The sequence below is a fragment of the Humulus lupulus genome, chromosome 5 (assembly GCF_963169125.1).
Source record: "Humulus lupulus chromosome 5, drHumLupu1.1, whole genome shotgun sequence".
Lineage (NCBI taxonomy): Eukaryota > Viridiplantae > Streptophyta > Magnoliopsida > Rosales > Cannabaceae > Humulus > Humulus lupulus.
Genome location: NC_084797.1, coordinates 74,299,640 through 74,371,728, shown reverse-complemented (window position 1 = coordinate 74,371,728; position 72,089 = coordinate 74,299,640). Strand labels below are relative to the sequence as shown.

General features: G+C 38.2%; 1 protein-coding gene and 1 long non-coding RNA gene across 2 annotated transcripts; one reads left to right on the top strand and one right to left on the bottom strand.

Annotated features, from left to right (window-relative positions):
• Nucleotides 1-21,897: 21,897 nt before the first annotated feature.
• Nucleotides 21,898-23,456, bottom strand: LOC133780463 (coniferyl alcohol acyltransferase). The gene has a single exon (XM_062220192.1). The coding sequence runs from the start codon at nucleotides 23,447-23,449 to the stop codon at nucleotides 22,079-22,081; it is 1,371 nt and encodes a 456-aa protein (XP_062076176.1). The 5' UTR covers nucleotides 23,450-23,456; the 3' UTR covers nucleotides 21,898-22,078.
• A 27,823-nt stretch (nucleotides 23,457-51,279) lies between these two features.
• LOC133780462 (uncharacterized) lies at nucleotides 51,280-52,435 on the top strand. The gene is made up of 3 exons (XR_009869335.1): nucleotides 51,280-51,429; nucleotides 51,981-52,099; nucleotides 52,190-52,435. It is a non-coding gene; the product is annotated as an uncharacterized LOC133780462 (long non-coding RNA).
• Nucleotides 52,436-72,089: the final 19,654 nt, after the last annotated feature.

Genomic DNA, 72,089 nt, shown 5'->3' with positions numbered 1-72,089 from the left:
AGGCTCTAAAGGAAGAAGTCAAAAAGCTGAAGGAGAATGGATTCATCATGGTAGTGTTTTATCCATCATGGGTCTCTAATCTCATGCTTGTTCCCAAGCGAATGGCAAATGGCGAACATGCATGGATTTCACAAACCTTAATAAAGCCTGCCCTAAGGATTGTTTCCCACTACCTAGAATCGACCAACTGGTCGATGCCACTGCAGGGCACGAGATTCTCTCATTCATGGATGCATACTCTGGATATAATCAGATCAGTATGCATCCTCCTGATGAGGATCACACTAGCTTTCAGACTGATACAGGGCTTTACTACTACAAAGTAATGCCCTTCAGTTTGAAACACGCTGGTGCGACTTACCAGCGACTAGTTAACATGTTTCAGGAACTGATCGGCACAAACATGGAGGTATATGTCGATGACATGCTGGTTAAGTTGAAGAAGGCAAAAGGTCATATAGGGGACTTGCAAGAATGCTTCAACGTCTTGAACAAATATCAAATGAAGCTGAATCTCCCCAAGTGCTCCTTCGGAGTAGGATCAGGGAAGTTCCTGGGATTTATACTAAACTCGTGAGGAATTAAGGCTAATCCCTAGAAGATCAAATCCCTAGTCGATATGAAATCGACAACAAAGATCAAGGATGTTCAAAGCTTAACCGGAAGAATTGCTGCTCTCAGTAGATTTATTTCCAAGTCTATGGATAAATGTGTCCCATTTTTTAATCTACTCAGAGGCAGCAAGAGATTCGAATGGACGGAGGAATGTGAACAGGCTTTTCAAGCTTTAAAGACGCATATGTCACAACCACCGATTCTATCAAAGTCGGTTGATAAAGAAACTTTATTCATCTACTTGGCAATCACAGAATACGCTGCCAGTGTTGTCCTAGTAAGAGAAGAAGAAGGCGTGCAGAAAGTTGTTGTTGACGGTGAAATCTCATCAATGATATAAGGTTAGAAAACTAAGACTGTATTGCCAGAGGTATCTTAGAAGAAGATGGAGAAAACTTGAAAGAGTAAATATGCAGAACTACAATGGAGTCGAAATTGTATATTACTTAACAGACTTAGCATACAATCAATTTTTCAACCCCCTTTCTAGAGGGGCGATGATCTATTTATAATGGAGCTCTAATGGCCCCTCATACATTGTGGTCCCTGGGGACAAGATTGTACATAGGTACATTTTCAAGGTAGTGACACAGGTTGTGGTGGGGCAGAAGGTCATCGTGTCGGCCTGGTGCCTTGTCAGAGGCATGCATGTAGTGCTTCCACTCTCTGTACAAATCCGTACCTCCACTACTTGTGTCATACAGATGTCATGGTCATTCTTCTGTCATCCTCATGGTCGTACGTCCTGCACCCATACACCTACGGGTTCTTTGCACCTGATGGTTATGCATGCGAGGAATGCATGGGTGCGAGACCCTCGGGTGCATGGCGGGCATGCATGGGTGCGTGACCCTCGAGTGCATGGTGAGGCATGCATGGGTGCGAGACCCTCGTGTGCATGGTGAGGCATGCATGGGTGCAAGATACTCAGGTGCATGGGTGCGAGACCCTAGGGTGCATGGCGAGGCATGCATGGGTGCGAGGGTACGAGACCCTCGGATACATGGCGAGGCATGCATGGGTGCGTGACCCTCGGATGCATGGCGAGGCATGCATGGATGTGAGACCCTCGGATACATGGTGAGGCATGCATGGGTGCGTGACCCTCAGGTGCATGGCGAGGCATGCATGGGTGCGAGACCCTCGGGTGCATGGCGAGGCATGCATGGGTGCGAGACCCTTGGGAGCATGGCAAGGCATGCATGGGTGTGAGACCCTCGGATACATGGCGAGGCATGCATGGGTGTGTGACCGTCGGGTACATGGCGAGGCATGCATGGGTGCGAGACCCTCGGGTGCATGGCAAGGCATGCATGGGTGCGAGACCCTCGGGTGCGCGAGGCTCCACGTGGCATGGAGGGCCTCGCTGTGCGAGGCTGGCCGAGGCAAGGAGCGCCTCGCTGTTCGAGGCTGGCTGTGGCAGGGAGTGCCTCACTATGCGAGGCTGGGCAAGGCAAGGTGTACCTCGCTATGCGAGGCTGGGCGAGGCCTAGAGTGTCTCATTGTGCGAGGCTAGCCGAGGCATGGTGCGAGGCACCCTTCTAGGCATGAGGCTCATCTGAGGCACGAATCTCCCTGATGGCGCGAGGCCATTAGCCTAGGGAAATGTTCACCTATAATTTCCATACTTCCATCGAGGAAAGCTCTAAGGGAAATTACTCCACATTCCCAAGACCCACAGGTCCAAGCCCAATAGCATGAATACCCGACCTTTAGCCATGTGGTCTAACTAGGGACCAAAAAAAAATTTCCTAGGTCAATTTTTTGCATTCACAGCTGTTTATTATGTAAGCAAGAGGCTAATAGGAGTGGAGCTACGATATCCACCCATTGAAAAATTAGCCTATTGTTTAATCTTATCTTCCAGGAAGCTAGGGCCTTACATCCAAGCTCACCCAATCATGGTTTTGACCCACCAACCTCTATGGCAAGTTCTACAAATGCCAGAAGTTGCAGGCAGATTGTTGAAATGGGCGGTCGAACTTGGGTAGTTTGATATCTCCTACTTACCACGAGCAGCGATAATAGGGCAATCCCTAGCAGACTTCATCGTAGAACTTACTGGACTTCTAGATAGCAAGCAGCTAGAAGCACCTGGAGATCTTGAGCCTCAAAACCAAGCTCCCTCATGGAAGTTGTTCACAGATGGTTCTTCTATTGAGCACCACGCAGGAGCAGGAGTGATTTTGATAACGCCTGAAGGACATCGATTTCACTGCACAATTAGGTTTGACTTCACTGCTTCCAACAACGAAGCCGAATATGAAGCACTGCTCGTTGGATTACGGTTAGCCAGAAGCATGAACATAAAGGCACTTGACGTCTACAGTGATTCTCAGCTAGTAGTCAATCAGATCATGGGAGAGTACTAGGCTCGAGGTTTAAAAATGGTTGCTTACTTAAATAAAGCGAAGGATCTATTGGCGCAATTTGATAAGTACACACTCCAGCAAGTACCTCGTGACAAGAATTTGAACGCTAATGCATTGGCCAAATTAGCAAGTGCGAAGGATGCTGACACTCTGAACATAGTGCCAGTTGATCGAATATCTGCACTAAGCATCCAAGCAGAGGAGACCTCTTTGGTGATCTAGGCGGCCGATACATGGATGGCACCTTACATAGAGTACCTGACGCATGGCGTGTTGCCGATGGACAGATACAAAGCTAGGACTCTTTAGCAGCAGGATGCTAGGTATATCCTGGTCGATGGAATCTTGTACTGAAGGGGATACTCAATGCCACTCCTCAGATGTATTTCGAAAGAGAAGGCCAAAGAATTGATGAAAGAAGTCCACGAAGGTTTTTGTGGGGACCATGCTGGGGGGCAGAGCTTATCAAAAAAGATCCTAAGGCAAGGATACTTCTGGCCATCAATGACTGAAGAATCGATGGAATTCATGCAGAGATGTGACAAATTCCAGAGGTTCTCAAAAATTCCACAAGCAACCCCTAATGAGCTAAAACAGATGCAAAGTCCATGGCTGTTCGCAGTCTGGGGTATAGATTTAATTGGATCTCTGCCCACAGGAAAGGGCGCTGTCAAGTACGCTGTGGTTGCCGTTGAATACTTCACAAAATGGGTCGAAACCGAGCCACTTGCAACCATAACGACCAAGAAAGTGCTGGATTTTGTGGTTAAAAACATTGTGTGTCACTATGGATTGCCAAGAAAAATTGTCTTAGACAACGGCACACAGTTGTAGTGATCTGTTCACGGATTTTTGTGAAGGACATGGAATTATCAAAAGCTTTTCTTCAGTCGCTCATCCTCAAGCAAATGGACAAGTCGAAGCAGTCAATAAAATGCTAAAGGATACTCTGAAGAAAAGGCTTGAGGAAGCAAAGGGGGCATGGCCAGAACAATTGCCTGAAGTCCTTTGGTCGTATAGAACTTCCCATTGAACAGCAACAGGCCATACTCCATTCTCCCTAGCTTACGGATATAAGGCTATGTTTCCTGTTGAGTTAGATCCCCCATCGCATCGGAGAATGACGTACGATCAAGGCTCTAATAGCCAGGTATTGATGGAGTCCCTGGATTTGATCGATGAAAAGCGTGAGCTAGCCCAACTCCGAGTAGTAGCTTACCAGCAAAAGGTCGCCCGGTATTTCAATTCTAAAGTATGCGAAAGGAAATTCAATCTCGGAGATCTAGTACTTCGAAGGGTTTTCCTTAACACCCGCGACCAGGCTGTTGGAGTACTCAGACCTAATTGGGAAGGACCATACCAGATTGAAGAAGTCCTCCATCCAGGCACCTATAAACTTGCTCACTTAAATGGAGATCTCATTCCTCGCTATTGGAATGGAAAACACCTGCGCAAGTACTATCAATAAACAATTCTTCTTAAAGAATTGGCTTCTATTAATTTTACTTTTTACAAGTTATGAAAAAGGGTTGGTCATTTTATGTGACTGATCGCTTATAAGTGTAAGATCATTTCAGTGATCACTCGTATAGACATGATTTGTCCATTTATTATGAGAAGTATAAGGGACTGTGCGTAGCCAGTCATTCTTGCCAATTATTGTATTTATTACAAGTATTTTCTCATTGCGTGTGTTGTTTTGCTATATTATCGTTTTAAATTCTTTGCTACGAGCAGTAATGTTCGAACAGGTTTTGGTCAAGGCAAGTGACCAAGGACCTAAAGCTCCTCAATCCCTTGGGGGGCATATAAGGCATCTAGTAAGCAAAGAATATCGAAAGGTATGTAAACACGTGAGCAAAATAAGTGAAAGCATGCTAGGGTACTTAGAGTATTTTTCAAGATTTTTTATTTCGTTAAATCAAACCAAAGTACTATGCTAGGTTCGGTCATGCAAACAGATGTTATAATAAAATGCAAATATTATAATATCAAAAGAAATCCCTCTACACCACGAGCAGTAGCTGCTCGGATGTAATTGTTTGTTAAAAGTAAAAGCTGCCCATGCAGCAATAAAAAAAATAAAAGTTAAAACACTGTCTTTACATCACGACCTACAGATTGTATATTTAAAAGATAAAAAAGTAAAGAAAAATAAAATGACTACGAGGCTGGAGGATCTTGAGGAGTGTTTTGGTCGACAGTAGGGTCAGCTTCATTGTCTGCGCCATCAATCCCCACTGCTAAGGAAGTTTCTGGGGAAGCAGGAGTCTTGACCCTTTCTTCTTCCTCCGGGAGAATGGTGCATCGGGTCATTAAAGTTCGTCTTAGGCGCTCAGACAGATAGCTGAAGTCGGCCTTTTGATTGTGCTTCCAAAACTCGTAGAAGCAAAGGTGGGTGGCTTCCTTATACTTCTCCATGTTTTTGACATTAGCCTCTTCAAGCTCCTTAACGTGCCCCTCTAGATCCTCCATCTCCTTTTTTCTCGCAATCAGATCAAGCTCGAGTTGTCTGGCCTCTTGGTAGTTGAGTTTGGCACTCTCCCTTAAATTTTTCTTTGTCTTCATTAGATTTGTTCAGGGCAGCCCGACTCTCCAACAGCTCTTCGGTCAGTAGTAGAAATTGTCTCGAGTTTCTTGCCAATTCTAGAAACAATTCTAAGGCCAAAATCCCTAGGCGGGTCGCGACTTGGCTTAGTGGGTCGTGGCTTGGCCCCAAGTCAGAGAGCAAGGTCCCAAGCGAAATGGGAGGCAGGCCTCGACTTGCCTTAATAAGTCGCGGCGCGCCCCCATCTTAGAGAACACGCTCTGGCCAAAATGGCCACACGCACCGCGGCGCCCCAGGGCTAGGTCGCGGCGTGCCCCCTTCGAACCCAAAAAATTTGGGTTTTTCACATGCATCTCCCAGCCAAGAACACCAAGATTAAACCCAGAATTTTCCCAACAAATCTCCTCAATTCAATACCAAACTAGCTACAAATTCAAGATTAAATCACATATTTCTAATCACCAAAACCTTAACAACAATATCAAAATCACTATCCCAATTCATCAGCTATTATCACCCAAAAACTCAGTCCAATCATCATCCAACTCATATTCAAGAATCCAGAGTTTTACCTAGACAACTCAGCAAAAATTCAGAAATGAAAGTTAGAGTTCTTACCTTAATTATGACTAAACCTTCTATGATTTCCAGGTCAAATCCCTAGCTTGAATCCCCAAGCTCCTAAGCTGAATTTCTGACCTCCAAGCCTCAACTCAGCCTTTCCTTCAATTTCCTCCTTCAATTAGCACCACCTTAAGGCCTAAACTTATGCCCCATTTGTGTCCTTAGCTTAAAAGTTCAATAAGGGAGAGTGATAGAGAGGGAGTACGTGAGAGAGAGTTTGAGAGTTCTGATTTGCTTCTACACCATTCTGCCTTAGTCTTAGGTGACTCCTAAGTATATCTTTAGACTTATGAAAAGACTATTTTACCCTCCAAGGCCTACTAGTCCTGAAGTTGTCCCTAGGGGTAACTTGGTCATTTCCCCCGATTCCCGCTAATTCATCAAATGTTCCTAATATTTTCCAATTAATCCCGTCATCCAGTTAATTATTGATTATTTATTTAACGTCCAATAATTTCCTAATTATTCTCTAAATTCCCTAAAATACCCCTAGGCCCCTACCGAACCGGGTATTAATCCCCGCTGTGACTATTTCGCCAATCCGCTCACTAGGACCGTTTCGTGCCATATGCTGCAAATATATCCGCATAATAATGTGGTCTCAACAATTTATCACATGTAACTGTTAGGAACGAGTTTCCTAATACGCAGCGGAATGGTGGTGGCTTGGCCCAATGTACAACAAAAATTTTGTAAAATATTTAAACTACCTTTAAATATGCGGATCCATCAATACACATACATTTATCATAAGCAAGAAAAGAATAGAAAACATACCTATTGTCGCCTATCTAATGTCCTTGCTATCTTTTTTGTAATTTGAGCGAACTTCCTATCCAAGCTACTCCCAGGTACTCACACCAAGATCTTCCACAACGTTCTCTACACCTCAAGAAGTGTGTGGGCACTTAGAGAATGATTCTACTTGACGTACTCAACACATGAGATCAAGATAATATGCCTGAGATTGGTTCTGTATCTTTTTCAGGGAGTGATAGAAAAGTATCGTTCTTTTCTTTAAAGCGAATAACAGAGCCTCTTTTTATTTTCTGATAAGTCTAACTTAAATAGAAAATATTTAAATTTAAAAAATAAATCTATAACCAATTTACAATTTATCTTTTAATTAATTATCCTATAAATGAAAATATCCAAAAACTAACTTTTGAATTTTCCATTAATTAATTAAATAAATAAAATTGAAAAATCTATCCCTGAAAAACTATGCAGTACACGCCACACACAGTCCATGGACTGTGTGTGTCGTGTACCACCCTATATTTTAGGGATATTTGATTTTTTTCATAATTATTTTATTATTTACTCAAACTACCTTATTAGATAAAATCCAACAACCTGATAATTAATTCAAATTTGAATTAATTATCTTTTTAACTAATTATCAAATATAATTAATTATTTGAATAAATATCAATATTTTAAATTCAAATCTAATTTGAACTTGTCAGATTATTATTCTCACTCAAATAAAGATATTAAATTAATTCTACCAATTAATTAAAACTAATTTAAATTAAATAATAATTTGGAAATTAAATATTTAATTTATGATTATTTTGAAAACTATAATTAATTAATTATTTAATATAATTTTGAAATAAAATTTAATTATTTAATATAATTTCAAAAATTATATAATAATTAAATAATTTTGTTAATTACAACTAATTTGTAATGAATTAATTAATCACTATTATCACATAATTGCATATTTGGCCTGAAGAACAAATTTCTTCTTAAATATGTCTTTCAACCATTTGTCTTTTTATATCAACTCTTGCCTTGAATAGCATTGATAGAGCCGCAGTGGGGACCTATGGACCTATAATTCCGAGCTCCAATAAATTTGAGATTATTAATTAAATAATCTTAATTTCTTAATCTCATGATTACTCCACTATAAATATGGGACTGCACTCTTATAATTATAGACATTTCATTTACTGAGTACTTTATAAAATAAAGCATCCATTGATATAATCATTACATACAAATTAACCCTCTAATAATGGTTCATAATTAATCGGGAATAAAATTACTGTTTTGCCCTTTTAATTATATCTTGTTTCCTTAAGTACCATTGACTTTACTAGTGAAGGTTAATTCATAACTAAATTATGAATTTGAGCTCAATAACCTTTCAGTCCCAAAAGTCAACCCTTAAGAGAACCATTATTCAATCTCTTATGAGAATGTATAGATTTCATATGTGTATACTATGTCCCCAACCATTTACATTAATGAGTTCTCCAAACAAAAAATTTCTAGCCTGATCATTCTGACAAACCCTAACGAGTGAATCATAGAACTCATATAACATAAACTGGAGTTCATAGTAACTTCAAGATTAAGATCTATTTGTATATGATCATCAGTTGATATATTTAATTAATACTTCGAAACGGTATTTAACTAAGTATTAATAAACATATATGGTCCAGTTCTATATATTCCCTAATATATAAAGTACCTCCACTAAAGTGTCCTACTACACTAGTGATCTGGATCTAGATCACATGTATTCATAATACTAGTGGACCGTACTTGCAGTAATTAATCTAAAGATTCCTCCCGTACCAATACGTGGTTGAGATCACATATATGAACTTAGGAATTTTTCTGATATTTACTTAATATTATCATAGAATAATATAGTCCATAAAATATAATATATGCATAACAAATTCAATTTATTTATTTATTTCTTAAAACAATGTCTACTACATATGCTTTTAGGGCACAATTCCCAACAATAAACACATTTATGCCCTCAACGGGCCAAAATTACAATATGTCCTTATAAGCTAGAAAGGGCCCACATGCATAATTAATACTCATAAACATGCTTATCACATATACATATAATTATATAATCATGCATGCCACATATTTGCATTAAACCATTAAATCACACATATACCAATTATGCCCTCCCGGCACACTAATTAAGGCCCTGAAGCCTTATTAGCAATTTTGGGTCGTTACATGAAACATCTATTTCCTAGTTTGTTTAAAGGTGTGGATTTAAAGTCTCTTTATTGTGAACAATGCTATTTATCTAAAACTCATCGTAATTCTTATAAACCTATTGGATATTGCATGTCTCGTTCTTTTTATCTAATTCACAGTGATGTTTGGGGACCTTCAAAGGTTACAACTTTGTTTGGAAAAAAATGGGTTGTCACTTTCATTGATGATCATACTCAATTGTGTTGGGTTTATCTTATGAATGTTAAATCTGAAGTTGAAAATTTGTTTAAAGACTTTCATAAAATGATTGAAAACCAATTTCAAAGTAAAATAAGCATTCTTCAAACTGATAATGGCACTGAGTATTTTATTTAATACTTAGGCCCTTTCTTACGGTCTAAAGGCATTATTCACCAGTCCATTTGTCTTGTCACCCCTCAACAAAACGGTATTATTGAACGTAAAAATTGCCATTTACTTGAAGTAAGTCAAGCTCTAATATTTTCTATGAACGTACCTAAGTATTTGTGGGGTGAAGCTATTTTAACTTCATGTTATTTAATAAATAGAATGCGTAGCCGAGTTTTGAATTATCAAACCCCCTTGAGTTGTTTTCAAAATAATTTTCCAGCAAGACGCTTAACCTCTAAACTTGATTTAAAAATATTTGGTTACATGGTTTTTGTTCATATTCCTTCACAAATTCGCTCCAAGTTAGATCTTAGAGCAGAAAAAGACATTTTTTGGGCTATGCTTCAAATAAAAAAGGATATAAATGCTGGAATCTAGTAACAAAAAAAATTCATGTCAGTATGGATGTAATATTTCTTGAAAAACAACCTTATTTTGAAAAAAAACTCATCTTCAGGGGGAGAGAAGTTATGAAGATCATTTTTGGGATTTAAATACCACTACTCATATTCCTAGGATTTACTCATTTCTTGATTACCAAAACAACAACCAGATTCTAAATGATGTTTCCAATGTTCCAACCCATGAAAATGTTGATGATTTAAGTCCTCCGCGTGTTGAGACACAAGCAGAATTACCACCAAATAATCTTGAACTTCGTGTTTACACTAGACGACAATTTCATCAAACTAATGAAGATCAATTGATTATTCCACCCCAATTGTCTCCTCCAAAAATTGGTCTCTTGGACACCTCAGGTAATTCTTCTCCTAAAAATTCCAATAATACTATTTTTTATGATCTAGATCAACCCACTGCACTTAGAAAAGGAACTAGGTCATGTACCCAACATCCTATTGCAAAATATCTATCCTACCATAGATTATCAGAATCTCATAGAGCATTTACTTCTAATATTTCTCATGTGTTTGTACCAAGAAACATCTAGGAAGCATTAGATGACTTGGATTGGAAGATAGCAGTTTTAGAAGAGGTGAACGCTCTCCATCAAAATATGACGTGGGAAGTGGTCGATCTACCACAAGGGAAGAAAATAGTCGGTTGTAAATGGGTCTTTATAGTCAAATACAAAGCAAATGGCAGCATAGAGAGATACAAGCGAGGCTGGTGGCAAAAGGCTTTACTTAAACCTATGGCATAGATTACGAAGAGACATTTTCTCCTGTTGCTAAGTTAAACTCAGACTGCATCTTACTTTCTCTAGCAGTTCATCATAATTGGCCCTTATTTCAACTGGACATTAGAAATTCCTTTCTAAATGGTGAACTAGAAGAGGAGGTGTTCATGGAGTTACCTCCAGGATTAGAAGGAAAATTTGAAAATGGAAAGGAAAGTAAACTAAAAAAATCTTTGTATGGCCTTAAGCAGTCACCACGGGCTTGTTTTAAACGTTTTGGGAAGGCTCTGAAAAGACATGGCTATAACCACAGTCAAGCTAATGACAACATGTTCTACAAACACTCGAGAAGTGGAAAAATAGTGGTGCTTATCGTCTATGTTGATGATATAGTTTTGACAGGGGATGACTACACAGAACTTGTGTAGAATCACAGAATGTTTACTCAGTTAGCTAGTTAGTAGTAGTTGTAGTATTTTAGATTTCGTGGATTTTGGTTCAAACTGGGACTTAGTTGGAAACTCCGAGCAATAGTTATGGATTTTATAAGTTTAACCTATAGTTTAAGAATATTAATTATAACATAAGGTTTGATTAATATTGCTGGTCATAAATATGATATTTATTATAACCTAAGGTTTAGATAGAGCCAATAGGATTATGACACTTGTCATAAGCATGATTATTAAGGAATAAGTATTTTGATGATAAAATAAGGAAATATAAGCTTTAGTATTCACCAAAAACTGTTAGGGTCGTAGTTTGACTCAGTCAAAGTAGTTATCCCATTCAAATTATGCTAAAAAAAAGTGCAATTACTTGTTTAAAATATTCATGTATGCCGATATATCGCAATTGGGAGCCAATATATCACCTGACGAAGGATACAGAAAACACGTTGACGTTGCACGAACGGACGAACGGAGGCTCGGGATAGGGCAGAGCCGATATATCGCCACATAGGGGGGATATATCGCTCTAAGTTATAGTTTATTTTTATTTTTTTGTTTTTAATTTTAAAAACAAGCCTTAACTACTTAAACGTACCTCTGAACATTTTGACTGAGTCTTCAGCCTCTGATTGACGAAAATTCAATTCTTTTTCATTTTAAAATCATTATTTTATTCAAATCAAAATGGGGTTAGTTTCACTCATTACCTCTATAAATAGGACTTAGTACCCAGCCCTTCCACTCATTCTTCAAGTTGTGATCAGAGACTCCAAGGTGCTAGTACTACCGTAGAGTGATAAACACTTGGGTTGGGAAAAAGCTTTGCCATTCTTAAGCTTTATAAAATACTTGGGAAGTGAGGATTAGTGTATTTCGGTATTGAAGTTAAACCAATCTTTAAGGTCAACTAATGTACTCTTATTCTTTAAGTCCAGTTCTTTAAACTACTTTAGTTTTTCTTTAGTTCCTTTTATTCAAATCCTAACTTTTGATATTGGTTTTTGACTAGGTTTTTGAAACTTAAGGATCTTTCTTGGTAAGTTTCTTTTTGAAGGTTTAGTTCCCACATTTATTCTTTACTCTTTAGAAATTCTCACCATTCTTATTGTTGGTTTTAGGAGTGTTCCAAGTCCAGCATTTGTTCTCAAATATCCTGATTTTGGTAAGGGAAATAGGATAGATCTTGTATGTTTGTATGATATGTTATGTTATCTTATGTTGTATGTTAACATTATGTATAGTATGTTTATAGACCTTGGGCATATGACTTGTCTAGCTAGCAAGCCCCAATGATTTATGGGCATATGACTTGCTTAGCTAGCAAGCCCCACAAATCTATTAGGCATATGACTTGCCTAGTTAACAAGCCCCAAGTAGTATAATGGCCATTGTAGTATTATATGACATATGTTTATAGTATATGTGTTTATGATATAATTTATGTATATGTTTTATGTTGTTAGTAGTTTTTCCTTGCTCGTAATTAGGCTCCCTCCTTTATTTTTAGTTTGATGCAGGAAAATAAATACAAAGGCGGAAGGATTCTTGGAAGCTTGGCATGTGTGTTGAGGTGAATGGAGTGGATGGGCTGCGTGTCAATTCGAGGACGACGTTATTTTCTTTAGTCTCTTTTTTTTTTTTTTTTTTTGATCAAGAAGAAATAATACTTCATTGAACAAACAAGCATATACAAACAAGGCAAACCGCCCTAACAAAACCAAGAAAAGCCAACCAAGTTCCAACCCTCACTCTACATACATTGAAGCTTCCTTAAGAAAAGCTTGAGATGAGGGAAAACTTTCCTGCTATGAACAATGTACAATCTGTATTTGACTAAAGTAATAACTTCTTTTGCTATACAATGAGCTGTCAAGTAAAACCCATCAAAAATGCATCTATTCCTATTCCTCCATATATGATAAACCACTGCAGCAAGAACCATATTTAGGATTAAACTTAGACTGTCATTTTGCCCAACACTCAGTCTAATAGTCCAATCCAAAAACTTGGTGGCCCACGCTTGAAACCCAAGCCATGAAAAAATACACGACAAGACTCTCTTAGATAAGCAGCACTCAAAAAACAAATGGTGATGACTCTCTAACTGGTCTTCACAAACTGGACAGTGACAGTTATTCAACAGAATGTTAGATTTAGCCAAATTATCTCTAGTTAAGAGGTAAGAGTTGACCACCATCCATAACAGGAAACGGTGCTTAGGGAGGATTGTTCGACTCCAGACTGCATTTTTATATGCCACAAGATGCTGATTTATTGAGCTGTTATACAGCTTGAACGGCTTGAATTTCCCAGAAAAACCAGCAGCAATCACCTCTCCTTCACTGAATCTGTTCCTTAAATGGCAGAGTTTTCGCCAATACCAGCTGCTATCTTGCTTCAAAACATAGTTCCAAAAGTTAACCCCCTTCAAGTATACATACTGAACCCATTTGACCCAAAGAGTGTCCTGTTTTGTAGTGACTGCCCAGACATATTTAGCAAGAAGTGCTCTATTCCAGCTAGCACCATCTCTGAGACCGAGCCCTCCATAAGCCTTAGGAAGGCAAACCTGCTGCCAAGAAGCTAAATGAAGTTTACTACGAGTCCCCGAGGCCCCCCAAAGGAATAGTCTACATAACTTCTCTACCTCTTGATGATGCTTTGAGGTAAAATAAACACACTCATCCAATAGTTTCTCAAGCCAAAAAGGACAGTGTGAATGAGCAACAATCGGCCAGCATAGGACAGATGCTTACTAGACCAGGAAAACACCTTAGTTCTCATTTTGTGGACTATGATCTCACAGTCCACATGCTTCCATTTGGTAGGCCTCAAAGGAACCCCAAGATAAGGAAGGGGAAAGTTCCCCTCATGAAGGTGAATGACCTGAATTATCTCTCTTCTTTCCTCTGCACTAACTCCTCCAAAAAATATATGAGATTTCTTGGCATTTATTGACAGCCCAGAAGCCTCACTAAACTTCCCTAGAGCATCCTTAAGAAAACTAATAGCCCCAAGAGAGCCTTTGCAAAATAGAATTATATCATCTGCAAAACACAAGTTAACCAGCTTTAGGCTCTTACACATGGGGTGCAACCGAAATGAAGGAGACTTGGTAGCCAACTGTAAACTTCTAGTCATATATTCCATAATGAGCACAAAGAGAAGAGGGGACATAGGATCCCTTTGGCGCAGGCCTTTTTCCCCCTTGAAACTACTCTGAACTCGACCATTTATCAATAAAGAATAGGTAGTGTTCCTGATACAGTTCATAACCCAGCCAATGAACTTCATTGGAAAGCAGTAAGACTTCAAGAGATTTTCCAAAAAAAAGCCAGTCAACAGTATCATAAGCCTTACTAAGGTCTATCTTAATAGCACAACGAGGAGAAGTTATAGCCCTACCATTATTCTTAATTAGATCTTGAAGAATCATGATATTGTGAGCAATAGACCTACCTCGAACAAATGCACCTTGATTAGATTGAATAAGAGAGAGAAGCACCACTGCCAACAGAGAACATAACAACTTAGCCATGACCTTATAAAGAGTCGAATAGCAGGCAATAAGCCTGTAATCTGAGGCCCTGGCTGGATTAGAGACCTTAAGAATCAATTACAGAGTAGTTTCATGGAGCTCCTTAGGAAATTGGCCTGTAGAGAAACCATGTATGATTGCTGAGCATATATCCTGACCAATATCCTTCCACAGAAACTTGAAGAAACCTAATCCATATCCATCTGGACCAGGCGATTTAGTACTTGGAATACTAAACAAAGGAGCCCTTATTTCCATGTTGGAAAAGGGTTTTAAGAGATAAAGCTGCAGCTCAACTGAAAGCTTAGTGCCCAAAGCTATACTATGCAGGTCCACTGTTCCAGTAGCAAAACTAGTACTACCAAGATGGTTCTTGAAGTGATCAACAAAATGGTCCACCACCTCCTTAAAGTCATCTACCAAAATACCATGATCATTAATATATGAGACTATAGTATTCTCAGCTTTTCGCTTCTTCAGATAGGCGCGAAAGAAAGAGGAGTTCATATCTCCCTTCCTAATCCAGTTGATTTTACTACGTTGAGCAAGAAAACTATGATACATTTGTTCCTGTTGATGAAATTCAGAAGCCCTCACCTTCACCACCTCCTGCAACTTGAGATCTTGAGGATTCTCTTGGGCTTGAAATTGGGCATCTTGAAAGGCCACCAAAGCCGACTGATAACCAGACCCTACATCACCAATATAGTCCCTATTAAACTTCTTTAGCCTATGCTTCAACCTAACTATCCTGATAAAGATAGCTCTCAAACCAGATACTTTAATAGGGGCCCTCCAGCTATTCAAAACCACCTGGTTGAACTCAGAATGGCTAGACCAGAAATTATAATATCTGAACAACTTGATTCCCATAGCCTCCATGGGGATATTAGAAACTACACAAGAGCAATGATCAGAAACCACCTCCCATCATAACATAGCGAAAGACTGAGGAAATATGTCCAACCACTCCTCATTTATTAACACATGATCTATTTTTGAGTAGATCCTAGCTGAGCCTTCTTGGTTGTTTGTCCAAGTAAAATACGAACCCATACTCTTAAGAGCCTCTATTTTAGTATTAGTCATCCATCCTAGAGAGTCAGCTAGCTCAATACTAGCAATAGGATTACCACCAGACCTATCTCCACCAGAAAACGGGGCATTAAAATCCCCTAAGACAATCCAAGCTTTGACTGAAATCGATATGCGAGTTAAATCATGCCATAAGCTTCTTCTCTTCTCTGCTGTATTGTAACCATAAACAATAGTGACATGGAATAAACTTCTGTAGCCAACCAAGTTCACCTGGCAATGAACCAGCTGAGGAGACTCTTCCAAAATAATCAATTTTGCTATCCCCTTCCGCCAAGTTATTAACAGTCTACCCTCTGTAACCGAACTGGAGTAAAATTCCCAATTAGGAAATTTATGCTCCATGAACTCACCAATTTTATTCCCACGCAATTTAGTTTCCAACAAACCACTAATTCCAATCTTATTCTTCCTAAACATATCTTGGACTAAACTTTGTTTATTCGCACTGTTCAGCCCCCTTATATTCCAACTCAGAATAGAGCACTTATCCATTAGATAAACTACCTCCAAGATGCCCAATCGTTCTGCCTTTTTCCTGTTCCTGAAGAACAACAAACTGGTTGTTCTGATTTTGATTCTCAACAATCAGGTTAGATTTACCATTGGCTGTGTGACCCTGTCTATTCTGAGTTGCAATACGCCTTGGAGTTATCCATTTCGCATCCCTTTTCCTCTCCTTAACCTGATCTGAATTGGCCTCCCTTGAAAGAGAAACATCACTAGTACCCAGTTCTGAGTTATCTATTACTTTAGATCCACCGGCTTTCTCACCTGGTTCCCCTTCAGTAATTTCCTCAGAAGCTTTTGGCTGCTCCAAAGGGATCTCAGCTTTAGGACGAGCTTCTTTTTCCACCCAAATAGTCTTATGCTCCTTGCGACAATCTGCCATAGAATGCCCAAAACCAGAGCAACTCTTACACTTAGTAGGCAGCCACTCATACTCTATTCCCTGTTCAACAATCTGACCATGCTCATTGATAAACTGAAAGCTTCGAGGTCGATTATCAGTAATTTCCATCTCCACTAAGACCCTCGCAAACTGAACTCAAGAACGCTCCCTAGTAAACTTATCTACTAATAGAGGTTTGCCAATCATGCTCACCAAAGCACTGATACACATGCTTCCCCAATACTACAATCCAAGGTCATGAAGCCGGACCCAAAGCGGGACCGAACGGATAAGACGGATAGCACTAAGGTCTATTGTCCACGGCCTGATGATGACAGGTTTTCTATCAAATTGAAGAACTCCATTCTCTAGAACATGATCTCTAGTTACTTCATCATTAAACTTCACCAAAGTTAGCCCCAATGTCATTCTAGAGATTGGGGCAATCCCTAGATGACCCCAAACTCTTTTTATAAAGCCTTCAAACACTGCCATTGGAGGATTTGCTCCAAGCACCATGCAAACCACAGCAGAGCTCCAATTAGCTGACTGAATCTTCTCCTCTTCGATATCAACTTGAGCCAGCTTCTGTCCATTCCTAAAGATAGGTTCAGTAAATTCAAGTTTCGGTTCAGAAAAGGAAAGCTTACTCGATCTAAATTGTTGCCATTGAAGCTGGGATTCTGACTGAAAATCCCCTTCCGTGACTTTATCACCTCCTTCACTCCTATCCGCCCAAGATGCATTCCTCAAATCGAAACCCAATCCAACGTCCTCCACCTCGACCGGCTGGGCACACTTTCCCTGTTGATTCAAATCACCATCCTGCAAAACCCCGGACCCAGGTATTTCAAAATCCAACAAATTGACATGCTCTGGTTCAGCGACGTCGTCTCCATCTAAACCAAGCGCAGCCTCCGTTTGAACCACAGGCGAAACCTTCTCAGATCGATCATCAGCAAGAATTACAGGCCTACGAATTGGCTTCTTCCGCTTCGCCATGGAAGAGAGCAACCTGACCCTTCAGCATTTTCTTTAGTCTCTTAAAATTACGTTTTTATGTATTTTCCGCATTTATCTTTGTAAACAATTTCATTTAAAGTTATGTTTTATTTTAAAACAATGAGCTCATTTATGTATTACAAATATTATTTTAAAGTTTTCAATAAAGTTGTGAATTTTTCTCATGTATGTTCTCTTCACAGTAGTAGTTATGTCTAGTAGGTTTAATGATCTAAGTCTTAGAAATACTTGGGTCATTACAACTTGCAAAGATTAAAAAATTGTTGTCAAAAGATTTTGAAGTCAAAGATCTTGGAAACCTAAAATATTTTCTTGGTATGGAGTTTGCAAGGTCTAAAGAAGGCCTTGTTACCTCAAAATGCAAGTATGTTCTGGATTTGTTGAAAGAAACGGGTCTACTTGGATGTAAACTTGCTTAAATACCTATGGAATGCAATATAAAGCTTCAGCCTAAAAGTTCAGATGCACATGTGGATAAAGAGCAGTATCAATGATTAGTGGGAAAACTCATATACTTGTCTCACACTCGACCAGATATTGCCTTTGCAGTAAGTGTTGTAAGTCAATTCATGCATTCTCCTGGAGTAGAACATTTTGATGCAGTCAAGAGGGTACTAAGGTACTTAACTCTAGAAAAAGGGTTGTTGTTTAGGAAGAATGATACTCTTGGAGTAGAAGTTTACACAGATGTTGATTGGGCAGGAAGCGTCACTGACAGAAGATCAACCTCGGGCTACTACACCTTTGTGGGAGGAAACTTAGTTACTTGGCGTAGTAAGAAACAAAGTGTGGTGGCACGAAGTAGCGCTAAAGCTGAATTTAGAGCAGTTGCACTTGGTATTTGTGAGATATAATGGATTTAAAAACTTCTTGAAGAACTAAAGATGGGAATTCAATCACCAATGAAGGTTTACTGTGATAACAAATCAACTATCTTAATACCTCACAATCCTGTTCTTTATGATAGAACCAAACATGTGGAAATTGACAAACATTTTATAAAAGAGAAATTGGAGAACAGACTCATCTGTATGCCTTATGTTCCCACTAAAAATCATATTGCAGACATTCTCACTAAAGGGTTACCAACCAAGCAGTTCGAATACTTAATTGGCTAGCAATCCATGAAATATATTTTCTGTCCAGCTTGAGGGGGGTGTTGAAAATCATAACCAAATTAGCAAAGATTTGGAATTATATAAATTATTTGTAATATATTGTCTTAATTATTTGTAATTATTAGCAAAGATATTTGTTTCCTAATTTAGATAATTTTGTTCCTGATTCTTAGGGATTATAATAGTCTATAATATTTTGTAGAATATTGACAGATGTCATATACCCTGTATTTGCCTATTTAAAGGCTCTAATTCTATGAAAATAATACATCAGATTTTTTCCTCTGACTTCTTATCATTGACTCCCCAAAATAATTGTTCTTAGCCTGATCATTATGACAAACCTTAACGCATAAATCAAAGGATCAGATGACATATATAGGAGTTCATAGTAACCTCAGATTAAGATCATCGTGTATATGATCATCGTTTGATGTGTTTGATTAATACTATGAAACAGTGCTTAAAAAAATATTAACAAATCACATCTGGTCCAGTTCTATATATCACTATATATAAAGTACCTTCACAAGTGTCCTACTACACTAGTATTCATAATACTAGCGAACCGTACTAGCAGTAATTAATCTAAAGATTCCATAACTTTATTTTACTGCGAACTGTTTTAAGTTTATTATCTTAATCTCGATCCTCTCATACCAATATGAGATTAAGATCACATAGATAAACTTTAGAATTTTTTTATATTTACTTAATATTATCAACATAATATCAAACATAGTCTATATATATAATAATTCAATTCAATTATTTATTTTATTTAAAACATTTATCAACTACAATTGCTTTAAGGACATTATTCCCAACACCAACATCAGAGTCACCCTTGGAATTAGAAGTGATTTCCTGAGTGTCTTCGGAATGTACATAGTCTCTCAAAATCATGCTTTGAAGCATGGTGGGATGATTTACTATAAAAGGGTCATGGTGAGTAGAACTAGAATTGGTCGTGTAAGATGACACACATGCAAGATATTGATCGTAGAATTTTTTTTCCCTCTTAATGTCACGTCCAACAAGAAGGAAGGTAGCATGACGATCGATAGAATGAAGGAAGCAGAGCCTAGACATGTAACGTTTCAATGGATTTTTGAATAAGACTCCAACGTTAATTGGATCATCATTGTGCTCGTGAATCATCTTAAAATATCGAAGTTGGGATTCGTGATGGTCAGACCATTTAATGTCCGTCGGCCATTGAATTTCTGAAAGAAGAAAGAAGCAATTACCCATTTTTGAACACTCGGGGTAAGGAAAAAACATCCTCGGGTACATAGGGTGGATACCATTCACCACCAATTACAAAAGGAAGTCCATCCCAGTTCTTGGTTGTCATGGGACGACCCTTAAACATGAAACACCTCTTTCTGGGAGTGAGATGATAAGTGTTGAACATTCGATCGTCTTGATTACGACTAAGCTAATCATAGCAACTCCACAGATTGATCGAATAACATTAAGAACAAGTTTCATCAAGTGAATTTTGATGATTGCAAGCACATGCACCAAGAGGGGAAAATCAAGAATTGAAGCAACTCAAGGTGTTTAGACCCAATAACAATTTCATTAGTGGCACAGATGTCCTCGAAAATGCTACTTTTTGAGTTCTTCTTCACTCAATGGCCTGATGGTGATGTTTGAAGGGAAAACGCATAAGCGTTTCAACTCACTAAATGCTTTTACATATTTTTTGTAGAAGGACTTTGGACTCTTTGTAGGATTGATGGCGGAAGTCGACGATGAAGCCTTTGTTGAACCCTTGTTTGGATGTTTTGAAGCCATGATCAAACGATTACATACTGGAAAATAGGATTTAGAAGAAAAGAAGGACGAGAGTATAAGATATCTATTCGAATTTGGATCAGATGGAGAAGAGTAGGTCGATGATGAAGAGAGAGTTGGAATTTGGGGAATATGGAAGAAGTTTTGGAAAAAGAAGAGAAGATTAAAAGACAAGGCTGTTGTAAGAAAGATAAACTTTTCTCGCGTGATTGACTCAGAATTTGAAAGATGAAATGGTAATAAATGCATGGCACATACTCAAGCACGTGTGTCGCTTGGGGAAAAGTATTGAACAGAACAAATCAAGCATAATAAAAATCGCCTTTATCCATTATTAAGTAATGCAAATAGAAAAAGGCGAGGGGCAATTGTAGGGCTGGATTGAAAAAGAAGAGCTCCAAATGAGCACGCCGCAAAGCAGAGCTCCAAATCAGCTCATCACGGAGTAGAGCTTGGAGGAGCTCATCATACAAGAGTATAGCTCAGAATAAACTCATCAAAGAGAAGAGCTAGTATGTAGATTGCAGTAGAACTTGTTTGAATTGATGAGCTCTGAGTTCAATGTGATTGAATAGATTGATGAGCTCTGAGCTCAATGTGATTGAATGGATTGATGAGCTCTAAGCTTAATGTGATTGAACAAATTGATGAGCTTTGAGCTCAATGTTATTGAACAGATTTATGAGCTCTGAGCTCAATATAATTCAATAGATTGATGAGCTCTGAGTTCAACATGATTGAATAGATTGAGGAGCTCTGAGCTCATAATCTGAAGAAGAGAAAAAAGCAGGAAGAAAGTGGAACAAAGACCAAATTTTGGGACATGGAGCTTTAGTTGAGTAAAAGTTCGAATAGATTGAGGATTGAAAGGAAAAGAATTGTGCTGACTTAAACATTGGAGTGTCTTTTGCAGGTACACCCATTATGTTTTCTCTACCCATTCCATTGAAGATCACATTTATGCTATTGGCCTTGCTAATGGAATGTGTTAGTTAGTGATAATCTCCATCAACAACGGATTATTCACATATCTTAAACACGTGAAATTGATGAAAAGACTTGGGAGGAATATTTTGACCCAAGCACTTTCATATACTTGTAATTCTCCATGATTTTATCAAGCTCCCGTTAAATCCTGTCATTCTTCTCTCATTCCCACCTTCTCTCTTTTTTTAATCTTAGTAATTTCTTTATCAATTCCCCCACCACATAAATAAGAAGCCCATGCACCAGTATGGACATTTTCAAAAGCATGAAAAGCTGCCGACCGAGCACAAGTGTAATTTTTTATTTATTGGTTAAATATTTTGTGTAGTTTTCAACACGATACATTATAGCTTTCGTGTTTTCCACTCAAAATGGGGCGGGGCATGCGATTCCATTCATATTACAATTTATATTAGTATACATAATTTTCAATATATATATTAAGAGAGAGAGATGTACAAATACATTTCTCTAGAAAAGGTGAAGATGACGACTTGTCATTGGTTGAAATATTGGATCCGACTCCAAGGCAGAGGCAAATTCAGGCCATAGGATGGCAGACACAGTCCATGAGCCATCGCCGGTCGCACTGGGCCTTTGGTTCATATAAGCGACTCCAATCTTCTCAACTGTGGAACACACTGTTCCCAGAACTGGACTACCGAACCCAAAGTCCAATTCAGCTACTGGGAACCTTCTTCCTGAAGATAAAACTAGAGCTGGGCCTCCTTGGCCCAATACGTCCCTGGACAGCATTAGCCCAGGCCTATGGCTCTCGATCCAATCAATCAAGTCCCTGAAATGGGCCTCGTTAGTCACTTTCGAAATGGCTTCGTGGACCTTAGCCGCAATATTTGGTATGGAACCATGCCTCAACTCATCAACTCTTGCTTCTCCAAAACCCACAGAAAGCACATTCCCTATGTAATTTGACATTGAATTCTTCTCTCCGCCGCAAATTCTTTCACGTCCATCAACCAACCAACCCATCTTGCACATAACATGGCTTTTGTCAATAGCTTTGACCATAATTTTCCACACGTAGGCCGAGAATGCCTCAATCTTCGTGCACTTCTTACCACCCACACTGGCGAGGCTTTGTAGCCAATCAATGCTCGACGCGTGTATATAATACAGTCTCTTAAGCAACACTTTTGGAGTTGGTATGTTTATTATTTCTTCCATGGTACACTTGACAAAATTTTGATCTAAAGAAGGGTGATAAGTAGGAGGGTTACGTGCAAAGAGGTTCCTCTTATGGTTCGGTGTACATGGCATGGGCTTATTTTGAGCTATTTGGGACCATGAGAGAAGAAACTTACCAAAGGCACAGGCATCCCCGAGGGCATGGTCAAAGGTAAACGTAATAGAAATACCTCCACATGTATAGTATGTGACTTGGATTTGGAGAGGGAAGTCAGGATTGATTGATACTAGTTTCCCTTCAAGAGACTCATTTAGATTGTAGAAATCCAACATTTTCAATGGAATATTAGCTTCGGCTTCCATAATAAGAGCACCAGAATTGTCACATATGATTTGGGGCTCACTAGTATATGGATTTTGAACAATTCGACCAGCGAAGGGATAATAGTACTCAAGAGTAATAGCGAGAGAGCTTTTGAGCTTGTCAGTTATAGTGAGCGAATTATTCGCATATGGGTTTTGATAGAAATAAAAGTAAGTTACAGGAAATCGACCAGAGAGTAAGTCTAAATTCGAAAGGGTTAAGATATTTGATTTGGGTAAGGAGGAAATATTAAATGCTTTCACAATATGTTTTTTGGTGAAACTTACCTCAAATTTTCTTTCTTTAGCACCTGGAGTCGTCTCAACTTCCATTAGTACAAAGGTGTAAAATTTCCTCTACGAAAGAATAAATGATATAATGAGATTTTTGAGGTTTCCACTTGTTATTTTGAAGCTCATTACTCTTGAAGTTTATATATGAGTGCAATCTATGATTGGAGTGGAGACTCGGCAATGACGCTAGCATACACCTCATAAGTCACAATGAGCAACTTTATTAGGGTAGTTTTGATTATGAGAATATCTACAAGTCAAGAGTGAACTTGATGAGTATCTAATCTAGTCACTTTAGTTCCATTTTATTATTAAGTAATTCGAAAAGGAAGTCGATTTTAGCAATTTTAGATCTTGTCAACGATTTGTGAAATGGTATTACTTATTACCCACTTCCTAAAATGTACGGTTCTCACTCTATTATTATATGGAGTCACTTAGTGCATACTCGAGTACAATTTTTTTTTTTTTTTCATTTTTAAAAAAGACAGAATTATGTTAATTTAACCCAATCTAAACTCACAGTTGTCACTGGTAATTCGAATAGGAAGTCGATTTAGCAATCATAGCCATGTCATTTGTGATTTTTTTTATTTACCCAATTGCAAACATGTACGATGATTTTGCTTTATATCTTTAAAAGGAAAATTAATTAATTGAGTAAGACCTTTTATTCAAGTAAATGTATTTTATTTTTATTTTTAAAATAATGATTTTTTTTTAGCTACAGTATTTATTTTTTACACTTTGTAATTTTTAAATTTCAAAAATTATTTTTGTATCAGTTAAGTCCCTAATATTTTTAAATTGTATCATCTAGGTCCCTAAATGTTATTTTTATTTTATTTTAAAATACATAAATAAAATATAAAAAATAGTCAATCAATCTTAAAAAAAAATTGACCACTTAATTTATGACAATATCAAACATGACATTGAATTTTCATGACATTTTAACAAATATTTAATAGTTTTACAAATTAAATTAATTTTTCATTAAAAAAATTATGTATATTTTTTATAATTAATAACTAAACTATCATGTGATCATCAATATTTATCATGTACATATTTATTTTTACTTTGTATATTTGTTCCAAGATGCAACTTATAGCTAATCACAGCTAATCACATGTATATGCACATAAATAACATTATATACACAATTAAGTTTTAAAAACTTTATGAAATAAACAAGTAAAAATATAATAAAAATTGATAATATCAAGATAATCGAGATAATATAGGTCTCATTCGACAACTATTTAAAAATAGTTTTATGTTTAATTAATAGAAAATATGAAAATAAAATATATAATCGTGTTCTGTAATATCATTTTCATTTGTTATTTTTTAAAATTTTATTTAAAATTTTGAAAACCAACTTTTTATACTTTCAAAAAATTTTAAAATAGAATTTTTATTCCTTCCATGTTTTCTCCTGCAATTTCTTTTTTTCCTCTCCATTATCGATCGTTTCTCCTCCCATATGACTTTCGTAGAGGACTTGTGAAGCTCTCCGTCGCCATAGCCGCTGGCCAACGAAGGTGCTATCTCAAGATTGATCCCACTTTCTCCGGCGAAATATATCTACGACTTCCTCAAGAGCTGAATTTCTTCAACGTGCCTAGATTTTCTTCTGTTGCTACTGACTTTCACTATAGTCGCCGGAAAATATTACCATGGTCACCGGTGAGAGTTTGTCGAAATTCATGGTCATAGTATTGTTGATGAGATTCATGTTTTTCATTTTTAAAAAGTGGTTACTAAACATGTTTTTTTATTAATAAAATCAAAAACAAAAATGAAAAAACATTTTTATTTTTGTTATTAAAAAAGTAAAAGTTAAAATTTTTACCGAACTCCCCCATAGTTATTAATATTAATTATAAAATAACAACGTAGGTAAGAATATTTTTTTTAATGAAACATTAATTTAATTTATAAAAGTATTAAATATTTTTTAAAATACTATGAAAATATTTTTTCTCATTACATGTTTGTTATTGTTATAAATTAAATGTCTAAATATTTTAATAATGATTCACCATTTATTTTGTATTTTAAAAGAAAAAAGAAATAAAAATAGCATTTAGCAACCTAAATGATACGATTTGAAAATGTTGAGACCTAATTGATACAAAATCAAATTTTAAGACCTAAATGTTACAAAGTATAAAAAATGGTGACTGCAACTGAAAAAAAAAACTTTAAAATAATATTCTTTTGGCATAATCGAGTATGATATATAACAACATAATCAAACATCGAAAAAGATTATCGTACAAAAATTAGAAATTTATTATGCTTTACTATCATACTTTAATATATTCGACTTTACATAGGAAAAAGATTGCATATATATAAATATAGGGAGTGGAATTTGTCTTGTTAGGATATATGCATCTATTTAATTCCATAGGACTGATTTGAGGATTGTTAATTATTGGAAGCAAAAATATATCAAACTAATTTTAGAGTACATTAATCTTTAATTAGAGTTATATAAAACAAAGCTTAAAAGGATGTATTCCGACCTTTTTTTTTAAATAAAGGGGCAAAATCCACTGCGCATATAAATATATTTTATCATTTTCAAATATTGAATATTATAACAGGAACTGGTTGGCGAAATGAAATTAATTCCCCAATGTGTAACCATAGTCACCTATTGAGCGACCTGTGGATGGCACCCAGCTTTTTGGCACTTTTGAGTAGTACCAAAAAAATAATAATAATAATAAAATAAAATAAAAAAGGAAGAAAAAATTGTCGAATGTTAAATTTGGCAGACAACATGATGGTGAAGTGAAAAATTCCCCTACTAATTAGGTTAGGTGAGTATCATTATCATGATTGTGGTAATACAAAGGACCCTAATTAAAACTACATGAAACATTGTATGTGGGGTTATTACTGATCATCAGTGTATTGATTTAAGGAAATATATATAGGGGTGGCCTATTTTAAGATTTAGATTGCATTCTTTTAAAGGAAATAAAGTTAATGATATCTATTAATATATATATATATCAATATGAATATGTGTTTTTTTTTTCTGCAATCCTCAGCATTTATATTTTATAATATATTAGTCCAAAAAATTGATTTTGTATATGTTAGATCTCTAATATTTTCAAATTATCACTGAATGTTATTTTTATTTCTTTTTTAAATACATAAAAAAAATAGTAAATCATTATTAAAATATTTAAGTATTTAATTTATGATAATAACAAACATGACATGAGAAAAAAATATTTTCATAGCAATTTTAAAAATATTTAATATTTTTATAAATTAAATTAATGTTTCATTAAAAAAAATATTCTTTACATACATTGTTAGTTTACAATTAACTTGAATAACAATATTATCTCAATTATCTTCATATTATCTATATTTTATTGTGTTTATGCGTGTTTATTTCATACTTTTCTTTTTAAAAAATAATGCAACTTAATAGTGTATATAAAATTATTTATGTGCATATATATATATATATATATGTTGACGCGATTTTTCGTCAACAGTGAATTTAGAAATCCGAGATGGAGAGATTAAGCTTTTTGTAAACCGAATGTACAAGAAATGGAAAAAAGTTAGAACACGAAACACTCACATGCTTTTACATGGTTTAGTGGTTAAAATCCACTTAGTCCACGAGTCACTCTTATTGATCTGTCATAAACAATTTCTGCAGTGTTTCTGCACATAGAAAGTCGATCCCTTTTTCTGTCCATTTCTCTATATTTATAGGAGATTCTCATGGATAATTTTAGGTAACCGTACGTTAATATGGTAACTTACAAATTTGGACAACTTCCCATTTACATACATACATGATTGCCTATTAAATTTATATATCTTATATCGGGTAATAAATGCATAATAAAATCTGAGCCTTTATGAGGCGTAAGGAGAATCTTCGAGTCTTTTGGGATCCATCACTGTTCGTCATGGCCAGGCTTCCACGAGCTGAACACACTCCTCGAGCTGGATGTTGAGTCTAGTTTTTTGTTGTGTTTAGGTTGTGTTTTAGGTAGTTTTTATTAATCTTTTTAGTTGTTTAGTGCAACATTAGCTTAGCTTTTGCTTGTTTTCAGGTTTTAGCTTATAAATAAAGGGAAAAAAATTGAAGCAAATTGGCAGAAAAATGATGAAAATTTGGCTTTTTGGTGTTGATTCCTTGAAAGGATGAATCCTCAAGAAATTTTATGGCTTCGATGAATTTTCGGGACCAAAAACACAAAAATTGAAGAAATTGTTAAGGGTCGTGGCGCTATGATGCTGAGCCGCGGCCCGGTCCAAGGCAGAAAGCCTGTTTTTCATAAAATTGACACAGGCCACGGCGCTTGAAATGTTGGGTCGTGGCCCGCATTGCTTCTGAAGAAAAAAATTAGGTTTTAAACCTAATTTTGAGAGGAGAGAAGGAGACTCTGGGGAAGTACATATTTTGAAGTGAAAAACACACCATGGAGCATCTCCATTCGTTCTCAATAGTTCCTTTTCTTCTACTATGTTTTTCTTTATGTTTATTTTTTATTCTATGGTTGTTCTTGCCATGGGTATGAACTAATTTTATTTTCTAGGGTTTTTAATGTAATCACTTGGATCTTTGTTATTTTCTATGAGGATTTCATGATTCTTTCTTCACTTTTATTCTAAATTATTTTATTTGTTCTTAATGTTTATGAATGCTTGATCATCATTTGCGTGATTTATGATTTTGATTCGAAATTTGAAAAGTGAGAATTGATTATACTATGAATGAATAATCACAAATTTCATATTGGATGAAAACAAATATATGAATTGTGTAGTTTTAGGATTATTGTGTTCGATGCCTTTTATGTGTTGGAATTTATCACAGGAATGTAGAAAATTCACATGTAAATTGATTTCTTTGTTTCTTGAAAAAGAGTAAGAATTGTTTTTGTTAATCCGCTATTAGTTTAGGAAGAAGATTGTGAAGTCTGATTAGCGAAATAACAAAGTGAATAGTTGAAGAAATTAAAATATGTAGCGTCCAAATTTACTAATAAGGCTTAGGGCCTTGATTAGTGTGTCTGGAGGGAAATAATTGATTTAATTATGTTAATATATGGATTTGGTGATTATGAGATTATAAATGCATGTTTAGGTGAATTAAATATGCATGTAGGCCCCATTTGGCTATTAGGGGCATATTTGTAAATTTAGCCTGTTGAGGGCATAAATGTAATATTTGTGTATATTGTGATTGATACCACGAGTGAGTGGTAATATATTTGTGACGCACGATCCGAGACGGTCATAGGGAGCAATTTATCTAGAAAGTCACAACGGGGTCAAATATCCGACTCGGGAGGAGCCTAGGGGTATTTTGAGAATGTTATGCATGTTCGAGATTTATCGAGTAACGGGTAGTAATTTGGCAATGACTTGGACATGTTAGGATTAAACGGGGATTTATGGGAACACTCGAGGAATTAGTAGGACTTGGCAATTGACGAAACTTCCATTGGTGGCACTTGAGGATTACGATAGACTTGAAGGGTATTTTAGACTTTTTGGCTAAGGGATAGACTTAAGCTTAGGTTGCTGAGATTCTAGGAGGGGTTAGAAGGAAGAGAAGGAAGACTCTCAACTCTCTCTCTTTCTCATTCAACTCTCTCTCCCACCCTTAGACTTTGGGAAGCTATGAAATTTTGGAGGAATCAAGCCTAGAAATTTGAACCTAGAGGTTTGCTGAGCTTGGGGAGAATTAAAGTTTGTGGCAACTGGAATTTAGCTCAAGCCGAAGCTAACACTGTACGCCCTGGTTTTCCCACGGGCTATCAGCGAGCTGAGATGCGGCCTAATCATGTCTACCACGTGGACATCTCCAAGACCGGAGCTGCCATAGAAAGATCCTACCTCCTCAGCTCGAGATAACCTAAGGGTTCGCCAAGATTAGACTGAGTTTGGACTTTGAAGGCCACAGGTCGAGGAAGGCATCCAGCTCGTGGTACGGGCTAGAGGTGGAGGCTGTGACCCCTTATAAAGTCAACCACGCAAGGTAAACGTGCATATATCAGACATCACGTGTCTGATATATCCCTGACTTCTCGGACACGCAGCATGAACGTGCGTATTCAGACACCCACGACTGGGTTGGGCCGTGCGACCCATTATCCCCTTACCTATTCATTAGACCACACTTATGTGTCAGGTTTTAGGAATTAATCATGAATGTCACAGAGTTGACATGATAGGTAAGAAGGTCACGGGATGACCTTCTTACCAACTCCCAGGTGCCTTTGCCTATAAATATGGAGACCCTGGGAGTTACAAAGGGTTGGATTCTATAATGTAAGAAATACCCTGTAAAAGAATACCAAGCATACAACAATAATATTGACTGGTGGAGTAGAAGGATTTTAACCTTTGAACCACCTAAAAACGTAGTTGTGTCACCAGCCCATTTTTAGAAAAAGAGCATTCATCTATTTCAGTTCAACGTAAGCACTAATCCCTTCCTCTTATTTTCTTAATTACCTGTTGGCGAAGAACCGCGTCAACAGTTTGGTGCTTTCATTGAGAGCAAGTTAGATTGGTGCTGTCGCAAACATCAACTATGGTGACCACTCGATCCAGACACGGTAACGAGACGGAACAACATGATGGGCAGGAGGCTCATCATACCGCCATCCCCAGCGAAAAAATTCCTGAGGTCCATCAGCGGCCGGACAAGCAGCCGGTGGACCAATATGACACTGGAAGTTCGGCGCCCCGGCCACCTAATCCAAAACCAGGTTATTACACTGCGGTGAAGATGGAGAATGCTCAGCTGAGGAGCCAGCTAGCAACAGCTAATCAGCAGATCAAGGAGGTGTTGGCCCGACTACCCCCTCTTACAACCGACATTACCGTCAAAAAGAGGCAAGGCGAGACTCATAAGTCCCGCCGGGGTAATCGGTCCAGGCATAGCCGCTCGGACAGACCTCTGACAGCCAACTCTATTCCCTCATCGCACCGTCGAGAGGTAAACTTTGAAGAAATGCCTAGAGCCGAACAACAGCAGTACAGCCGTTCGGTCCGAACTTCAACTCCCAGCTCCCAACCAGCCTCGAGTGTGCCCAGGAGAGCTCGAGGAAATTCCAGAAGGAGATCCGGGGAGGGCTCACAGCATCAGGCCATCCCCACCAGCCGTCCTACGCCACGTCCAGATCACCAGGCGCGGGACCCTCAGGTTGGCAGGGCCGAAAGGCCCCCACCTAACATGATCCGCCCTGATGGAACCAGGATCGCATCCCCGGTCAGGCATCCTCCCTCTCCAATAAGATATCCATCTCCTCCTCGGCCCATCCGAGATATTCCAGCCTACGGAAGTAGCAGGAGAAACCCGCCATCTGCAGGGCCTTCCCGACGTAGCAGGGCGCCGAGAGAAGGCACGAATCCTCACCACCAAAGGCAAACTCCGAGCTTCTCTAACGGGAGCTACTGGACCGGCAGTCGCTGGAGCGACTTTTCTAGCAGAGACCTGCGCCAGCGTTTAAGCTCGGCATAAAGTCCTCAAACCACCTAGGGGGGCGACCTGCGAGATCGCCTTAACTCTCACAGAGGAGAGCTAGTAGGAGGCGGCAGCCATGCCCGCTCGGGGGGAGACCTGTCCGAAGTACGTAACGGCGGGAATGCCCCAAATAACCTATCTCAAGATAGGAGGGGCAATAACCCACCAAATATATACAATGGATCCGGAGCTGTTGAGCAGCCTCGGAATAACCAAGGAAATCAGGACAAAACCCTCGAACGCCTGGCTCAGATGGAGGAGCTAAGGAGGAAGCTCCTGTCGAAGAAAGAGAAAGATGAATATGATTCGGGGGATGAGATGGAGCTCTTCGCCCCCAGCATAGCAGCAATGGCTTACCCACCCGGTTTCCGTATGCCGCACCTGTCCAAGTTCAATGGAGACGGAGATCCGTCGGATTATCTAGGAATGTTCAACACCCTGATGATGGCCCACAACATTGGCCCCGAGCTGAGGTGTCTGATATTTCCCTCCACACTGACTGGACCAGCCAAGCAGTGGTTCAAGCAAAGCAAAAGACAATCAATCGGCTCCTGGAAGACTTTCTCAGCTGACTTCAAAAGGGCATTCCGAGCCTCCCAGGTTGCCCGCGTCAAGGCCGACTCTCTGGCTAACGTGCGGCAGTAGCCCGACGAGTCTCTGAAGGCTTACCTGAGCAGGTTCGCGAACGTCGCTGCTCGGGCCAGAGACGCAGATGACAGCTCCAAGCTCATGGCCCTGAGAACTGGAATCCTCGTCGGAGGGGAACTCTGGAAAGATATACAAAGGAAGGGAGTTAGCTCAGTAAACGAATTCCTTAACAGGGCCCAGGAATGGATCAACTTGGAGGAGGCCGAAGCCTCAGCTGCAGGTACCAGCCAGGTCCCTGAGCAGCCCGCTAGAGTGGGGATGGAGGTCGTGACAGCGACCCAGAACGTCACACAGAATAACCAGCTCGGTGGAAGCAAAAGAAAGGGGAATGGCGAGAACGGCCAGCACGGCCCAAAGAAGAATAAGCCCGTAAACAAGTTTAAGCCTGTCTACACGACTTATACAGAGCTCACCCACTCTAGGGAGAATATCTTCCTGGAAAATTCTACTCGTCTCCCCTGGAAGAGGCCGGAGCCGTTGAAGCACCAGAAGGGGAAGAGAGACACCTCCAAGTTTTGCCATTTTCACAATGATGTTGGCCACAATACCGATGATTGTAGGCATTTGAAAGATGAGATCGAGACTCTCATCCGAGCTGGCCCCTTGGCCCAATACGCGTGGAACAGGGTTCCAGCAAGTCGACCTACTCCGGAACTCCCGGTCAGTCAGCCCGGGTCTCGGGTAGATCAGGACGTCCCTCCTCCTGTGAGAGGAGGAGAGATATCCACTATATCTGGAGGTCCGCATATGGCCGACACAAGCAGGGGTGCCCAGAAGATTTATGTAAACGAACTCAAGGCACATAATGGAGTAGAGTTCATCCCGGAGCAGCGTCTGCCAAAGCAGCAGCGATTGGAGAGACAACCGATCATTTTTACAGAAGAAGATGCGGGCCATGTCCAGTTCCCTCATAACGACCCTCTGGTCGTAGTAGTTCAACTCGCTAATCGGAGAGTTAGGAGGGTGTTGATCGATAATGGGAGCTCGGTAAACCTTCTATTCCGGTCCACGCTGGAGAAGATGGGTTTGACTGTCGCCGAGCTGAAGGCGACCTCAATGATGTTGTATGATTTTTCGGGAGAAGGATCAGCGGCTATAGGGACTATCGAGCTAGTGATCACCCTAGGAGAAGGACCTCGGACAGTCTCCAAACTCCTCGAGTTCGTGGTCATCGACTGCTCCGCTGCATACAACGCAATTTTGGGACGACCCACGCTCATAGCCTTTGAGGCCGTCACTTCCATTCGCCACCTCGCGATGAAATTCCCTTCCTCCACGGGAATATGCACTGTCCATGGCGATTAGCTTGCTGCCAGGGAATGCTACAAAATTTCCATGAAGGGAAAATCGAAACCCGGGCAGCTAGCAATGGCCATCCAAGGTGGTGGAGAGGAATCTCAGGAACCGTTAGCTGATCCTGAGATTGAAAAACCTCAGAGCGCCAAAGGGGAAAATATCGTCTTAAGTGAGGATATTGACCCCCGAATAGGCGTGGACAGGTCCGAGCTCCAGGCTATTGAGGAGCTCGAGGAAATAAACATCGATCTGCAGAATCCTTCTAGGATGGTCAAGCTCGGGAAAAACCTCTGTAGCAAGAGGAAGGCGGAGCTGACTAAATTTCTGCAGGACAACCTGGATGTGTTTGCGTGGTCACATGAGGACATGGTGGGAATCAGCCCGAGTGTCATCATGCACACCCTTCATCTGGATAAAAGCGTTCCCTCAAGGGCCCAGAAGCAGAGGCGCCTTGGAACAACCCGGGCTGAAGCCTTAGAGGAAGAAGTAGCCCGGCTCAAGAAATGCGGCTTTATCCGTGAAGCTAAGTTTCCGATTTGGGTCGCCAACCCCGTGCTAGTCCCGAAGCCCAACGGGAAGTGGCGGACCTGCATCGACTTCTCCGACCTGAATAAAGCCTACCCCAAAGATTGTTTTCCATTGCCGAGGATTGACCAATTGGTGGATGCCATGGCGGGACACGAGCTCATGTCCTTTATGGATGCGTACTCAGGCTACAATCAGATCGGCATGAATCCGGCGGACCAGGAGCACACCAACTTCATGACCCCGACTAATGTTTATTATTACAAGGTCATGCCATTCGGGCTTAAGAACGCCGGTGCTACGTATCAAAGGTTAGTAAATAGAATGTTCGCAAACCAGATCGGGAAGAACATGGAAGTGTACGTTGATGACATGCTAGTCAAGTCAAAGACTGCCGATAACCATGTTTCCGACCTAGGAGAATGCTTCAAGATACTACGGGAGTATGGCATGAGGCTTAATCCGCAGAAGTGCACTTTTGGAGTCGCGTCGGGAGAATTCCTGGGTTTCATCGTCAATACCCGAGGAATCGAGGCAAACCCCGACAAGATCAGATCATTGCTCGAGCTTCCCTCACCCAGGTCGCGCAAAGATGTCCAAGGCCTGACAGGAAGGGTGGCAGCCCTCAATCGGTTTATTTCAAAATCCACCGATAAGTGCTTGCCATTCTACAACCTGCTCCGAGGAAATAAGAAGTTCGAATGGACAGAAGAGTGCGAAAGCGCTTTCCACGACCTGAAGGCACATCTAGTCGAGCCACCCGTATTATCCAAACCAAAAGCAGGAGAGCCTCTTTTTCTCTACCTAGCTGTCACAGAGGATGCAGCTAGTGCCGTATTGGTCCGAGAAGAAGACCGGGTTCAGAAACCTGTCTATTACATCAGCAAAAGACTTCTCGGAGCTGAATCCCGGTACCCGTTGATGGAGAAATTGGCGTTCTGACTCATCACGGCCTCTCGAAAGCTCAGGCCGTACTTCCAGTCCCACTCAGTACACGTCATAACCGATCAGCCTTTAAGACAGGTTTTGCAAAAACCTGAAGCATCGGGATGTCTGTTAAAGTGGGCTATCGAACTCGGTCAGTTCGAGATTTTGTACACCCCACGAACTGCCATAAAAAAGCCAGGCCCTGGCCGATTTTGTAGCAGAGTGCACAGGGTTCCGGGAGGATCCTGCAAACGACTCACCCCAGGTCACCTCGGCCCCGGCGTTGTGGAGGATCTTCATGGATGGTTCATCCAATGAGAATGGCTCTGGGGATGGAATCATTTTAATATCCCCCGAGGGACATAGATTCCATTTGGCACTGAGATTCGAATTCAAGGCCTCCAACAACGAGGCTGAATACGAAGCTTTGCTGGCCGGGCTAGGAATAGCCCAGGAGCGGAAGGCGAGCTTCGTCCAGTGCTTCAGTGACTCCCAGCTCGTGGTAAACCAGGTTCTGGGCGAATATCAGGCACGAGGACCCAAGATGGCTGCCTACCTGGCAAAGGTAAAAGTTGAGCTGTTTGCGTTTGGGCGAGGCTCAATTGAGCAGATACCTCGGGAATAGAACGCTAATGCAGATGCTCTTGCCAAGTTCGCCACTTCCGGAGAGACGGAAGCTCTACGGTTAGTTCTGGTAGAGTTCTTGGATAAACCAAGTATAGAAGAAGCCCGGGCGGAGGTCGAGATGATCGACGCTAGGCCGACCTGGATGACCCCATCCTTGAGTATCTCACCCAGGGGAAGCTACCTGAAGGACGTAATGATGTGCGACGAGTATTGTATCAAGCTCCCAGGTATACGATGGTGGACAGGGTGCTATACCTACGTGGGCACTCCCTACCTCTCCTGCGATGTGTTCTTCCAGGCGAGGCAAAGGCCATCCTACAGGAGGTGCATGAGGGTTTTTGCGGAGATCACACTGGGGGGCAAAGCTTGGCCGTAAAGTTCCTGAGACAAGGATATTACTGGCCCACTCTGTCCAAGGATTCAATCTCGTATGTCAAGAAGTGCGACAAGTGCCAGCGATTCACCACCGTTGCCCGAGCTCCCCCGATCGAGCTGAAGATGATCTCGTCCCCATGGCCATTTGCAGTTTGGGGAATCGACTTAGTTGTTGCCCTCCCCATAGGAAAAGGCGAGGTCCACTACGCTGTGGTAGCCATCGACTACTTTACGTAGTGGGCTGAGGCAGAACCTTTGGCAACGATAACTTCCAAAAAATTCCTCGACTTCGTGGTTAAAAGCATTATCTGTCAATTCAGGCTGCCCAAGAAAATTGTTTCCGACAATGGGACTCAGTTCGACAGCGACCTCTTCACCGAATTTTGCGAAAGGTACGGAATTGTGAAAAGTTTCTCCTCCGTGGCCTATCCTCAGGCGAATGGCCAGGTCAAGGCCGTCAACAAGACGTTAAAGGCGAGCCTCAAGAAGAGACTAGACGAAGCCAAGGGGGTCTAGCCAGAACAGCTCCCCCAGGTTCTCTGGGCATACCGGACCTCGCATCGGACTCCTACGGGTCATACTCCTTTCTCCCTGACCTTTGGGAGTGAGGCAGTCCTCCCTGTGGAGATTAAGGTACCTTCGCACCGAGTCCGGGCATACGACCAGGATTTCAACCACAAGCTACTTTGCACTTCCCTCGACTTGGTTGATGAAAGACGAGAAGATTCGCAACTCCAGCTCGCGCACAACCAGCAAAAAATCACTCGTTATTTCAACTCAAAGGTCAAAAAACGCGCCTTTAGCGTTGGCGACCTAGTCCTCAGAAGAGTTTTCCTAGCCGGAAAGGATCCCAAAGATGGAGTATTGGGACCAAACTGGGAAGGACCATATCAAGTCATCGAGGTCGTTAAAGAGGGAACTTATAAACTAGCTCGGCTTGATGGAGGGGCAATCCCACGAACTTGGAACGCCATCCATTTGAAGAGATATTATCAATGATTCCCTTGTAAGGCCTAAAAGGCCATTTATTATGTATTAAGCAATGAGAATTAACTTTTCATTTATGATTGTTCATGTTTACAAGTGTAATCTAAAGTAACCACGAAAGACCCTTTCCCAGTTACTTGGGGGGCATATGGTACCTGGATATAACCAGGTCGCCTTAAAAGGCTTAGAGGTTAATTCAAATTGATTGATCGTTGTTCTTCTTAAAGAGCACGAGATATTGATAAAAATTAACACGAACTAAGCCGTACCCTGGATATAACCAGGTCATAAAACTTAGAAGTTAACTTAAATCGATTGATCGTTGTTTTTCTTAAAGAGCACGAGATATTGATAAAAGTTAGCACGAACTAAGTTTTCAAATTAAGTCCCTGGATATAACCAGGTCATAAAACTTAAAAGCTAACTTAAATCGATTGATCGTTGTTTTTCTTAAAGAGCACGAGATATTGATAAAAGTTAGCACGAACTAAGTTTTCAAATTAAGTTCCTGGAAATAACCAGGTCATATAACTTAGAAGCTAACTTAAATCGATTGATCGTTGTTTTTCTTAAAAAGCACGAGATATTGACAAAAATTAACGCGAACTAAGTTTTTCAAAATAGTAACTAAAATGCGTAAAGACAAGGAAATAAATCAACTAAAAATAAAATTGATAGTTAGATTGTCTCGAGGTGGAAACACCTCATGCAAAAGTTACAACAACAAAAAAAGTAAATGATATTAAAGGAAGGGGTGCAAAAGAGGAAGGCCCTAAGCTCTGCCAGGCTGCCCCGTGGAGGTCGCCATCTCGCCCTCCTGCTCAGCAGCACCGGAGACTTCCCCGGTCTCGGAAGGTGCTTCTTTTTCGAGGCGAGCTTTAAACCCCTCCAGCAAGGGTTCCCAGACGTCCGCTCCCAAGAAGGAGAAGTCACCGTCCGGGTTGTAGACCCAGCTGTGATAGAGCATGTCCTCCATGGCGGTGCTAGAGGCTGCCTTCTCAGCTTCCAGGGAGGCCTTGGCCTCCTCGGCCCCGGCCTTCGCAGTGTCTAGCTCTGCCCGCACAGCGGCAAGGGCGGCTTTGGTTGCCTCGACCTCTTGAAGCTTGGGACGGGCTTCTTCCAGCTCAGCCCGCGCGGCCACCAAGGCATCCTTAACCTCCTGCAAGGAAGTCTGGTGGGTGGCCACAACCGCCTGGTGCTCGCCCCTCATATCCTTGAGCTGGGCCTTGGTCCTGGCTATGCTCCTATGAAGGGCCAAGGCGCTCTGCAAAAACGGAGAAGCAACTGCCTTAAGAAAAAGAGAAGGGAGAAAGGAAAAACAAAGCAAGGCATGCTAATCAAAGATCACAAAATGATAAGGTCAGCTTACCTAAGGGCCATGCCCAATGAAGATTACAGCACGCCCACCGGGCTCATCGTTTCGATGGCCCGTAGCTCCGTCTCTTTGAAACGGTAGAAGTGACTGACGGCGTAGTTCGCCGTCTCGTACACCATCCCCCTAAAGACATCTGGGATCTTCTCTAGATCTTGGGGGTCCACCTGGATGCGTACCTCGGAAGGCACAATCGCCGAAGTCCTGGGCTTCGCCCCTGTGCTCCGGACGAAGGTCGGAGCTCGCGGAGGGGGTGGGGGCATGCTCCCTCTTGCAGCAGGAGGTACTGTTTTCTCGACCTGGGTGGCTGGGTGCTGCTCTTTCTCCTTTGCAGGAGACTTGGTTGGGGTCCCGGTGGCTTTCTTCGCCATCCAGAGCTTCTTCATCTTGGGCCCTGAGGCCCCAGTTGGGGAGTTCCCCCCGGTGAACACAGCCCGCAAATTTTTTCCCCCGGACTGAGACATCTCCTCTGGAAAAACAAATATATGGTTAGTACACAAGTTAGCAGTCATGCAAAAACAAAAATAAGAGCAAAAGGGAAAAAATGCAAAATTCAAGTATATATATATGTACTAAAGGGAATCCTACCTCCCGAGCTAGAGGAAGAGTCTACGGTTACGACCATCGGCCCCGGAGCTTCTTCGGGGGAATCTAAGACAATCACTTCACGAGCTGGCTCGGGTTCTGGATCCGAGGCTGCTCAGGACTAGAATCTTCTACGTATTGCCTAAGTCCTGGAGCTACGGTACCCTCCTGGAGTGATGGCCATGACCGAAGGTTAGTCCCATACTCCTCGAATAGGACCGACCTAAAAGCTAGGGTGTTGTCTACAACTATGGTCCCCCTAGGGCGGCTACTTTTGTAGTCCAGCACGAGTTGGTCGACGCAGTGTAGCAGGGTTTCATCTAAGTCTGGGTCACTTCGATGGCGTTGGACGATCTGTCTGGGATTGAACCTAGCTAGCCGGGGGTCTGCAGTGGCCCTATCTAAGTTCCTAAACGTATAAGGGTTACCTTGGCCGGAGGGACCTGCAGCTGCTCCGGACCGGATCCTCTCCTCGTCCGTTCTTTGGGCGACCTCCAATGCCCGTTTCCTCGACCTCACGAGGGGCACCTCGTCCTCCTCATCTTCATCCCCCACGACCTCCTCCACGATGATAGGCCTCGTATCGCGGGCTGGGGGAAGCACTCGAGACCTCCTCAGGTTCAGAGTTTGGCCTGGGGAGATCAGCTTACAGGCCAGTATCGTCTCGTCTGTCACAAGCTGGCGATAGTCCTTTTCACTGGGGGGCAAGCCTGCCAGTGTCTCGTACTGGCTCCTGAGGATCACAGACTTCTCTGTCCTCGCGAAGATAGCTGCAGAATTAATCTAAGTCAGAAATGAATACAGGAGGAGCTAACCGATACTTAACTTATGAGCTAAGGTTGAAAGGCACTTGCGAGGATGGTTGAAGTAGTGCAGCTCGCAGTTTCGGAACCCCGTCGACATAAAGAATTGATCTTTGAAGTCGTTGGGGTGGCTGGGCAGCTCGATGACCGCAGCCGTGTTGGGGAACCGGTTAAATAATAAAACCCGTCACCTCGCCCCCGCTGCTCCGGGCTGGCCTTGAGGCAGAAGAAATACAGAATGTCCGTAGGAGTGGGGACCTCCCACTCCTGTTTCAAGAACTGGTATCTTAACCCCGCCAACAAACGGTAAGAGTTGGGGGGAGGGGGAGCTGGAATGGGGCCAACCTCACGTAGTTGAGGAAGTCGGCAAAGTACTGGTCCAACGGGAGAAAGGCCCCTGCCTTGAAATGTTCGTCGCTCTAGGCCGAGAACACCTCATCAAGCGGCGCGTAGCTCCGCTCACCTTCTAAGGGAGGTCGGGCAACCACGGTTCCCCTCCCCAGCTCGATGTTGTGGGAGAGGAATATTTTGTTTACCCTCGCCTGGTCAGTGATCTTCGAGACGATCCTCTCCGCCTCAAAGAATGCATCAGGGGCCACCTCGAGCTCCCGTTCCACTGCTGGCCCAAAGTTGGGGATTGGGGATTCAGCCATCACCTCCTTTCCTTTGTCTTGTCAGGAGGACGAGCTGCCTACAGGCTTCTTGGGAGCATTCTTCTTGGGTCCCATCTGGTCGCCTAGCGAACAAAAAGAAGAAATTTTAGAAAAGGAGACCTAAAAGGGAGGAGAATCTGAATATGTTTCTTTGACACGAGCTGAGGTAAGCCCAGCCCGTGGAGAGTGAGACCACGCGGTTCTATGAACACGCGCCTATGCTCCCAACAAATCACCGATTACTTGGAATTCGTGTGTCAGGAGGGTTAGGATAGAATTTTTCCTTGGAGGGAAAGTTCCAGTAGGCAAGAGAGGCAAAACTGCCTGTGAAGTGTGTCCCCTAAGCTACCCAGTTTTGCACCAAAAATACTGGATATTTTGAACAAGCCTACCAAAAATCCTACCCAGAAAATTTCCCCAGAAAACGCACCCTATAAACCATGTTCTTAAAAGGTTTCCTACCACAAACGATACACTAACCTAAAAGGCTTTTACCCTTCATGCCCACAAAAAACCAACAAAACCCTGCATGTGGCTACAGTAAATATTTACCTAAGCTACAGTGAAAAATAATTTCAAAACATGCACGGTCAGGAGACTTACTGAGTGTTTTGGTTGAGAAGAGGATGAAGGGATCGCCTGGGTTGGGGCTTCGTCGGAATAGTTGATTCCAAAGCTTCGAAGGAGTCCTTACACCTAAACTTCTTGAGTGCTGGGAATGGCAGTCGGAAAGAATAGAGTTTTTTCTTTTGAAAATGAAGAGAGAAGAAGAAGAAAATTTCTGAAAAATTTCAAATAAATGGGTGGCCCATGCGTAAGGTGGCCACCCCTTTTATATACGTGAAGGGCCACGTGAGGAGGACCGTTGGATTGCCCTAATGTGGGATCCAAGGCCCTCCACTCGAAAGACGAAACGACGGCTGAGTATAGGCTAGGCCATTAAATGCGGTTCTCAGAAGACGTACCGTCACCAACCACGATGTTCCACGTATTCGGCACATGCGTAGAATGTGGAATATGAAGAGTTCATGGGGAAGCCTAAAAGCCCCTACTGTGGCCCTATGCGACTTCGTGTACCACGAGCAGGGGCTTGGGGGGCAAGTGTACGCCTTGGTTTTCCCACGGGTTGTTAGCGATCTGAGATGCAGCCTAATCATGTCTACCACGTGGACATCCCCAAGACCGGAGCTGCCATAGAAAGATCCTACCTCCTCAGCTCGAGATAACCTAAGGGTTCGCCAAGATTAGACTGAGTTTGGACTTTGAAGGCCACAGGTCGAGGAAGGCATCCAGCTCGTGGTACGGGCTAGAGGTGGAGGCTGTGACCCCTTATAAAGTCAACCACGCAAGGTAAACGTGCATATATCAGACATCACGTGTCTGATATATCCCTGACTTCTCGGACACGCAGCATGAACGTGCGTATTCAGACACCCACGACTGGGTTGGGCCGTGCGGCCCATTATCCCTTTACCTATTGATTAGACCACACTTATGTGTCAGGTTTTAGGAATTAATCATGAATGTCACAGAGTTGACATGATAGGTAAGAAGGTCACGGGATGACCTTCTTACCAACTCCCAGGTGCCTTCTCCTATAAATATGGAGACCCTAGGAGTTACAAAGGGTTGGATTCTATTATGTAAAAAATACCCTGTAAAAGAATACCAAGCATACAGCAATAATATTGACTGGTGGAGTAGAAGGATTTTAACCTTTGAACCACCTAAAAACGTAGTTGTGTCACCAGCCCATTTTTAGAAAAAGATCATTCATCTATTTCGGTTCAACGTAAGCACTAATCCCTTCCTCTTATTTTCTTAATTACCTGTTGGCGAAGAACCGCGTCAACAAACACAGAGGTAAGGGATTAAAGCATGTTTTTATTTAACTTTCTTTGTTTTTTTAGAGTTTTGGGAATTGGAACCTGGGTGATTGAATTTAGGCTATGATGAGGCTTTCTGTTGGATTTCTGGATGTTAAAACTAGTTATGTTGTTTGGATATGAGTCCTAGGCGAAATTCTAGGATTAAGGCTTCGAATTGGTAACTTTCAGGGAGGTTAGCTCGTAAAATGCATGGGAAATCTGGGTTTAGAGACTCGAGTCGTGGCCCTGTACTTCAGGCGCCGCGACCCGTGTGTGTCGAAGAGGCTGAAAAGCCTCTGTTTGCCTAGGCACGTCGCTGCGCAAGGTATAGCACAACACGGCCCGTGTCCCTTAGCTAAGAGGCATTTTGTCTCTTACTAGGGCGTGCCACAACCCTTAAGGGGCTGGGTCGCGGCTCAAATGAAAATATTGGTTGTTTGAAGGATTTTAGCTCGAGAACTCAAATGTTAAGGCTTGGGGAGGATTTTACTACCCGGATTGGTAGAATCCAAGGTCCCGGAGGCTAGATTTATATTACGAAGTTATTTATTTGATTAGAATTTGATGGATGGTTATTATGAATATGTTGTGACTAGGTTTTCAACGAGGCTCGGGTTATGGGACTGTGCTCATGATCGCGGTGCTCATATAGCTCGGGACACAGGTAAGAAAATTGTTGTACCCGTAGAGCAGGGTGTGACCCTAATGTTTATGTTCAATATGTGTTTAATTATATGTTTATATTGTGCTATGTGATGCATATTTGTGAGTGAACGGCGAAGGCTGGGAACGGCAAGGCCGAGAACGGCAAGGCCGAGAACGGCAAGAATTTGAATACGGAAAGGGGTCGGGATCGACGTTGAGCACGCTGAGTGAAGGCCGCTAAGTCAAGACCATCCTAGGGTGCTGGAGCCACCCTCTCAGTGAAGACCGTGAACCCAGGGCCTGGTAAGCACCTGCGACGGCGCTGGCCGCTATATGTTTAGCCGTTGGCTGTTTGTTATATATTGTGGATTGTCATATATATGTTTTGTGTTGAGTTTTCTTGCTAGGCTATGACTCACGGGCACTTTATGGCACAGGTAAGGGCAAAGGAAAGGTTGACCAACCATGAGTACGGAGAGCGTGGAGCGACGGGTACATGTTCGACCTGCCTAGCCGCCACGGCTAAGGTTATTTTTGGGAAAATGTATTGTAACAGTTGTTTTGTCGCCTAGGTTGACCGTGTGTATATTTTGATATTTATTATATTTTCTAAACAATAGTTTGGGATCCCAACTCTAAAACTTTCTAAGATTTCAATGAATAACCAAATATTTTATACTTAATGTATTTAAACGACTTTTGTTTCAGTTTAGTCATACTTTTAACCTAAAACCTCGATTAGCGAGCTAATGGCACATTTTTAACTCACTTAGTAATGGCTCTAAGGAAGTAGGACATTACAACTTGGTATCAGAGCGAGCCAATGTTTATGGTTCCTGGAGATTGACTGAACATGTACGCTCACTGCCAGTGACAAGCTCGACTTAGGGTTGGTTGGTAATTATTTAATTATATGCTTAATTGCTTGTTAAGTGCCATGTTTGTCTGAGTATTTATATAGAGCATGATGAATGAGTTTGTATATGCATGATGCTAGGGCATGGCCCCCTTGATTGTTGTATGCTGCTTGTGATATGTGGATTTTTTGGTTGTGATTGGTTGATGAATTTGGGAGGTGGTTTTGGATGTTGTTATCATGCCTGATAAGCAGCGTCATTGATTGCAGGCGTATTGTGGTAATGCCTCGGTGATCAATCAGACTCCTCGACAATAGGGCTGAGGATGACAACCAGGGTCAGGACCCTCCACCTGCCTCACCAAATTGGTAACAATTATTTGTCAAGATGGAAGCTAGACTTCACCGAACTGAAGAAGAGCTTCGACAGTTGAGGCAACAAGCCTCTCCTTGGGACATTGGGTTACAAGTTCCACAGGCTGTGGCACCAGTGCCAACCCAGCCCTTTGTGGAGAATAGAAGGGAACCTTTGTATGAGAGGTTCAGGAAGCAGCATCCTCCCACCTTCGAGGGTGGTCCAAACCCAATGTGGGCAGAGTAGTGGATGAACATGATTTCTTCCATCTTGGATTTCATGAGGGTGGAAGAGAATGAGAGAGTAGCTTGCACCAGCTACATGTTGAGAGAAGATACTCGCATCTGGTGGGATGTAGTGTCTCAGAGAGAGAACATTGCAGTTATGACCTGGGAAGAGTTTAGAAACATTTTTAATGAAAAATATTATAGTGTCGCAGTTCGAGCTGCGAAGGTAGATGAGTTTACCAACCTGACTCAGAACCAGATGACGGTTACTGAGTATACTTTGAAGTTTGATCGGTTAGTGAAGTTTGCGCCGAATTTCATGTCGACTATCATGGCACGAAGAGATTGGTTTGTACGGGGATTGAATGTCATGATCTCACGTGACGTCAAGATAACTTTGGATCTCGGGACTATCACTTATGCACATGTAGTGGACAAGGCCCTTACAACTGAGGGGGTCGAGGATCAGATATGGAGAGAGGGCGCTTCTAGCCACGATGCTCGAAGGATGGTGCCTTATTTTATTGGATCTAGCCGGGGTAGTGGCCCCAGTGAGCAGAAGAGAAAGGCCCCAGACTCTTTTGTTCCTCCTGGCTTGGATAAGAGGGTACAAGGTGCTTTTAGTGGCCGTTCGGGCGGGGGAGACAACTGGAGGAGTTTCCCAATGTGTCCTTGGTGCAGACGATGACATCAGGGAGAGTACAGGATCAGGGCCTGCTTTACTTGTGAGAGCATCAATTATTTTAGGAAGGACTGCCCACAAGCCAGGAAGGAAGAGCTGAAACAGAGCGATAGTCTCACTCCTGCCAGAGTATTTACCTTGAACCAGACTGAGGCTGAGGCTAGCCCCTCGGTCGTGAAAAATCATATTTCTAGTGCTAGTTCTTCTTTTACTCCATTGATTGATTGATAGACTACCCATTCATTTGTTTCTACTAGAGTGATAGATCGGCTGCGCAGACCTAGTAATTTGTATGCTAGGGGATTTTAGACTTTGTTGCCGACTGGGGAACTGGTAGTCTCTAGGAGATGGGTTAGAGCATTGTCAGTAGAGATAGACAGTAGGGAATTTTATGTGGATATGATCGAGCTAGCAATGGATGACTTTTATCTAATCCTAGGGATGGATTGGTTATCGAAATATGGGGCGACGATTGACTGCGAGCGCATGATGGTGACCTTTGAATCGGAAGGGGAGGTACCTTTTGTATTCGTGGGGACAGTGAATGGACCGCGAGTACCTATGATTTCAACATTGAAGGCTAGAGACCTGATGCAGGAGGGTTGCATAGGATTCTTAACAAACATTGTGGATACCTCCAGAGTAGTGTTGGTTGGACCAGGTGAGACCAGATTAGTATGTGAGTTTCTTGATTTATTTCCCATAGATTTTCCAGGGTTGCCGCCACACCGAGAGATTGATTTTTTCATACAGGTGGCACCAGGGCGGAGCCAGTATCTAGGACACCTTATAGAATGGCTCTGGTAGATTTGAAGGAATTGAAGATTTAGTTGCAAGAGTTACTGGATTTGGGATTCATCAGACCGAGTTTTTCGCCATGGGGTGCTCCAGTATTGTTCGTTAAGAAGAATAATGGATCCTTAAGGATGTGTATTGACTATAGAGAGTTGAACAAGTTAACCATTAAGAACAAGACATCATTTTCTCTGCGGTTATGTTAAATAAATCGCAGAGAAAGAATATATTTCTCTGCGATTTATTTAAAATAACCGCAGAGAATTTTTTTTTAATTATTTTTGGGCGTGTTTCAATATATTTTCAATTCAAATTATATAATATACCTAATTTTATTAATTATTATTATATTCTTGATTTTTTTTAATAATATAAAAAACCTAATTTGATAAATTATAATCTAATTAAAAGATAACATATAACATATTATTATATACATTCACATATAATTTCTAATTAAAAGATAACATTTTACATATATATATAGGTAGTTTGTATATACATACATAAGAACATACAAATACAATTGAACATATAAGTCAAGTTAGCAAGTTACACATATGAAAATTTAGACTTCATAAATGACATTAATCTTGCTAACCAATCACTTTGTAGTGGGAGTAGATCGTCATTGACATTGTATTCATTTTTGTCAAACCACTACAAAATTGAAAAGTTAATATAGATTAGATTATTAAATATTATATCTAGTTTTCTTAAGCAAGAAAGAGTATAAAATATAACATACTTTCTTATTGATAACTTCTACCAGATTCGGTGCATTTATAAGATCATAAATGTATCTTAGTACATAAAAACTGCATTCATGACTTTTGAGTTGTTTTGGGCAAGAACGTATCAACAATTTTGTAAATTTGTCAATGTATTCATTTTCCAAACATTGTGCGTATGCTTAACAAAAATTAAAATTAATTAACTACATATTATACTCTCAACTCTTAAAAATTAACAGTGCATACATGAAAATTGAAAAACTTACTTTTCCATAACCTCCTTCATTATTGGTGGAGATTTATGATTTTTCAAAGGGTCCAAAATTATGGTTATCTCCCGCATCATCACGAGCACCAACATCCAATATCGACTAAAATAATAATAAATTATAATTATTATAAGATTAAAAGTCAAACATAGTAGTGATAATATTTAAGTAGTTCGTTCTTACTCAACAATCCAAGGAATGAAATATATTTGGCTTCGCCTATCCATAGTCATCATCCATTTGGCTATAAGATCCACCATATTATTTTTCCTTTCATCATTGCCAATAGAAAGATGTTCGGTGTCAAAAAATTTGTATAGCTGTCGTGAATTTGGGTGCATGCTTTCCCAAATGCATCTGTAGAATCGATCATGCATATTACATATTAAAAAAAAATCAATCAATAAATTAATAACATTTTCAATTAATATTATAAAAAAAAATTGGGCAGAGTTTCCTCTGTTCTATAGCATATAAAAAATTATTAGTGCCTATAAATTCAATTCAAACAAAACATACAACAAACAACATGCATAATTTCCTCCATAAACCACCGCAACACACATAATTCACAGAATCGACTTCATTGTGATACACATGTTCTCAACCTTTTGTTATCTCTGCAGCACACAGTTTCATCCCAGAACCTACTTCACTACGGATGAATATCAAATATATTCAAACTCCTCTAATAGTTTGTTATCACATAACATATTGAGTTCAAGTTGAGTTGATACATACCTCATACCAAATAACATAGTTGAGGATCTAATATTATCCATGGAGGATGCTTGATAAACATCTTCCGATGTGATGAAGATAGTCCCACGATCTCTTATAAACTCCGGGTCAATGAGAACTTTTACAACCCCATCTATTCCTTTAATGGAATAGTACTCCTTCACTATAAATTTTAGACTAAAATCAATTATGTCCCATTAGTCATCAGTTAACCAATTTGAAGGTTCTGATTGAGATCTTTCAACAGGGATAACTATATGAGATCCAACTGATGATAAATGTGGGCTTAATGAAAGGGATTTGCGTTTAGATGTCGATGGGTCCTACATATTATCATTTAACATATATATTGTAAAGAACGCCCTAAGCTAATACTTATAAAACATTCGCATATCAAAGTTTGTAAAAGAATACCACTCATTATCAAAGTTTCAGTGGGGACTTGCTTAAAACCATGCAAGTTGGCGCCATTAGTTTTAAAAGAGAACATAAATTTTTATGCAAAGTTTAAAAGAAACAAAATAAAATAACTGAGTCCCACTGATAATTTAGGAAAGTCTCTTAAACAAAACATAATTTAAATGGCGTTCTACGATGATCGTTTTTCCGTCCATAGGATTACCCCACGCCATACACCCCATGATGAAAGAACTCCTCACGTCACCACGCGTGCCATAAAGAAATCCTATTTGCTACCTGGAAGGAAAGTAAGGGAGTGAGCTAAAAGCCCAGTAAGGAAGTACAAACAAATAAGCAAGTAAGAATACAACAAATACAAACACTAACGTTCATTTAAAACATCATGGCATATCATAACATTATCGTAACATATCATCATAGCATATCATAACGTTATCGTAACATATCATAACGTAATCGTAACATATCATCATATCACATTCATACAGCATACATGATGAGCATGGATCGCTAGTTGTCCATGTCACCATATGAGGTAAACAGGAGATCTCTGGTCCTTGAATAACCTCGGCGCGTTCGCCCTAGGAGTTACGTCTCAATGTCCTTAGTAACTCGTTCGATGTATCTAACATCGTAATCTGCTTGATGTATCTAACATCGTATTCTGTTTGATGTATCTAACATCGTAACTGGTTTGATGTATCTAACATACATACACATATCACATTCAACATATCATCACGTTATGACATTCATAATTCATAACAATTCATTCATACAACAGTCTTACCATTCATAGCATAAAATCATAGAATCTATCTAACTTCCTTACCTCAGGTCCAAGCTAAGAAATTTCACAATCTTTCAACGAGCCTATATCATAATCAAAATAACATTTCTTAGGTTCATAAAATTACTATTTTGCCCTTCCATACAACTCATGTGTGCATGGGCCATGCACACATAATAACAGTTACACAAAATATGCAATTATTCTTAACTACTCATAAAGCCATAAAAGAATAATGCTCGTTTTACCCATTTTACATGCATGATCGTTTTATAAAAACCACATAGTTGAATAATAAACATAATTTTGGACGTAAAAGTGGAGTTGCATGTAACATGCATACGTGGGAACATTGCGTAATAGAGACGTTTTCAAAAACGATAATTCTACATTTCTTACTTTTATTATTTTAAAATCAATAGACATATAACATGCTTTATTTTTCTTAAAATTTCTAAGTTGATTAAATTTCTCAAAACATTATTTTATTTTATAAAATTATTTTATTTTAGCTTAAAAATAAAATATGTGACATTTTCATTTATTAATCTCAAATTACAAAGAATTAACCAAAAAGCTTGGATTTAATTAAAATACCTATTTTTAATATGTTTCTTTAGAAAAATAAATTTTATCATTGTGTTACATAAATGATGTGAAAAAAAAATATTTTTAAGTGTGGAAAATATATTTTTATTTAAATTATTTAAGACTTAGTTTTATGTAACAAAAAATTCATATGTGACATTAAATAACAATTTTTAACCTTTTTTAAAACAAACTTTCAGCCACCATTTATTTTCTTCAAAAATCACAAATAAATAGAATCTAAATATTTTTCTCAATCAAAACAAAGGAAAAATCATAACTTATCAAAATATGTATTCATACCATTAAAAATACAATTTTTCAATATTACCATAACTTAGGAAAATAATTTGTTCCAAGAACTCATCAAATTCATTTTAGTGAAACTCACTTCATAGTTTCTTACAAAAATTCCAGCAACTATTTTTATCATTAAAAATCACCATATTCAATTTAAAAGCTCATATTTTCTCAAAAATTCAATAAAAATTCTGTAGGTAATTATTTGAGTAAAATATCATTTTAATGGGACTTAAAATCCCCTTTTTAATTTCATAAAATTAACATAACATCAAGGACATTACTTATGCATGCAAATCATCTTTTTATCAAACTTTTACCAAATTATTTACAAAATCAGCAAGCTTAATTTCTTATGAGATTCATCTTTTATCCCAAAAATTTCACATAAAATCATACATGTCCAAAATCTCATCATACTTTTATTATATACATGATTCTAAGAATATTACTAACATATTCACATGAAATCTTATAAAACCAATTTTTTTCTATTCCATTGAATCTACACATGAAATCCAACAACAATAACAATGGCAATAACATACATAAATTCATAACACCATATCTCATGAACATGCCTTATAACAATCCTAACATATTTCTAAAATCATCATTTACCATTTTACATAAATCAATGATTAAAAAGATAACCATAGCAATATAAACATAACATATATCCTCATTATAAACCCTATCAAATCAATTCCCTCAATCATACCCATGAACCCCTTTTAAACAATTCATATTCTAAAAAATATACAAATCATAATCATCAATCCTACAATAATCAACCATTAGCATCACCATCAAAAACCTCAAAGACAAACCCATCAAAACCAATATATAGGCTAAGAAAGACCATTACCTCTCTTGATTGTTGAATCAAGAACACTCTAGCAAGAAAACCTTGTCACCTATAGAGGATTTTCAAATACCATACATCCAAAATAACAAAGCTTAGAATCAAAATGAAGAAAGAAAAAGTCTTAAAGAAATCATGAACAAATGTTACCTCTAGTTCTTTACACAATGGAACAACCCTTGTTCTTGTCCTCCTTCCCCACATTACTCTCCCTATACAACTATATGGGCTGGTGGCTTGGTGTGATGAAAAGGAATAACAACTTTTCTTTCTTTTCTACTTATCACTACAACAAATTTGACATACAATGACTCCCTACAATGTCTTACACCATTGGTGTAAGACATTAAAACTTATCAGGGGTTTTAAATGTCTAATGGTGTAAGACATTGAAAGTTTTTATTAATGACTACAATTGGAAGACATTAAAAATGGTGGAAGACGTTGGAAATAGGTTGAGAAGTGGCCAGGGGGACATCTAATGTCTCCCACTGGGAGACGTGGGACACGTGGCACGTCTCCCACTGGGAGACATTGAATGTATAGAGGGGTACATCCAACGTCTCCCACTGGGAGACGTGGGACACGTGGCACGTCTCCCACTGGGAGACATTGAATGTATAGAGGGGTACATCCAACGTCTCCCACTGGGAGACGTGGGACACGTGGCACGTCTCCCAATGGGAGACGTTGGATGTACCCCTCTATACATTCAATGTCTCCCAGTGGGAGACGTGCCACGTGTCCCACGTCTCCCAATGGGAGACGTTGGATGTCCCCTTGGCCATTTAATGAATTTTGGGTCTTCTTCTTCCTCATAACACCAAACAGAGAGAGCACACCAAACAGAGAGCACGAAAGGGGTTGCGATTTTAGGGTTTTCAAGGCTAGTTTTTTGAAATTTTTATGAATTTTAGTTAATTATTTTGATAAAAAATCATAGGTTTAGTATTAGGATGAGTAATATACATGATTTTGTGTTAATTTTACATTTTTATGCATTTTTTTCTATACATTGTTAGATTTATTTGTTTTTCCATGGAGGTTTTTTTTATAGATTTAAGATTTCATAGTTTTTTTTTAATTTAACCTATCACATTGTATATATTTCATTATAATATATATGTTCATGATTTTTTTTAATTTTTATCATTATTTATTTCGACATTTAGATATATTTTTGTATGTATATTTAAACTTTTTTTTTTTAAATTCTAACTATTTTGTTATATATATAGTTATTATGTTAAAATAAATTTATTAAATAATTTTAAAAATATAAATATATGCAAAAATTTATGTTTTTGTTGATTATTGAGATTTTAGGTTATGAAATTTTTTATTGATTTTTTGTTTAGGTTATAATTAGTGGCTCATTGGAGTTTTTTTTTTATTTGTTTACCAATCAATTACTTATTAGGAATTTAGTGATATTTGTTTAGTAATGTTTAACATATTAATTAATTTAATTTCGTAGGTTGTGATTTTAGTGGTGAGATTTTAGAGAGTACTTTGCATCAAAACTTCTATATCTATCAATCACACATTTGAGGTAATTAAGTTTCTAAAATTATAATAATAAGTTATATATTGCTAGATATTTAGTGATATTTTATTTATTAATTTATTTATATTGGTTTGTGGATTTAATAGCGAATTCGATTACTACTTGAAGTAATTTTGCTAGCTTTTGAATTATTAATTGCAAGAGGTAAATATATATTCTCTTACTTCTACTTTTAATATTATTAAACAAATGTTAGAAGAGTTTGAATATCTTAAATATTCATCCATAGTGAAGTAGGTTCTGAGATTAAAATTGTGTGCTGCGGTGATAACGGAAGGTTGAGAACTTGTGTGTATTAGTGAAGTAGGTTCTGAGAAATTTGACTGTGTGCTGCGGAGCTATAAGGAAGAAACTTATTGTATGTTGTTTGAATTGTTTGTTTTGCTATTCACATGTAGATGGTTAGGTCACTATTATAGGGGAAATGCTGCCCGATTTTATCTAGGATAATAAACAATTAATTTTATATAGGCATTCTATAAGGAAGAAACTTATTGTATGTTGTTTGAATTGTTTGTTTTGTTATTCACATGCAGATGGTTATGTCACTATTATAGGGGAAATGCTGCCCGATATTATTTAGGATAATAAACGATTAGTTGAGAACGGGCATTACTTGATTGAACATGCAAGTCCCAGGCATTACTTGAGAACGGTATTATTAATTAAAATTTACAAATTATTTTTGAAACTATAAATGTAATCAAATAATTAATTAATATATTTTACTTTATATTTCTTGCAGCTAACAAGCACATCATATACAGAGGCACAAATTGATGAGTTGCGACAAGAATGGGCGACATATATGTTGCCGATAATCCAAAGTTACCGACCTCGTTGATAGGTTTTTTTTTAATTTTTTAACTCTTTCTTCATACACAATGCAATATTTGTTCATTTTGAATATTTCTAACAAATATTGTATTTCTTGTATATATCTAACAAATATATTTTTTTATTTCAATTTAAATTAATATTATTTCAATTTAATTAATTTAAATTTAGATTAAACTAATTTCAATTTAATTAATATTATTTCAATTTAATTAATTATTAAATTAATTTCAATTTAGATTAAAATAATTTCAATTTAAATTAAAATAATTTCAATTTAAATTAATATTATTTCAATTTAATTAATTATTAAATCAAATTAAAATAATATTAATTATAAATTTATTTAATTTATTTTTTTTAAATGTGGGAGACTTTCAATGTCTCCCATTGGGAGAGGTGGGAGACTTCCCACGTCTCCCAATGGGAGAGGTGGAAAGTCAAATGTTGACTTTCCACCTCTCCCATTGGGAGACGTGGGAAGTGACTCACCTCTCCCAATGGGAGACATGGGATGTCTCCTAGGGACTTCCCACGTCTCCCATTGGGAGAGGTGAGTCACTTCCCACGTCTCCCAATGGGAGAGGTGGAAAGTCAACGTTTGACTTTCCACCTCTCCCAGTGGGAGACGTGGGAAGTGAGGCACGTCTCCCAATGGGAGACGTGGGATATATACCTACAATGACCCTAGCAACAACGTCTCACTAAGTGGGAGACATTGTAGACTTCCAATATCTCACAATTAAAGTCATAAAACCTCTATTTTGTTGTAGTGTATAATGGGTTGGCCAAATACTCTAGGGTGGAATGATCTATAGTTTCCTATTCTCTTCTTTTATAATTGTCTTGATAAATTCCTATATCATTTCATAAATAATAATAACTAAAAAAATGGGTCTTTTCCTTATTTCTTTTCACACCTCATAAAGGAAACTTCTTACAATACCTATTTGACCACAACACCACACATACACGGCAAAGGCAAATCAAAATGAAAGAAAAGAATTCAAGTAATTCCTAATATTTCACATAATAATTATACCAAATAAAATAACACCCAATCAATCAAATGTAATTTTCATACAACTATCAATCAATCAAATATAAATTACACAATTGATATTAATAAATCAAATATAAACCAAACCCGTTTAGGAAAAGAGAAATTATTGCCTTCCAATTTGCCTTACACGCCCACCATCTTTCCTTTTCTTTTATTTATTTTATTTTATTTTTCCATCATGTTAATTAACTAAAATAAATCTAATAAAGGAATAAAAGTGTGTAGAAAATCTACACATGTGCATCTTATTACCATAAACTTGCACACACTAAATCACTAGAGTGCATCACTATCTACCATGCACCTTAGTACATTCAACCAAATCCCACATAATCACATCAATTGTCACACTTATATAAAATATAACACTAATAGTAAAATAAACATGTTACACAATTATTCACTAATTAAATTAATTAACCAAACAAACAATTAACAAATTTAAATTCAAAAGATTATACCAAACAATTCTAACAATTAAACAAACAATCAAATAAAACAAACAACAACTAAATAAAATAAACAACATTTAAATAAAACAATTCATCACACTTAGCATTTAAATAAAATAAATCACAAAATTTAAATAATCTAAATTTTTTTTTTTGGTGCACTACATATATACAATGTACCCATGTAAAAATAAAATTTAAACATCTGAGATAATAATTTTATACCCAACCAGCCACAATTAAATTTTTTGGCCAACTCAGGAATGTGTCTTGTGCGTCCCCAACATATCGTATGTTACCAAAGGGAATAGGGATCTCAGTTTCTTCTTGTAAGACATCTATAGGCCAAACCCTCGCAACTGAGTTAACAAGTATAACTCCATGGATGGTAATTTGACTACCCATGTTTGGTACAATGATAACACCCTTAGCCACTACATTGTCAATATTGTCGGAACACAATTGCACTTCATAGCTCGACGGTGGCAGGAACTCATAAATTGATCGATCATCTTCATCAAAAGGATTCACTGTGGTTTGGTGGATAGGTTGATAGAATTCACCAATAGGATAGTCTTCGGTTTGTGGGACATGTGAATATCCTTGATGAAAATGATCCCTTGCGTAGACTTCATCATTTGGATTCTCATAGCATTGCCCTTCGTTATCGTTTGGATTCTCATAGTATTGTCCTTCATCATAGTATTTCCACTCATCGTTTTCCTCATTGTATCCCTCATTTTGAGCTAATTCCACTTTTGTTGTAGATTTATGTCTCTTTAGCTCTTCAATCTCAGCTTTTAGTCGAGTAATCTCCTTGTTTGCAGTCATTTTCTTTGGTTTTTTTCCAAAAATTTTGGACACGGTCGCAGTGAGCCTACAAAATAATCAATCAAGTCAATCAATAAATCAAGCTAAATAATTCTTTAAAGAAAACAACTATTATAAAGTATCATACTCAGCAGCTCAGCACGACTTAGGTGTTTTGGTGTCCCTAATGCTTGAGTCAAGATGTCATCTCGACCCTGAGCTGTAATTTCTCCACGACTTAATTTTTCTTTGACCTCCTCCTATTCAAGATATTGTTTGGTCAAATTAGTTTATATAAATTAAACCAATATGTTAATTATAAAACTGTAGAACACTTACAATCTTATTGGCAATCTGTCAGTCCAACTTTGTCACAAGACCTTTATTTTTTCCACGCGATCTAAGCCAAACTTGATACCGGTCCAGATTTTGAATACCTCGTTCTCTTTTCTACAACATACAAGATAATTATAGTTATATATTGCGATAATATCAACTATTATTTAATCTTTAATATTATTTACACTTACCAAATCTTCTTTTATATTAGTCATTCCTCTACGAGATGTTCGATGTAACGTCTTGGTTACTCCAAGACTGTTACTATGAACTTTGAACCGTGCTTAACTCGCTAATCGAGTCATTTGGTTATAAATGTGCATCTAGGTGTCATTAATAGGCTAAGGTGAAAAACTCGATCAAAAGGAAATGATATATTTTATTTAAAACATAAAACTGTACATGGGCCCATAAAAGCGTTTACAAGTTATTTACAATCTAAAATGGTCATTATAGTGTAAAAATTACAACCCGCCAACCTAAGCGGAAAAATATAGGGTTAACCCCTAGTTCCTCTAAGAAACACCTTGGTCATGGTGGTCAAACGGTCGCATATGTACACATCGCCACTTAGGCTCTCCACTCAAGGCTGGGTGAGCTTTTCTTTCCCTCTACCTGCACCACATAGCACTCGTGAGCCAAGGCTCAGCAAGAAAACTCATTACTGCATGTATACAATATCAATTGATGATTATGATAATCATACTGGGCTTATAGCCCTAAATAGATAATGTTAAGATTCTAATAATCATGCTGGGGCTTGCAGCCCAATCAGATAAGTGACTATCAAATCATACTTTGAATAGATGACTAATAAGTCTATCTCTAGGGATTTACACCCTAATCAGATGAGTGACTATGGAGTCACAACCTTGGGCAGGTGACTAATAAGTCAATCTCTAAGGATCTACTCCCTGTTTAGATGGCTAATAAGTCCAACTCTAGGGTTCTGCTCCTTAAATTGATGGCTAATAATTCCATCTCTAGGGATCTGCTCCCTAAGCCATGTGACGATGCAGTCACTTGGGCCTTCTGGCCCTGGATCTAAGTAACTAGCCATTATACTAGACAAGCATTTTTGTTTTCATCAAACTTAAGGTCGGTCAAGCATTTCATGCTTATGATGATAATGCTTATGTTGATTAGATCTAATCTTTTCATCTTGCGTTAAACACGCTAATACCGTTCTTGACTCATAAGCAAATACCATACAACTACTGCTCAGTACCATTGCTGAACTTGACTAATAAGTCATAGCTTCACAATCAATACTAACACCATTGCCGATTCCTGACTCATAGGCCAGTGCCATTCACAAATAAGCAAGATTTCTAAGCATTTAATATGTAATCAATGTCCACATAAATAACACTCAACATGCCTCCTTAATAACCATGCATGTCACATACGGGGTGTAGTTTTCTTACCTCTAGTTCGAGTGAAAAATAATAAAAGAACGGCCCTTGAGAACGATCGATCCTTTGATTCCTTAGCGGTCACCTAGTCATAACCAAATATAACTTCCATAAATGAAAATGAGCAATAAAAGGTTCTTGACCTAAACCTCACTCTCGGGACCTCGAATCATACCCAAACGGTTAGTAGATTCGATCTCGAGCCTTAGGAATTGAAACCTCGAGCCAAAAACCCTCAAAAGTGCTCAAAACATGACCCTGGAAAAATAGGGTAGCGTTGTAGCGCTGCCCCCCTAGCGCCATAGTGCTACAGACAGGGATGACTGTCCTTGGATAGCACTGCAGCGCCCTCCTTTGGGTGCTATAGCGCTACAACCAGGGTTTTTCAGGCTTGGTTTTTCCCTCCTTCTACTTCTCCATTTCCAACCTTCACAACCTGATTCCAAACTTCATTCAAACTCCCAAATGAACCCAAATATCCACTCTAAAAGTACTAGGCATCATAACCCAATCAATCGTTGCCAAAAACTCCCATCAATTCTCACTATCCAAATCAAAATCCCAACTGAACCTCAAAAGGAAAAAAGAGCATAAACCAATGTTTCTATGGTTAAAAACTTACCTCAAGCTCAATATGGAACCCTCTTCAATGGTGGAACACAACCCTAGACCCTCAAGGCTCACTTCCCTAGCTCGATTCCTCAAATGGGGCTAAAAAATTCAAAGAGAAAAGATGGAGAAAAGATGAACGGGAGAAGAAGAAAGAAACTCTATTTTCTTAAGCTTTCTAAAGCTTCTAATGGTTTATATATATCCTTAAGGTCAAAAGACCAAAATGCCCCCAATCTTAAATAAAACCCTTAACAGCCACCAAGGGCAAAATCGTCCTTTCTCCTCTATCTCGTTAATCATAATTAACGCCCTCAAATTCTTGTTATTCTAAAATGGTAATAAATCATATCCCATTATCCTTTAATTCCCGGTAATGATATAATCACAAAATTACCTCGAGACTCACCCCGAGCCCCGAAATCAACCCCGCTATGACCAAATCGCTAACTTGTACTAAAGGATCATCTCATGCCGAACAGCTCGAACAAATCCACATTATAATGTGGCCTCATCAATAATCACCAACATGCATAAAAATATACAATTTTTCCCTCAACAGGCCAAATTACCAAAATGCTCTTATAATAAAATGTGGACCCACATGCATGCATTTATCATCATATTATAATATAATTCACATAAACATGCATATAATCATTTAATGGCATAATAAATCAATTATGGCCCTCCCGGCCTTCTAATACAACCATTAAACCTCATTAGGGATTTTGGGGCATTACATTCGATGTCTTGACTTCATTTGTAATGCACATATTTTTTGTTCTTGATGCGTTTTTTGAAACTTTGGACTTAGACGGCTAGCTACAAATTTTACCCATTCTCTTTCGTCAAGTATATATCTATACTTCTTCGAGGGAAATTTGAGTTCTTCCATCATACCCATTTTAGCCAAAGGTTTGATGTACTCTGTACTAAGTTCACTTTTAAAATCCCTCATTATATGAATAGCTTTTTTCAAAATCTCACGTTTGAATGTTTGAGGAATGTTGTGACCACCCTGAGAATATAAACAAGAAAAGTAATTATTAAATTTTAATATCACACAGAAATACATAAATATCATAATGATAATTTCTTACAATGATATCTCTCCATATACTGTCTTTCAGATCTTGTGGGACCTTCCTCCAATCACCTGAGTTGATAGAAATCATGACTAGTACTCTAGATCAAAGATATGATATCATATATGTATACACATCACCTATTGTTTGTTGCAAATCGTTCCATTCAAGATCTTTCTTGATTCCTTTAGCTTTTTGTTGTGTCATGCAACTCATTCTTGTTTTACCACAACCCTACTGTTGCTCATTGTCATATTGTTTATCTGTCATCTTCAACATATAAATCAATTGGTATTATTTTAAATTAATGCATTACACATATAAATAATCCACAAGTATTATGCATTACACAAATAAATAAACACAAGTATTATATAACTTACAATTCGTGTTTTCTTTTCTTTTTAGTCGATTCACAATCAACCCATATTCATTCTTCGTTGTTGTTTATATGATAATCACGATCATCGGTATCGCTATCACTATCATTATCATTATCCTGAATACTCTCAACTTGTTCATGTATCGGTTGTCCAACAATGAAACGGTCATGATATAAATCATCATTTTCATCGTCATCTTCTTTTTCTGAGAACTTCCTCTCAGCAACTGATAAAACGATTGACCATTTATCATTAACTGGATCAGTTATATAAAACACTTGTTTTGCTTGGGCAGCCATGATAAAAGGATCATTCTTGCTTCCATTCTTACTTAAATCAACCAGAGTAAATCCAAGTTCATCAGTTTTAACTCTGGTATTGTTGTCTACCCAAGAACATTTAAGAAGAGGAATACGAAATAATGAAAATCTAACTCCCATATTTCTTCAACAATCCCATAGTATGTCATTGTGCCTAAAATTTGGTTATTATCTTTTGCACTGGCAAAATGTATAGCTTCTGCAACTATACTTACTCTATTATTTTGAACCAATTAAGCATCATCTCTTGACTTAGTATGAAATCGTTCCCCCCGACAATATAAGCTTGTTACTTTATTACATCAATGCTTGCTCCAAGAGATATGCGCTTCCACTCAATCGATACTCCATGATTTTGTTCTCTCAACTTCATCAAAATTGTATTCTTCATCCACCGGAAAAACATTTTATTATGCTCATTTATAACCCATTTCTGTTTATTTTTAACCTTGTTTGGAATCATCGAATGTAATAACTCCATGTGATCACTAAAACAGAAAAAGAGTACAAATTTTTAAACAACAAAAAGAAAATCAGTACTCTAATAAATATGATTGAAATATATTCTCTACTTACATTATATATGATTGAATCTTTGGATTATTTTGCATCACAACTAATTGAGCTTGATCTAATTCTACCCTAGATATGGTGATCACTGTTATGTTCCCTCGTAGTCCTTTAATAACCCCATCTGAGTTATCCCGTGGTTTACTGATTTCGATTGTCTCAACTCCACTCATGTATTCTGAGCAAAATTCTACTACCTCTTCCGATATATAACATTCAACCACACTATGTTTAAGACGAAAGTGATTACGCACATAACTTTTCAACACCTTCATACTCCTTCAAATGGATACATCCATCTCGCCAAAACTAGTCCACACAACTTGGCTTTCCCTACTAGATAAAATATTAAATGTATCATAATGTCAAAGAAGGATGGCGGAAAAAAATTTCAAGGTTGCATAGAGTTTCCACTATCTTACAATGCAATGCATCCAATTTTTTCATTTCTAATTCTTTTCCGCATAAATGATTAAAGAATATGCAAACATTTGTAAAAAAATCTCAAAAAAATTCCAATAAGACTGACCGGATGACAATCGGAAGTAATTGTTACATTAACATATGAAAATCATGTGATTTCATACCCATCAGCTGCAAATCTCCCATGGATACCAAGTTTCGAATGTTGGATGAATGGTCATCAGGCACTTTCATCTTTGCAAATGATTTATATACAACTTTTTTCTCTACTCTAGACAACGTGAAACAAGAAGAAGGTAAATATGTGTGTTTACCTTTCTCTTCAGGTGCTAAATCAGTTCGTATACCCATTTCAACAAGATCTAAACGACTAGTTAAACCATCCTTAGTTGTACCGGGAATATCAAGTAATGTACCTATAATACTTTTGTGCACATTTTTTTTTCTATATGCATGAGATCCAAACAATGTCAAACAAGTAAATCTTTCCAGTAAGGGAGACAAAAAAAAAAAAAAAATCAATTTCCTTTGGAAACATCCATTTACTTTCTTATTTTTCTTCATTTTCCATACTTGAAATCAATTTTCTCTACTTTAAGAATTTGTTGCCCCGAAAGTGGAAAAAGAGCAACACTTTGTTCTTTATCACCATCAAATACTTTTTTTTTTCATATAACGATGATTTAGGAGCAAGTATTGTCTATGACGTCTATGACTCATATAACACATTTTGTGCCCATTCGACAAACTATAGCCCTTGTGTTAGTACAACATATTGGACATCCCTGGTAACCTTTTGTGCTTAACCCTGATAGATTGCCATAAGCCGGGATATCATTAACAGTCTACAACAACCCTCATATACCTCAACACGATTTTCATACAAATCTTTCAAATCATCAATTATTGGTTCCAAATAAACATCTATATCGTGTCCCGATTGTTTTGGGAATGAAATCATAACGTGAGCATCAAAAACTTTCTTCTCATCACTAACCATAGAGGGAGATTATACATAACAAGGAAGACAGGCCACGAACTATGCCTACTACTTAGAGATTTATGTGGATTTACACCATCGACAGTTAGACCTAGACGAAGATGTCTTGCTTTAGTTTTAAATTCTGGATTTAAGTTATTAACTTTTTTCCAAGCCTGCGAATCTGCAAGATGTCAGAGTTTACCATCTTTCACTCGCATAGTCTCATGTCATATTAATTTTTTAGAGTTTTCTATACTTCGATATAACTGCTTAAGCCGTGGAATCAAAGACAAGTTCCCACTACTACAAAAATAGGCTTTAACTTCATTTTTTATTCATAGAATTATTGGGAATACATAAAAAGAAAAGTTAAAGCTTTTAACAGACTTTTAACTTCGTTTTTTGGTTTAGCACTCATAGGAATTAGCCTATTACTTCAGTTTTATTGAAGATAAGTAAAACAGAGCTTTTAACTTCGATTTGCAAAAAAAAAAACCGAAGTTAAAGTGTACCCTTTATCTTTGGTCTTTTCGTAATAACCGAAGTTAAAAGGTACCCTTTAACTTCAGTCTTTTTGTAATAACTGAAGTTAAAGATCTTTAAAATCCTTTTCCACCTGCACGTCTCCTCATTCTGAAATACAAAACAGACCCAAAATCCTTCATTACCACTGTGAGAGAGAAAAGGGTTTCACCTATTTTCCATTATTTTTGCTAAAAAAAACTCACCTAGATCATAGAAAACTGGTTACATTTAGTTTTTAGAGGAAAAAGTTGCTCATTTTATAATGGGTATGGGTGGTGGTCGAAAATACCATTGTTTTGGGTTTTTGAATGGATTTTCAACATCCAAACACATTTTTGAGCTTTGAAATAGGTATGGATCATTAAATATTTGTTTGTATGATTTTTTATTTTTATTTTGCTTATTATTTCAGATTTATTATATATTTTTTATAATATATTGATAATGTATAGGTTTTTAAGGTTAATAATCTTGATTTGGAGTTGCATTTGACTATTTAAAAATGTATGAATCTTCCAAATATGTGTTTATGATAATTTTCTTGATTAATCTGAATTTAATATTATTATATCAATAAATTTATAATTTTTTGTTATTTTATAAAATATTATTATTTATAATAATTATTTGGTGTATTAATAAAGTTAATATTTTGTTGTTGAAAAAAAAAACAAATTAATATGTTGTTGTTGTAAAAAAAAAAGCAAGTTAATATTTTGTTCAAAGAGTCATTTGTATAAACATGTTTTAATGTTTAGTTTGCATTAAATATTAAATATGTTTGGTATTAGTTATATATAAACTCAATAATTTTTAATACTTTATTTGTATTTAAACTTTTTAGGAATATTATTTTTTTGGCGGTATTTTAGTTTTTAATTGGCAGTTACTAACTTGAAGATTAATTTAAAGGTGAGTAAGTATTTTAGTTTTATTTATTACTATTGCACATATTTATAGAATTATAGTTAAATCATGTTGAATTTAGTGAAAATTAAGTTTGAAAAATAGTGAAGTAGGTTCTGGAAAATTTGTGTGTTGCGGTGTTATAAGGATGGAATTATGCATGTTGATTGTTTTTTTTTTCTTTGTATTGAATTAATAGATACTTATGAAATTGTGATATGTTATAGAAATAGAGGAAACTATGCCCAATTTTTTAGGATTTCTTAATTGAACATGTTTTTAAATATGTAGTATTTATTCATCGAGTTATAATTTAAACTTTTAGGTTTGGCGATAGGTTTTGAATAGGATATCGGGAATTTGTGTGCTGCGGTGATAAGTATAAGTCCCTAGTTTGAAGTAACCTTATCATGCCTCTTGACTAGATAAGGTTACTTTGAATTATGGGCCTTATGGATATCGTCAAAATTCAAGGCAAGCATTCAAAATGGAGAATGGATAAACATGAGTTATATTGTAATTGGAGACTAAGCTTTGCTTTTTGGTATGAGGTATTCCTCCAATTTCTGATAAACTTGACATGATTATGTGTATCTGCGTTGTGAATTGTTGCAAATTTTAGTTGTAAATTGAATGTCAACAGGTTTGGGCAGTCCTATTTATAGGAGAAATTCTGCTAAAATTTTTGAAAAATATTTAATACTTAAGGAATTTCAATATTTCAAGTAATTACTTAGGTGAACTTCACGTGTTTAGTTGTATGAACACTTTAGATGTTTATGTGGTACTTAACTTTTATTTATGTATGAAAGTGTATATATATGTACATTCAGTATATATAGTTTGTAAATTTTATTTTATTTTAAGTTTATTGGAATGATCAAATATATTTATTAATTTTAAAACAATTTCAAATTAGAATTAAAAAAATAATTATTAAAATATTTTATAAAAAAACCAAAATAATAATACAAATAAAATAAATATATGTTTTTTAGGAAAAAAAAATACATTTAACTTCAATCATTATGTAAAATTCGAAGTTAAATGGTACCCTTTAACTTCGATTTTTAGATACTTTTAACTTTGCTCGGATGAACTTCGGTTAATATCTCTGCGAGATTCGAAGAATAACAAGCGAAAAAACCCGAAGTTAAAGCCTATTTTTGTTGTAGTGACCACATCACTTTCTGAGAATAAGTTTCCTAATCTCCTTACTCTTGTTAGGTTTGTAGCGGGGCAAATCACATTCTGGGCAAGTGTCCATTTTTGCATACTCTTTACGATATAACACACAATCGTTCAGACATGCATGGATCTTCTCATACTTCAACCCTATGCAATTTCAATTTTTCTTCACATCATACGTAGACTTAGGGAAGCAATAATCTGATGACAAAATATCCTTAAAAGCAGCTAAAAATTGACTAAAACATTTATTGCTAACTCCATTTTCTGCTTTTATGTTGTAAAATTTCACCATCGTTGGTAATCTTTTTTTCCAGACAACCATTGAATAATATTTTATCTGCGTCTCTGACCAATTTATCAAAATTTTGAAGGATCATCAACAAACTCTTCTTGTTCTTCATCGAGCAATTCCATAGGATGATTGTCAAAGATGGATATCCAAAATTCCCAAATGGATAGATATTATTATTTTTCAATGATTCCCCATGCCAATACCATGTACGATAACTTGTATCAAATCTCCGACAAAATACAGTATTCTTTATCATGGTAATATTTATTTTGATCCATTACCACAATCTATACATGGAAAATAAATTCTTTCTGGATCACTAAAATTTGTTTGGCAAAATTTTAAAAATTGGTTGAATCAATCTTGAAATTGATGTGTTTCTATATTCTCAAGAATCCATGATTTATCCATAATGATAATATTTACCTAATTCCTAAGTCAATAATGAAAAGAAATTTAATATTGTAATTGAACAAAAATATGTTCAATTAATAAATTCTAAAATGAAATGGGCATAGTTTCCTCTATTTCTATAACATATCCAAAATTCATATGTATTTACAATTTAAATATAAACAAACATAATCATTACATATATTAACCTATAAAACATGTTCAATTAATATATTAATCTTTAAAAAACTTGGGCAAAATTTCCTATGTTTTTATAACATATCTCAAATTATTACTACTTGTAAATTAAAATCAAACAAAACATACAACAAATAACATGCATGTCTCAATCATAAGCCACCGCTGCACACAGAATTCGCAGAACCTACTTCACTAAGACACACATGTTTTCAAACTTCTGTTATCTCCGCAGCATACAATTTTATCTTAGAACCTACTTCACTACAGATGAATATCTAATATATTCAAACTCCTTTAACAATAGTTTGTAAATATCAAAAATAAAAATAAAAAATTAAGTAGTAATTATTACTCACCTTCAAAATTAATCTTCAACAATTTCAACACACCTCAAATTCAAACAAGTTTTTCATAAAATAAAAATTTAAGCATTTGTTAGTAAATATATGGTAATTGAATTGATCCTAAAATAATATAATTAACAAAAATAAACTTTAAAAAAGTTCATTATGTAAATAATATAAAAATTATGTAAGAAATAATATTATAATATACAAATTTATGTAAATAAAAATATTATAATATAAAAATTATGTAAAATATACAATACATTTTAAAGATTTAACATAATTAATATTAAATTTATTAAAAAACCAATAAATTATGTAAATAATATAAAAAATACCCAAAAATTGAAATATACATTAAAAAAAATCAAGTTTTAGTGATCAATACATTTTTGAACTATCAAAATGTCTTCTAATCCTCTATAAACGTTAAAAAATGTTAGAAAAAAGCTTGAAAACCACCCTATAAACATACATTGAAACCCCATTAAACTCACTCAATATTTCTTCATTTTTGCCCTAAAACTTCAAAATAAATTAGTATTAGGTATAATTACATGATTTAAAGCGTTAATATGCAAGAAAATGAAAAAAAAAAACAATAAAAAATGGTGAAAATGGACCTTACCATGGCTGGGTACGAAGGGTGGAGCGGGTCTCTTCTTTCGCGTATGTCAAATGGAAAATGAGGGGAATTGGGTTTGTTTTGCAGGGAAGAAGGACCTAACTCTGCGGTTCTTTAGCAAAATATGCAGAGAAAAGTGTACTTTTCTCCGCGCGGTAAGAATTTTTTCTGCACTTTTTGTTTAAGGTTGAAAAAAAAAAAGAGAGAAATGCTATATTTGTAGTAGTGTCGAGACAAAGAGATTAGACTTTTTGTAAACCGAATGTACAAGAAATGGCAATAAATATTGATAATTTTGTGATAGTTTAGTTATTTATATTAAAAGAATATAGGTAAGATTTTTTTAATAAAAAATTAATTTAATTTAATTTATAAAACTATTAAATATATTTTTTTAAATATCATGAATTTTTTTAATGTCATGTTTGGTATTGTCATAAATTAAGTGGTCCAATTTTTTATAAGATTGATTCACCTTTTTTTTATATATATTTTTTTATGTATTTTGAAATAAGAAAGAAATAAAAATAGCATTTAGGGAGGTAAATGATACGATTTGAAAAAGTTGGGGACCTAACTGATACAAAATCAACTTTTGGGACATAAGTGTTACAAATTATAAAAAAATTAGAATGCAGCTGAAAAAATCCATATCAATATCTGTATCACATATATTAGACTTTTGAATCACTACAACAATTTGGAGATTCAATGACTCCCTACAATGTCTTACATCAATGGTGTAAGACATTAAAAATTATGAGGGATTTTAAATGTCTTATGTTGAGAGACATTAGAATTTTTTTATTAATTACTAAAATTGTAAGACATTAAAAGTTCAAGGAGATGTTGAAAATTGGGGGTCTAAACACGTGTCTGTGGGGACTTCCAATGTCTCCCACTGGAAGACGTGGGACACGTGGCACGTCTTCCAGTGGGAGACATTGGAAGTCATAGACATCCAACGTCTCCCAATGGAAGACGTGGGACACGTGGCACGTCTTCCAGTGGGAGATGTTGGAAGCCCCCACTCATCTTAACCCCTTCCTTCCCTCTCTCAGACACACACGCATATCAGAAAGCACAAACCAGAGGCGATTTCTACGATTTCTAGGGCACAAAAGGTAAGGTTTTCACACTATTTCCATGATTTTACTTAGTTTTTTTTTTAAAAAAATCTTAGGTTATGCATAAAAATTAATAGTAAATGCGATTTTGAGTTTTTTATTTTACATTATTATGAACTTTTCCCATAGATTGTAGGATTTTCTTAGATTTTCCATAGTTAGTTTCTAAGAAAATTTATAATTTGTTGACAATTTAGAAATTATTTTAAATTTACATATCACATTGTGTAGATTTCATTAAATATATATGTTTATGATTATTTTTAATTATTATTATTATTTATTTCGAAATTTAGCTATATTTGTTTATATCTATATTTTTTATTTTAGTTATGTTGAATATATATATTTTATTTATTATTTGGTTATATATCTATTTTTATTTATTTTAGTTATGTTAAATATATAAACCATTTTATTTTATTTATATTTAATTTTATTTATTTATTTATTTATTTTTGTTTACTCAAAATCGGCTCCTGATGACGTGGCAGGATTGACCAACACATGGCAGGCACGTGACAACTTTAAGTGGATGAATCCTGTTCGACCATCGACCAAAAAGTTATTGATTTATCAAGTATCACGCTTAGGTGCGACCAGTCTAGTCGTATACTTTCATTTACTTCCTTTTGGATATGCAATCTTATAATATTTGCATTAATTGTATTTTCTTTTATTACCTTGATACGCAAGTCTTAATTGTAATTACGGCCCATGAGCCAATGTAATTTTCTTGAGCCTATAAATAAGAATCAAAGGACTCAAGGAAGGGACTTTTTAAACTTTTGATCTTGGGATTCTGAGAGAAAAATATAGTGTGATTATTCACCGAAGTTGTAACCTTCCCAAGGCTTGTGAAATTCATGAACTTCAATATCAATAAGAACACTAAGTGGACGTAGATCTTTACCATCCAATTGGGGCAGAACCACTATAAATCGTTTGTGTTGTTTGCTTTCCATTTGATTTTTCTTCTTGTTTTCATCTCATTTTATATCGTTTATCTGACTTTGTGTCGTTGACCAATTTGAGGGTTAACATTTTGGTGCTTTCATGGAGAGACGAACTCAAGACTTCAAGATGATAAAATGGCTAAGACATCCAAGAAGACGGGGCAAACTGCTGGCGCTGCATCCACCCAGCCTCCTCCACCAAATGTGGCTAAAGATGAGCCACGTTTGGACTTTAAAGAGGAAGAAATGGATTCTGAAACCCCGAGGACAACACTGAGTGTGTTGCAAGAGGAGTTGGCCAATCTGAGGGCCAATCAAGAGAATGCAGCTGAGACATTGGCATTGCAACAAAGGGGAGTCGAACGCCAACACCAAGAACTGAATGAGGGTAGACAAACATGGACCGCCGGCAGAGAGATGCCACTGTCGCCCTAGGAGCAGCCATTCAGTTGGCCTGGGGGAAAGCTGCGCCGATTTCTCAACCAGATCAGCCACCAAGTGCACCACCACAATGGGCCCCAAACCCGAGTCCTCCGCTTCAGCTGGCGAGCCCTCAAAGGCCGGAGCAACCACCTGTTGCACAACAGGATATCCCAATTCAAGATCCTGAGTAACAGCTACCTTCTCGTGCTGGTCGGGATAATCCCCAGCGTCAAAGGCAGAATAGGGCTGGGCAACCTCCTCGAAGCCCTAGACGCCCAATGGCTGATGAAAAAATCCACCGAGCAGGGGGCAACATCCTTTTGCTAAAAGAAGGTATGCCAAATCAGGCTTTGCGGTCAGCGGACCCCCATGGCATGATAATGGCCGGTGTAACGCCCCAACTCCAGGAACCGTTACGGTGTGCCTTGTAAACAATGCTAAACTCACTAATCGAGTCATTTGGCCAAAAACGTGTAACTAAGTATGATCAGCGGTTTAGGGATTAAAAATTTTGGTTAAGATGTAACGTTTCACTAGAACGTTTAATATATATACCGGGATCCCGAAAATATAATTTAAGAGTCTATTACAGAAAATATTTACAACAGGCCGTTCTAAGCGGCAAAACAGGGTTTAACCCTAGTTCCACTTTAAACCTCGTCCGTGGTGGTCGAGCAGCTGCATATGTACACATCACACCTAAGCTCTCCAACTCAAGGATGGTCCAGCCTCCTCTTGCCTTTACCTGCACCACACAACACCCGTGAGTCGAAGCCCAGCAAGAAAACACAATAAAGCATGACATAATATCAACAATAATCATAATAGCCAATCAGGACCAACGGTCCAAAACAGATAGGTGACAATTGCCAAAAGTCACAGAAATGGGTGCAGCTCCCTCTAGCCATGTGACGATAGGGTCACCAGGGCTTAATTGATAAGTGGTTCTTTCATAAGTTTGATCAGGATAGGTGCATGGTGATTGGTCACCAACATAACCATCCTCCCGACTCTAGAGTCGTAACTAAGGACAGCGTCCCCCAGCCATGTGACAAACAGTCACCGGGGTCATATACCTTGGCTGAAAACATCTGGTCTTAGACCAGGTAAGCGCTTATAATTCTCATTGACCTTCCGGTCGGTCCAGCATTAATACCCTATATGGGTCATTCAATGCCAACCTCGATTAAATCTAATCTTCATTTGGCCCGGCGTTCACAACGCACTGCCACTTCTGATTCTTGGGTCGGTGAAACATGACCAGTGCTCAGCCCGTGGTGAACTTAACTAATAAGTCACAGCTTCACAGACGGATCTAGCACCATTGCCGATTCTGACTAATAAGCCAGCGCCATATACAGGTAAGCCATGCCACCAAACATATATCACATGTCCAATATCCATCACAAGGCATTCAGCATGCTTACTCAACAAGTATTAACACAATTAGGACCATGCACAAACCCAGAGGCACAGGCTCTGAACAATGCCACATTCAGTACTCAAAGCATGTCCTAATCACATGTTTCTCCTGCATCACATGCACCATACTTAAAAATCCAACATGCATCAATAGCAGCCACACATGTCACGTTTAATAATCAACCAACATGCATCAAGAGTAACCATGCATGTCACATATACACATGGTGCAGTTTTCTTACCTCAAAGTCGAGCTAGAATAATTAAAAGAACGACCCTTGAGAACGATCAACTTTTAGTCCTTTAGCGGTCACCTAGTCATAACCAAATATAAGATACCATCAATAAAAATGATCAACATAAGTTCCCAAACCAATATCTAGCCTCCGGGATATCAATCCCTACTTAACCGGGTACTAGGTTCAACCCCGAGGCCTAAGGCTTGAATCCCCAAGCTGAAAACACCATTGTAGCCAAAATGACCTTAAGGGCTGCGACCCTCCCTAGCTGCGCTGCGGTGCACCCTTCGGACAGAGGCAGACCTCCCTGCCAGACGCCAAGGGCTGCGGCGCACCACAACCGCGCCGCGACGCCCAGCCCAGACCAGCCAAAATGACAGCACGCAACACCAGATTTTCCCCTGCGTTTTCCCTTGGAACCAAACCCTCTAATCTGCTCCAAACCTCCTCCAAACACTCAATTAAACCTCTAAGAATCACCCATAACTTCCCCTCATCAAAACCCAACCTAAACATCAATTAAAACCTCTTCAAATCCAAACTTCCAACAAGAATCAAAAGCTGAATAACTAAAGGGAAAAACAGAGCACAACCTGAATTCAATGACTAGAACTCACCTCAAAACCAGCTTTGAACCTTCCTCAATAGTTGAACCAAGTCCACAAACCCAGCCTTTGAATTCCCTAGCTTAATACCCCACTTTGAGCTCAAGAACACCAAAGAAGAATATGGAGAAGGGTGGTGTACGAGAAGGAGAGAGACACTATGTTTTGGCTCTATTTTGATTCCACATGCTTCTACCGCCAGCAGCCAATTTAAGTCATACAAATCCAAACCTAAATGACCAAACTACCCTTAAGTCACTTAAAGCCTCTAAAACCACTTCAAGGGTAAAATTGGTACTTTCCACTTATCCCGTTAATCATAATTAATGCTTCCCAATTCCCGCTAATCTCAATACTATCAAACACCCATAATTCATATCCCGTTACCCTATTACTCTCGGTAACGCTCTAATCATTAAAACACCCCGAGACTCACCCCGAGCCCCGAGCTTAAACTCGTTATGATTAGACCGAACACTTACATCTCATGATCGTCTCATGCCGATTAGCTCGAACCAATCCACCTTATAATGTGGCTATATTAATTAATCACAACCATGCACCCAAAATACACAATTACGCCCACAGCGACCAAATTACTAAAATACCCTTATAATAATAAATACTCGCATATGCATGCATTCACCATCATATAATAATATAATTCACATAAACATGCATATAATCATTAAATACCACAATAAATCAATTATGGCCCTCCCGGCCTCCTAATCAAGGTTCTAAACCTTATTAGGAAATTTGGGGCATTACAGCCGGGGACCTACTTACCAATACAGGTCTCCCCCTAACGCTCGGGAAGTGCCAACTAGAGGGGGGAACAGTGTGACCAGTTGGTCGCACCATATTCGGTCGTAGTTCAGGGGTGGCCATGACTATAATAAAGCTGACTTCGGCAGAAGGAATGGTGGTCGAGGGCGAGAAGAAAGAGGTGGAGAAAGGAATCCCCCACCAAGAGAAAATAGGCCTGCGAGCCAGAACGCTGGGGGGTAGCCTAGGCAGCCTAATGTCTTTGATCGGTTGGCCGCTAGCAAGCAAAGGCGCAGAGATGATGACCTAAGGGACGTGCTCAACGACAAGCGTGAAAGACACGATGAGTACACTCCTTCGATACCAGTTGCCCCAGTGATCCCAGATGCCGTACAGGCCCAGATCGATGCATTAAACTAGGCTGTTCAGCAGCTGGTAGGGAGTCGGACATCCCACATCGAGTATGATCGGTGAAAAGGCACTCCATTCATATAAAGAATAGATGTGGCAGAAACTCCCAGCAAATTCAAGATGCCAGTATTGCCAAACTTCGATGGGTATAGGGACCCAGTATCTCACGTGAATAAGTTCGAGACACAAATGGACATCCAGAAGGTGTCAGATGATGCTCACTGTAGAATCTTTCCGTCCACCCTATCTGACACTGCTCATGAGTGGTTTTTCAAATTCCCTCATGCTAGCATAGTATCATGGAAATGTTCGTGAGGGAATTCTACGGGCAATTCTACGCTGGTCGTGTGCACCCAACTGAAGCCAATCAGCTGGTCGATATATGCCAGAAGGAGGGAGAATCCTTGAAGGAATATGTCCAGCGTTTCATGCGAGCAGCTACTGGTGCTAAAATAGTTGGCGTTGAAGGGAAAATGATGGCCCTTACTGCTGGAGTAAGGTGCCATTATCCCCTATGGAACATTCTTCCCTATGGAACAACTTAAGAAAGAATGGGGCGAAGAGTACCCAGGAGTTTCTTGATTGAGTAGATCGATAGATTAAACTCGAAGATGCGATTGCCAACGAGGGGAAATCGCCTGCGAAAGACAAGGGACCAAAAGAAGATCATGCTACAGCCGCCAATGGGTCAGATAAACCCTATGGCAACAGGAAAGGCAACAAGAATGGTAAAAACAGTGGAAAAAGGGCAAACGTTGAACCATTGACGTCCGAAAATAAGTGCCCAAAGGGCTACTGGTACGAACTAAGGTTCACCAACTACACAGCCCTTGTCGAGAGCATAGTAGAGGTGTACTTGGTGACCAGCTCCAATGTCCCTTACAAGTGACCAACGCCAATAAGGAAGGATATCTCGAAGAGCC

What these genes read in the sequence shown, in the direction of transcription:
- LOC133780463 (XM_062220192.1), bottom strand. Translation starts at nt 23,449, where the DNA reads ATGGAAGTTGAGACGACTCCAGGTGCTAAAGAAAGAAAATTTGAGGTA.